This window comes from Capra hircus, chromosome 1, assembly GCF_001704415.2.
Source record: "Capra hircus breed San Clemente chromosome 1, ASM170441v1, whole genome shotgun sequence".
Taxonomy (NCBI): Eukaryota; Metazoa; Chordata; class Mammalia; order Artiodactyla; family Bovidae; genus Capra; species Capra hircus.
The window spans coordinates 5,159,414-5,231,180 of record NC_030808.1 but is presented as its reverse complement, the minus strand read 5'-3'; the positions used below and the strand labels follow the sequence as shown (position 1 = coordinate 5,231,180).

General features: G+C 43.4%; 1 protein-coding gene across 2 annotated transcripts; it reads left to right on the top strand.

The window, feature by feature from the left end:
• Positions 16,193-62,567, top strand: BACH1 (BTB domain and CNC homolog 1). Of its 2 annotated transcripts, none has more exons than XM_018049134.1 (5): positions 16,193-16,270; positions 43,310-43,603; positions 47,158-48,495; positions 50,086-50,292; positions 58,611-62,567. In XM_018049134.1, the coding sequence occupies exons 2-5, from the start codon at positions 43,370-43,372 to the stop codon at positions 59,055-59,057; spliced, it is 2,226 nt and encodes a 741-aa protein (XP_017904623.1). In that variant the 5' UTR covers positions 16,193-16,270; positions 43,310-43,369; the 3' UTR covers positions 59,058-62,567. The 2 variants fall into 2 exon arrangements, with proteins under 2 accessions (XP_017904623.1, XP_017904664.1); XM_018049175.1 differs by having other exon boundaries at positions 16,200-16,348.

Here is a 71,767-nt window from a genome sequence, read left to right as displayed (position 1 = left end):
GTCATTTTTGACCTCTTTCATTAGTGTCTTACAATTTTATGTGTACAGTTCTTTTGTCTCCTTAGGTAAGTTTATTCCTAGATATTTAATTCTTTTTGTTTCAATGGTGAATGGGATTGATTCCTTAATTTCTCTTTCTGATTTTTCATTGTTAGTATGTAGAAATGCAAGTGATTTCTGTGTATTGATTTTGTATCCTGCAACTTTGCTAAATTCACTGATTAGCTCTAGTAATTTTCTTATAGTATCTTTAGGGTTCTCTATGTACAGTACCATGTCATCTGCAAACAGTGAGAGCTTTATTTCTTCTTTTCCAATCTGGATGCCTTTTATTTCTTTTTCTTCTTTAATTGCTGTAGCTAGAACTTCCAGAATTATGCTGAATAACAGTGATGAAAGTGGACACCCTTGTCCATGATCTTAGGGGGAATGCTTTCAGTTTTTCACCACTGAGAATAATTTTGCTGTAGGCTTATCATATATAGCCTTTACTATGTTGATGTAGGTTCCTTATATGTCCATATTTTGAAGAATTTTATTATAAATGGGTGCTGAATTTTGTCAAAGGCTTTTTCTGCATCTATTGAGATTATCACATGGTTTTTATCTGTCAATTTGTTAATATGGTGTGTAACATTGATTTATTTGCTTGTATTGAAGAATCCTTGAATGCCTGGAATAAACCCAACTTGATCATGATGTATGAGATTTTTGATGTGTTGCTGAACTATGTTTGCTAAAATTTTGTTGAGGATTTTTGCATCTATGGGCACCAGTGATATTGGCCTGATTTGTGTGTTGCCTTTGTCTGGTTTTGGTGTCAGGGTGATACTGGCCTCGTAAAATGAGTTTGGAAGTGTTCCTTCCTCTGCAGTTTTTTGAAACAGTTTTAGAAGGGTAGACATCAGCTATTCTCTAAATGTTTGATAGAATTCTCCAGTGAAGCCATCTGGTCCTGGACTTTTGATTTTGGGGAGATTTTTGGTCACAGCTTTAATTTCAGTGCTGGTAGTTGGGTTATTCTAGAAATAGTTTCTATTTCTTCCTGGTTCAGTCTTGGAAGATTGAACTTTTCTAAGGATATGTCCGTTTCTTCCAGGCCATCCATTTTATCGCCATGTAGTTGTTCACAATAGTCCCTTGCCATCCCTTGTCTTTCTGCGTTGTCCGTTGTAACCTCTCCCTTCTCATTTCTAATTTTGTTCATTTGATTCTTCTCTCTTTTTTCCTGATGAGTCTGGCTATAGGTTTGTCAATTTTGTTTATCTTCTCAAAGAACCGCCTTTTAGTTTTATTAATCTTTACTACTGTTTCCATTTCTTTTTCATTTATTTCTGCTAGGATGTTTACAATTTCTTTCCTTCTACCAATTTTGGGGTTTTTTTGTTCTTCATTCTCCAGTTGTTTTAGGTGTAAAGTGAGGTTGTTTTTCTTGTTTCTTGAGGTAGGATTGTGTTGCTATAAACTTCCTTCTTAGAACTGCTTTTGCTGCATCCCATAGGTTTTGAGTTGTCGTATTTTCATTGTCATTTGTTTCTAGCAAATTTTTGATTTCCCTTTGGATTTCTTCACTAACCTGTTGGTTATTTAGAAATGTGTTTTATAAACTACATGTGTTTGTGTTTTGTTACAGTTTTTTTTCTTGTAATTGATATCTAGTCTCATAGCATTGTGGTTGGAGAAGATGCTTGATACAATTTCAATTTTCTTAAATTTGTTGAGGTTTGATTTGTGACCCAAGATGTGGTCTATCCTGGAGAATATTCCATGTGCACTTGAGAAGAAGGTGTATTCTTCTGCGTTTGGATGGAATGTCCTGAAGATATCAATGAGATCCATCTCATCTAATGTATGATTTAAGACTTGTGTTTCTTTATTAATTTTCTGTTTTGATGATCTGTCCATTGGTGTGAGTGGGGTGTTAAAGTCTCCTATTATTATTGTGTTACTGTCAATTTCTCCTTTTATGTCTGTTAGTGTTTGTCTTATGTATTGAGGTGCTCCTATGTTGGGTGCATAAATATTCACAATCTTATGTCTTCCTCTTAGATTGATCCCTTGATCATTATGTAGTGTCCTCCCTTATCTCTTGTAATCTTCTTTAAAATCTAATTTTGTCTGATATGAAGATTGCTACTCCAGCTTTCTTTTGCTTCCCGTTTGCATGGAATATATTTTTCCATCCTCTCACTTTCAGTTTATATGTGTCTTGAGGTTTGAAGTGGGTTTCTTGTAGACAACATATATGTGGGTTTTGTTTTTCAGGCAAATAATAATTAAAATAATGGAATATACACACATATATATACACCCATGAGTAAAGTCAAAACAGTCCAACAAAAATAACGTACAATAGATTGACCCAGCGAACAAAGGAAATAAATTATTTTCACAAGTTAAGAACAAAACTAACTAAAGCACAAACTGGAAAACAAAACTAAAGCAAGGTGCCAAGTGGGGATTAGAGCAATGAAAGCAAAACTAACAAATATGCTGAGAGGAAATGAAAGAAAGAAAAGAAAGTAAGAATAGATATGTAAAGTTAAATAGAAGTAGATGAAGAAGATTATTGTACATTAAAGATTAACTGCAAGGGGAAAAGAACAGTAGGAAAGGCAAACAAAGGAATAAATGTAGAAAAAATATAAAAGGTTTAAAAAAATTAAAAGTTCAAATTATAGAAAAGAGAAAAGAAGAAAAAAGTGAAAGAAAAAAGGAAAACTTCACAGAATAGCAAAAGCCCAATGTAGATGCAAAGGTTTATAACAACAATAAAAAGTGTGACTGACTATACATATATATACATATATACCCATGAGCAAAATCAAAACAGCCCAACAAAAATAAAGTACAATAGATTGGCCCAGTGAACAAAGGAAACCAAAAATTATATCTACCAGTATAAAACTAACTAAAGCACAAACTGGAAAACAAAATTAAAGCAAGGTGCTGATTGGGGAATAAAGCAATGAAAATAGAACTAACAAATATGTTGAGAGGAAAGAAAAGAAAGAAAGAATAGATATGTAAAGTTAAATAGAGGTAGATGAAGATTTATATATATTAAATATTAACTGCAAGGGGGAACAAATGGTAGGAAAAACAAACAAAGGAATAAATGTAAAAAAAAATAATAATAGATTAAAAAATTAAAATTAAGAAAAGAGAAAAGAAAAAAAAAAGGCAAACTCTGCAGAACTGCAAAAGTCTGACATAGAGGCAGAAGTTTATAACCACAATAAAAAATGTGAGTGAGACCAAAAAAAAAGAAAAGAAAAAAAAGCTCAAAAGCTTAATTATTTTCAAAATTCCAATAAAATCAACAACTACAACAGGGAGGGAGGGAAGGAAAAGAAAAGAAAAAAAAAAATCCAAAAGAATCTACGGAACAAGTCAAAATGTAAGAATAATAGTTTTTCTTGAGTCGCTGCTGTCAGAGTCCTTTCCCTCCCTGGGAGTCACAGTCCACCTCACCTCCCTAGGATGCCCTCCAACACTGTGCTGATCTCTGGGCCTGCTGTGTGGGCTGCTCAGATCCTAATCTGGTCCTGCTCCTCTCTGTTCTTGCCTCCAGTGTCCGCTGCTATCTGAACTACTGCGTTTTCTTTTGTGGGGGTTCTCAATGATCTTTTATACATTCCATAGACACAGAGTCTGCCTAGTTGATCATGTGGATTTACTCTGCAGCTTATACAACTGGTGGGAGGGTTTTGGGTCTTCTTCCTTAGTCACACTGCCCCTGGGTTTCAACTGTGGTTTCATTGCCACTTCTGCATGTGGGTCGTCCACTGGGGTTTGCTCCTGAGGCTGCTCTGGAGGACTTCGCTTTACCCCTATGAGGGCCAAGTGTGGAGGTGGTGTAGCCGCTTGGCTCACAGAGGTTCTGGCAGCACCAGGCACTCAGGGGAGTTGATGGCTTAGGCAGCAATATAGCGCTATAGCAATATAGTGCTCTTGAAGGCTATGGCAACCCATATTGGCCAATATGCTCCAGTATTCTTGCCTGGAGAACCCCTCTCCCTGACAGAGAAGCCTGGCAGGCTACAGTCTACAGGGGTGCAAATAGTCAGACACGACTAAAGCGACCCTGCATGCATAGATGCAAGGCTTTATTTTTGCCTGTAGCAGCTTTGCCCCAGTGAGAGCGGAGTGTGAAGGTGGCGCAGCTCCTTGGCTTTTGGGGACCCTGGGGGTGCCAAGTGCACAGGACATGGACTGCCTCCACCACAAGAGTTATGGCGCTATCAGAGTCTTTTTTCAAGCCTCTTGTAGCTGTCGATCAGGAGCCCTCTTTGGCTGGTCTTTCTCTGTAGCTCTGCCTTTTCAGGCACTTAGAGAGTTTCCTTGCCTGGGGTGCTTCTCTGTTTTTCGGTGTGTCAGGCACACAAAGGGGCCCCCCTGGCTGGGGTCCTACTCTGTAGATCAGTGCATCAAGCACTTAAGGGAGCACCCTGGTTGGGGTCCTACTCTGTAGTTCAGTGCATCAGGCGTTTGTTGGGCCAGCCTCTCTATTGTTCAGCTACCAATGCTGGCGTGTGGGGCTGCTGCTGCTGCTGCTAAGTCGCTTCAGTTGTGTCCGACTCTGTGCGACCCCATAGACAGCAGCCCATCAGGCTCCCCCGTCCCTGGGATTCTCCAGGCAAGAACACTGGAGTGGGTTGCCATTTGCTTCTCCAATGCATGCAAGTGAAAAGTGAAAGTGAAGTCACTGAGTCGTGTCCAACTCTCAGCGACCCCATGGACGGCAGCTTACCAGGCTCCTCCGTCCATGGGATTTTCCAGGCAAGAGCACTGGAGTGGGGTGCCATTGCCTTCTCCTGGCGTGTGGGGAGACAGAGGCTATGGTGATGATTCCACCCCCTACGCTGACTCAGCAGTATCGCCTTGCTTCCATAGCTGCCCGGCTTTCCTCCACAGGCATTTCCCACCACAATCTCCTCCCTCACATCCCCTCAATCCATCTCCCCACAGTCAACAGCCACCCTCGCTCCACAAGGAGCAGGATTGCTCCACAATCCCTAAACTGCAGCTCCCAGCCGCTACACCTTCCAGGGGATCTGTGTTTCTGTCCGGGATATGCATGGCTGTGGAAGGACTGTCTGATTCTCATCGTATTTAGGCTGCCATGCATGGATCAGCTCTTTCACTCTCACCCTTAGATGTTTCTCTTCTGACTCAGACAATTGCTTTCATGTGTGGGTTGGACCCCTGGTTCAGTTCCCCCACCCGCCAAGGGCACCTTCTAACACTCCTGTTTTTCTTTCTAGTTCCTTCCTCCTATCAAGTTTTGCGTTGGTCTATATATTCTCTTCCACTGGTCAGGTACTCCTGCCCCCTCTCAGCTGGTGTTCTGCATACACTTCTGTGTCTGAAGGTGTATTCCTGATGTATCAGGAATCCTTCCCAGCATCCTGGTATATGCTATCTAGGTTGGTCATAGCTTTTCTTCCAAGGAGCAAGTCTCTTTTAATTTCATGGCTGCAGGCACCATCTGCAGTGATTTTGGAGCCCCCCCAAAATAAAGTCTGTCACTGTTTCCACTGTTCCCCATCTATTTGCCATATGAAGTGATGGGAGCAGATGCCTTCATCTTAGTTTTCTGAATGTTGAGTTTTAAGTCAACATTTTCACTCTCCTTTTTCACTTTCATCAAGAGCCTTTTCACGTTGTGCCATAAGGGTAGTGTCATCTGCATATCTGAAGTTATTGATATTTCTCCCAGCAACCTTGATTCCATCTTGTGCTTCATCCAGCCCTGAATTTTGCATGATGTACTCGGCATGTAAGTTAAACAAGCAAAGTGACAATATACAGCCTTGATGTACTCCTTTACCCAGTTGGAACCAGTTTGTTGTTCCATGTCCGGTTCTAACTGTTGCTTCCTGACCTGCATACACATTTCTCAGGAGGCAGGTCAGGTGGTCTGGTATTCCCATCTCTTCAAAAATTTTCCATAGTTTGTTGTGATCCACAAAGTCAAAGTCTGGCACAGTTAATAGAGCAGAAGTAGATGTTTTTCTGGAACTGTCTTGCTTGTTTGATGATCCAGTGGATGTTGACAATTTGGTCTCTGGTTCCTCTGCCTTTTCTAAATGCAGTTTGAACATCTGGGAGTTCACAGGTTCAGGTACTGTTGAAACCTGGCTTGGAGAATTTTGAGCATTACTTTGCCAGTGTGTGAGATGAGTGCAGCTGTGCAGTAGTTTGAGCGTTCTTTGGCATTGCCTGTCTTTGGGATTGGAATGAAAACTGACCTTTTCCAGTCCTGCGGCCACTGCTGAGTTTTCCAAATTTGCTGGCATATTGGATTAGAAATAGCTCAACTGAATTCCATCACCTGCACTAGTTGTGTTCATAGTAACTCTTCCTAAGTCCCACTTGACTTCACATTCCAGGATGTCTGGCTCTAGGTGAGTGATCACACCATCGTGGTTATGTGGGTTGTGAAGATTTTTTTTGTGTAGTTCTTCTGTGTATTCTTGCCACCTCATCCTAATATCTTCTGCAGCTCCACACCATTTCTGTCCTTTATTGTGCTCCTCTTTGCATTAAATGTTCCCTTGGTATCTCTAATTTTCTTGAAGAGATCTCTAGTCTTTCTTATTCTATTGTTCCCCTCTATTTCTTTGCATTGATCACTGAGGAAGGCTTTCTTATATGTCATTGCTATTCTTTGGAACTCTGCATTCAAACAGGTATATCTTTCCTTTTCTCTTTGCCTTTCACTTCTCTTCTTTTCTTAGCTATTTGTAAGGCCTCCCCAGACAGCCATTTTGCCTTTTTGCATTTCTTTCTCTTTGGGATGGTCTTGGTCACTGCCTCCTGTAGAATGTCATGAACCTCCATCCATAGTCCTTCAGGCACTCTGTCTGTCAGATCTAATCCTTTGAATCTATTTGTCACTTCCACTGTATAATTGTAAGAGATTTGATTTAGGTCATACCTGAATGGTCTAATGGTTTTTCCCTACTTTCTTCAATTTAAGTCTAAATTTTGCAATAAGGAGTTCATGATCTGAGCCACAGTCAGTTCCCTGTCTTGTTTTTGCTGACTGGTATACGGTTTCTCCATTTCTGGCTGCAAAGAATATAATCAATCTGAGTTTGGTATTGACCATCTGGTGATGTCCATGTGTAGAATCATCTCTGGTGTTGTTGGCAGAGGGTGTTTGCTATGACCAGTGCATTCTCTTGGCAAAACTCTGTTCACTACCTATTTACTGAATAGGAAACATTAGTTCCCAAAAGCTGTGCCAGCTCCTGGCCATAATTCTGAATTGGTCTCTGTCAGTATCCTGCTATTTTGCATCTAATGCCCCTCAATTGCTTTTCCTGACTGCATCACAGTTCTTTAAGTGGCATAACTCCTCCTAGGTATAGCTTCCAATTTTCTTCTATTTACTCCTACTTTCCTGTCGAAATGCATTTCAACCCCACACACCATGAGTATTTTTATAAGTTTATTCTTACTAGAGTAATTGTGATTGTCCTTAAAGGCAGCTTGATGTACTTGTCCTTTGAAGCAATTTTTATTTTAACAGATAACTTCTGAATGTGCAAAACCTTTATCCTCCCCAAATTAATCTCCAAGGGATTTCAGACACCAAATAGAGAAGTACAACGGGCAAAACTTGATCTCTCTGGATCTGGTAACAGAAGTATGGATTTTGCCTATTAAAGATGATAAAAAAAAAAGTCTATGTTTATTTTTGCTTCCTTTCTATGGCACATCATGTGGTGCTTGCATATGGTTTTATGCTTGACTTCTCATTGCTAAGGATAAAGAATTAAACTATATTAGAGCTTGTTTTGGGAAACCCATGGGGCACATGTAGTTAATTAGAGATATGCCCTAGGTTTCCTTTCCTCATTTATCCTAAGGGATATAAAACACATCCCAATAGAGTTTCTTCTGGAAATCTTATTTAGCCAGGAGGCAATTTTTTTTTAATGTTCTCATCAGTTTAAATGGATGCTTTTAGAATACTAAACTTAATATTAATTCTAAAGTTTCCTTTTACTTAGGAAAAAATTCTCAAATTATTAGTGTGAAAAGACATTTTGTTTGACTAAATGTGATTCAACATCTCCTAATTCTTATAGCTTCATGGCATAGATGTGGATTGCCGGGGTCCAGCCTCAGCAGAGTCCAGGGATACCCTCAGGATGAACGGTGTTGGCAACGGAATGAATGACATGGGGAGACCAAGCTTCGGTGAGTGAGGCCCGTCACTTTATTTTCAGAGGGAGCTTTTATACCCTGAGTTGTACATTGAGCAAAGTGAAAAAGGCAGAGTCATGCAGAGTCAGCTCAACATTCCATCAGTATTAACTTTTATCGATACCAGGTTTCTTCCTGCATACCGTTTCATAAACAAGGGTCTTATTTTTTGTACATTATCTTCTGGCCCGGAAGCCTGTTGACATTTTATGATCACTTTTTGATAAAGGTTGGTTAGCTAGAACACTTACTTTCCCTTGAAATGTTTTTTCTTACATTCCTTAGCCTGTGTCACCCTTAAAGTACAGAGTTACATTTTTATGGAGCAAAGTTTCAGTGGGTGACAGCAAAGAAAGAACTTATTAATTCAAAGTCTAATGTTGCTAATGCTAAGGCTACTACTTGTTTTTTCTACATCCTAACTATATGCACTCCCAGGAACACAATGGATAAGGGATGTGGGAACTTGGCAGCAAGCATTGGCTCAACAGTGTTGTAAGAGTCTGGATAAACCTGCCAAGTAAGCTAGAATGCTAACAGGGGTTTTGAATTGAAATACTCCTTTCAGGCCCAGCAGATTTATCAACTAGAGCCCTAAGTTGATTTTCTCCAAGAAAGGTGGTCAAGGATAGCCCCCTGTTAATGTCAGAAGAGTTGGTGAAAGGCATAACATAGTAAACAGTAGACAGACAGATTTTGGTTTGGGGTAGATGCTCGAGTAGGTTCAGGGAGTCCCTCGAGTCCTGATCCGCCTTGCCTGTCAGGTCTCTTCCGTATGAGCTTGTCATGGGTGGGATCTCCCGTGCTGGCTCCCGGCAGTGGATTTCTTTATTTTGGCTGCAGTAAGTTGATATGCTTCTTTCAATTCTTGTAATCTAACTGCAATGCAGACTTTGATGGTTCAGTTATAAAATGCATATTAAAAGAGGAAGAGTTTCAATTGTCAAAATAACTCCCTACAATTCCGTATGCTTCTCAATGTTTTTGAGGAGCTAAAATCCATTGTTCTGAACAATTTTAACCTCCTTCTTGCCCCTCTTGGGCAACCGTCGCATGTTTTAGAAGAGCTATTTCCTGGAATTTTATCAGAGAACTTTTACTGACTTAACTGCACCTCTCTTTTCTTATTTGTGACCTAGTTATACCTAAGAGGATATGGCAATCCAGAAGTCAATAATGATACTCTGCAATTTCATAATGAAATCGATTTTTTGTCCTTTTAGTACTCTCAACACAATCATACTACTCTTCACTGCTATTTGTTTGCTAGCTTTCAGGGTCATATGGATAGCTGGCATATGATCATAACAACTTATTCATTCCCACGTAACTTAGGATATGTGACTTCAGGGTTCTCAGGATGTGCTTCAAACAGAGTAGTATGGGGGACATGGCAAAGCCTGGAAATAAAGAAAAGTTATCCGTTAAGGCTGCCTTTGGCTTCATTGAATCGACACTCAACTCTACAAGCTTGACTGAATAGGGTTTTTTTTTTTCTGGTATGATAAGAAGAGTGAACCCCACAACCGGGACTGATCAGCTGCTCAAGAAAACTGCCAAGGACTTGAGCTTTTTACTAGCTTCCTGGTCTGCTATCCTTAGAGTGTGGTTCTCATCTTCAGGGATGAAAGAAAAGAGCCCCACCTCCAATCACTCAAGGCAGGGAAGGCACAAAGCAAAACTGCACATTGGCTGATTTGGTCTTCTGTTATCAGAAAAGTAAGTGCTTTCATGGAACTTCTACTGAGTGTATACACACTTATATCTGGTTGACCAAGACCTAGGTCACAGGGCTATGGGAGTCTGGGGTGGTGTTTTCAAGTGTTTTTAAGCGCACATTCAATCAGAATTCCCTGGTGGCTCAGAGGGTAAAGCATCTGCCTGCAATGAGGGAGACCAGGGTTTGATTCCTGGGTTGAGACGATCCCCTGGAGAAGGAAATGGCAACCCACTCCAGTAATCTTGCCTGGAGAATCCCATGGATGGGGGATCCTGGTAGGTTACAGTCTGCAGGGTTGCAAAGAGTCAGACATGCCTGAGCGACTTCATTTTCAACCAAAATACAAAGAAGAAGGGGTGATGGATATTGGGTAGACAACTAGTCGTGTCCGCCAAACAGGGATTTAGGGAAAGAGAAGTGAGTGGTTGACATAGTGCCCCTGATCTAAAGCTCACTAACGATGAATACATAGAGAGTTCTTGTGAAGTAGGGGACCTGGGACAGGTCACCCTGGGCTTTACCTTGTCACACTCAGTAGAATTCTATACTTGCAGACAGAAAACCTGAACTCTACTCCTCTCAGTGACTCTGTCTTTAATACTCACTCACTCGAAGCTGTAGAGGCAGGAAGACAATCAGAAAGATTACTTACTAGTTTATGATGAGAATATTGCCAACAAACATACCAACTGTTGATGCTCACTAGTGAAATAATCTTTCCCCATAGGTAGATGCATATGTGAAGCAAATCATTTGAATGAAATAAAAAGGCAACGTAAATAGGGTGACCTTGGTGGCTAACCTAGTGGAACTAAGACACGGTAGCCTTTAGCTCCCATCCTCCCCACGACCTGTATGTAACAGTACCTGGGAATAAAATACAATTTTCCTCACCTGAGAGAAAGTAGAGTGTTCCTATGAAAGCTTTCACAAGCTGAAATGGCATAAAGTTAACAGTGGAAACAGTGTCAGACTTTACTTTTCTGGGCTCCAAAATCACTGCAGATGGTGATTGCAGCCATGAAATTAAAAGATACTTACTCCTTGGAAGGAAAGTTATGACCAACCTAGATAGCATATTCAAAAGCAGAGACATTACTCTGCCAACAAAGGTCCATCTAGTCAAGGCTGTGGTTTTTCCAGTAGTCATGTATGGATGTGAGAGTTGGACTATAAAGAAAGCTGAATGCCGAAGAATTGACGCTTTTGAACTGTGGTGTTGGAGAAGACTCTTGAGAATCCCTTGGACTGCAAGGAGATCCAGCCAGTCCATTCTAAAGGGGGTCAGTCCTGGGTGTTCTCTGGAAGGAATGATGCTAAAGCTGAAGCTCCAGTACTTTGGCCACCTCATGCGAAGAGTTGACTCATTGGAAAAGATTCTGATGCTGGGAGGGATTGGGGGCAGGAGGAGAAGGGGATGACAGAGGATGAGATGGCTGGCTGGCATCACTGACTTGGATGTGAGTTTGTGAACTCCGGGAGTTGGTGATGGACAGGGAGGCCTGGCGAGCTGCGATTCATGGGGTCGCAGAGCCGGACACGACTGAGCGCCTGAACCGGCTGAACAGACTAAGAAGTAATTACCTTAGGGTATATATTGCTAATGAATGCTCAAAATAAATTGCGATAAAACACAGATGCTCGGATACAATTCAGAGCTGTGGCAACCTAACACTGAGATGCTGAGTGCAGCTCTCAGGGGGTGAGCTGGGTGGCGCCACTCTTGGCGCGCAGGATGTGCGCTGCCTCTATAAAATAAAAGTGTTCCTTAGTCGTGTCTGACTCTTTGCGACCCCATGGACTATACCGTCTGCCAGGTTCCTCTCTCTGTGGAATTCTCCAGGGAAGAACACTGGAGTGAGTAGCCGTTCCCTTCTCCAGGGGATCTTCGGGACCCAGGGATCGAACCCAGAAATCCTGCATGGCAGGCAGAATCTTTACTGTCTAAGCCACCAGGGCAGCCCTGCCTCTAGGAAGGCTCACTGCAAAACCAAGTGTTAGTCGCTCAGGCCGGCTCTTTGGGACCCCATGGACTGCAGCCTGCCAGGTTCCTCTGTACATGGGATTATCCAGGCAAGAATACTGGAGGGGGTTGCCATGCCCCTCTCCGGGAAACAAAAGCTGAATGCTATTTTCACTTTTTTCCGTAAAAATAAAAACCCTCTTCAGATTTCTTTTGGTTAGTAAAACTAAGTACTCATGCAGGTGTTCTGTAAAAATCAAAGTGGTATAAAGCGGACTTTTGAAAATCAGGAGATACCTGTCACCGCACCCTTGGCTGACGCGCCCTCTCTCTCACACCCCAGTGCCAGCATGTGTTGCCTGCGTTTGCGTTTCTGGCTCCCCTCTTCTTGGCTTCAGATTTTGATGAGTTCCTCTTTTTGACAGTTACGTTCTTTCCTTGTATGTGTTTAATATATTCACTCTGGTTATCCCCAAGACTCGACCTGGTGAATAAATCTGGGGACTGGGAGGAAACAGATAGGAAATGGACAGCAGTGCACCCTGAGGCTCAGAGAAAGCGATGGCACCCCACTCCAGTCCTCTTGCCTGGAATATCCCATGGGTGGAGGAGCCTGGTGGGCTGCACTCCATGGGGCAGCTGAGAGTCAGACACGACTGAACGACTTCCCTTTCACTTTTCACTTGCATGCATTTGAGAAGGAAATGGCAACCCACTCCAGTGTTCTTGCCTGGAGAATCCCAGGGACGGGGGAGCCTGGTGGGCTGTCATCTATGGGGTCCCACAGAGTGGGACACGACTGAAGCGACTTAGCAGCAGCAGCAGCAGCAGCAGCAGCAGCAGCACCCTGAGGCTAGCCAAGGTGGAGGGTTAGCATCAGCCCTAGAATCATGTTGCTTTGGTAGTAGCTCCAGCTAAAGGCTGGGCTTCCCTGGTAGCTCTGGTAAAGAATCTGCCTGCCAATGCAGGCAACAAGGGTTTGATAACTGGGTCAGGAAGATATCCTGGAGTAGGAAACGGCAACCCACTCCAGTATTCTGGAGGAACCTGGTGGGCTACAGTCCATGGGGTCGCAAAGGGCGGACACAACTGAGCCACTTTCACTTTCTTCACTTTACAGAGGCAGAGGGCATCCTGAGTGTCAAGAGCTGGACACGTCTTAGTGACTGAACAACAGCATATGTGTATGTATATATATGTGAAGAACAATTTTTAGCATTAACTTCTGAGAGAATAAGAATTTCTCTACTTAATTCTATCAACACAGCAGACTGAAGGAATTTTGGGGCACAATTAATTTGTAACTGAGGAGAATCTCAAGGGTCATCTCAGATCAAGGAGCTTGACACAGGTTTAAAATGAGTCTCTTCTACATATTTCCTGTTTTATTTATTTGAACTTTCCTCTCAGCCTTGACACTGACTTTATGAGTTTTCTTACAAATTTAACTACATTTTCATGTTCTACTCCATTACCAGACATTTTCCTTAACCAAACCACTCCAAGACTTAGTGGCTTAAAACAGCAATCATTTTATTATCTTATGTTTTTATGAATTCATTGGACCCTATTAAGAGTTTTTTGGTTTTGTTTTTGGCTGGGGTTGGAGTCATGTTTAAACTTGACTAGAACAGAACATTAAAGGTGACTCACTCATGACACATTTGATACCAAATATTGGCTGGTTTAGAGACATGGACAGCAGCCTGCCTGGGAAAGACTGAGGGCAGGAGAAGGGGGCAACAGAGGATGAGATGTTACATAACATCACTGACTCATGAGTGATGAGTTTCAGAAGACTCCAGGAGATGGTGAAGGACAGGGAAGCCTGGTGTGCTGCAGTCCATGGGGTCACAAAGAGTCGGACTCGACAGAGACTGAGAAACAATAAATTGGCTGCTTGCTCTGCTGGGGGCAGTTGACTAGAGAGGGTACACATGTCCCATGCTGAGCTTGTCACAGCATGGTGACTTGTTCGAGAGGGAGGGTCCCAAGAAAGAGGAAGTGGGAGATGCCAATCTAAAGACTATACCCAGAATTAACAGAGCATCATTTCTGCAGTGTTCTCCTGGCTATGCGGTTATAGCATCAGTCCAGATTCAGATGGTTGGAAAACAAATTCCCCTCTTGATACAGAGAGTGACAACAGAGTTTTGCTATCTTTAATCCCCAACTGGTTTTTGGAGCCACAGGAATTTTTCCCTACTCAGACCCTACACTGAACCACTTAGATTGTCACTAAATCTGGTATTCCAGTAGCACCTCTTTCACCAATTTGGCCCCTGTCACATTAAGCTCTTCTGCTCCAGTATTGTCTTCTTTCTTTATTACTGCCTTTTAAAAAACTGAAGTATAGCTGATGTTATACTTATATATTATTGTTATAATAACAATATTATATGTTATATGTTACAGGTGTACAATATAGTGACTCAGAATTTTTAAAGTTATACCTCATTTATTGTCATCATAAAATAAGTATGGCTGTATTGTACAATATATCCTTATAGTAATAGCTTATTTTTAAATTATTTTTGCCTGTTTTAAATCTTAGAAGTTGTGAACATCCCAAGTCAGAGACTACATTCCTTTCACTTTACTTACCATTTTAATATTAAATAAACACAAGGCTTTCCCAGATGGCGCTAGCAGTAGAGAACCCACCTGCCAATGCAGGAGATATAAAAGATGCGGGTTTGGTCCTTGGATTAGGAAGATCCCCTGGAGAAGAGGATGGCAACCCACTCCAGTATTCCTGCCTGGAGAATCCCATGGATGGAGGAGCTAGCGGGCTACAGTCCATAGGGTGACTTAGCACACATGCGGGCACGAACTCAGGCAGCCTGAAATGCCATCTGCCTTCTCCCTTTAGATTGTTGCATACAGTCTTCCCTCCTTGGCTTATAGGGTCCTATTCTTCAATACAAATGTCACCTCCTGTCCAAATTCTAGGTTACAGTCAATCACTTCGCCAGTTGGACCCTGCACAATTTCACTCGTCATTTTCTCGTGTATTTTGGATATAACTCAAATGTCCTGTAGTCTCAGTCTGTGAGTACAAATGTAGTCACATTAGTGACAATATCTGACTTTTGTTAACTAGGTAGCCTTTTTTGCACTGGGAGGTGCAGAGTTGTCTTTCTTCCTACCCCAGAATGAGCCTTCACCTCCTGGTGCTGATGCTGTCCAACCATCAGTGTCTTGTGTTTCAACCTGAATCAAAAGCCGATCGCAAAATCCCAAGATCCGGCCTCCAATAGATCAGCACAGTGAAAGGGACACTCGGGTCTCCCATTAGATTCGGAAGTGTAGGCTTTTTGTCAGGTGGGCGTCTCTGCCCACAGTCAGTGCTTTGAACTGCAGAGATGTCTACTTAAGTAGACTGGGAACTTAATTTTAACGCCGACAGCTGGATAAACACCAGAATAAACAGCAGAAGAGATGAATGTCTGACCTGGGGCCGAGATGAGCTGGCTGACACCACTAGAACACTGAACCCGGTTCCAACTTTACTGGCAGCCACGGCATAAAGGGGACACCTGCTAGCCGACGCTGTTGTTTTCACTGTCAGACACCAGGGCTGCCAGATGCTTTCTACAAAATCTTGGGTGCACTTGATGCATCTTTATCAGCAAGCTCAAATACCTGCGAACCTGGGCGCCCCGCCACGCTCAGGAGAAGGCAGAGGAGCGTGCTGCCAGCAGCTACCTCTGATGGGGTCTGGTCTGGGGAGAGGGACCTGGGCCGGCGCTAGTCTTCTCCTCCTGGTGTCCGCTGGCACTCGACTCCGGGTGTCCAGGCAACACTTCGAGAGAGCAGGCCATCAGGCTTTTCCTTTCCTCTTGAAGCAGGGAAGGAGGAGATGATGGTCCTCAGGTGGTTTTTTTTTTTTTTTTTTTTCAGACAGCGGGCTATGCCTGCAAAGGGGCGACGCCCTCGGAGGTTTCAAAGACACCATCGCCTGCACTATCCTGCCATGCCCGGTACCCGCGTATGGTCCCTCCCTGCATCCCCGTCCGGTGGGCTTCGGGCTGCAGGGAGCAAGCTGCAGGGACCCGCAAAGCCGGATTCCCGGCCAGCGTGGGGGGCGGGCTTTTCGGGAGGGCGGGGTTTAGGCGCGCCAGAGCGGGAGGGGCGGGGCTTCGCGAGGTTGGCCTACAGGGCGGGACCTCGTGAAGCGTCTGGGCGGGGCTTCGGCCCCGGGAGGGGGCGGGGCGGTGGCGGCAGCGGCTTCGGAGCGAAGGGAGGGGTGGGGCGCGGAGGGGGCGGCCGGCCGCGGGGAGGGAGTGAGTCACCTGATCGCTGCCCGCGCGGCCGGTCGGGCTTGCTGGCCGCCGTCAGTCGGGCCGCGCCGCGCCTCGGCTGTGGTGAGTGGCTCGCCCGTCCTGAGCGCCCTTCGCCCGGAGGGTTCGGCGCGGCGGTGGCGCGGTCCGGGCCGTCGGCCGGTGAGGGGCGATCTTCGAGCGGGTCCGGAGGAGGCGGCGGAGGGGAGGACGCGGGGCGGCGGCCCTCTGGGTCTGGGCGGCGGGCGCGGGGGGCCTCTGAGCCGGGCCCGCGCGGGGCAGCTCGGGCTCGGGTTCCTGGAAGGGGCCGCGTCCGCCGGAAGGGGCGAGCGGCCCGGCGCGCCGCCGCCAGCGCCGCTGTTTACGGGCCGGCTCTGTACTTTACCCGGCGCCGCGGGGCTGGGGGGGGCCCTCCGCCGCTTCCCGGGCGCACCCCACCCCCGCCCCGATGCCGCGCGCGGTGCACCCGGCTGTGACACCTCAGCAGCGCCCGCCCCGGCTCCGTATTGTTCTCCGCCCACCCTCGGCGGCCGCGGCCCGCGAGCTGTCGGCCTCCCTTCTTCGCAGCCTGGTCGGGGGTAGCCGGGGAGTGTAGGTGGCGCGTATGATCGCGGACTCAGAAAGGCCGAGTCGGTGGCTGGAGCACAACCACCACCTTGCGGGGCTGGCTGGGTTTAGCCAAGACTGGTTTAGGGGGCAGCCCCTGGGGATCCCAAGACCCCCTCCTCACCCACCCCCCACCCTCTTTGTTGGGAGTTTTGCCCAGCAGGCTGTAATCAAAGGCTCCCACAGTCGGGTGAGAGTGGGTGTTGCTCGTAGAGACGCCAGCTTTGTGCGTGTTTCAGGCGAGTGCCGTCGCTCGCGCGTCCTTGCGCGGCAGTTTTGTGTCATTGAGTAGAATCATGCAGAAAGGCTTTTGTGCAAAGTGAGGGTTGGGTTCGGGCTGATTCCGAGGTACAGCGTAGTAGTAGTCATTGTGGAAGAAACTGCGTGTGGGAGAGCAGGGGGAAACAAGATGCGAGGTCAGGCTCGGCGGAACAAAGGCTGTTTTGTAGGGACGCCTTGTCTTTTGGGGAGAAATCTGTCAGTATCGGGTGTGGAGGGCTAGATCTTGGGTTCCTGTGTTTTGACAATCCTTATAGCCCGGAGGGGTTTGCCTGTCCGGCGGCAGTTCCGAATAGTGAAGGGGTGGAAACAGCCGGGCGTGCGAGTGACGGAGCGCGATTGAGCGCTTCACATGGTCAAGCAGAGAAGTGGGAAGAGGCCGGCTGGCTTCTTCCTGGTCTTGGGTAGTGGTGCAAGGGCTGGCTGGACTGGAAAAGGCTTCCTACTTCAGCCTTTGGAGTAAAGAAAGATGTTAGTCGTTCAGTCGTGTCTAACTCTCTTGTACCCCGTGGTCTGTAGCCCGCCAGACTCCTCTGTCCGTGGAATTCTCCAGGCAAGAATACTGGAGTGGGTTGCCATTCCCTTCTCCAGGGGAATCTTCCCCATCCAGGGATCGAACCTTGGTCTCCCACTTTACAGGCAGATTCTTTACCATCTGAACCACTAGGGAAGCCTGGGGGCGGGGCGGGTGGGGGAAACACCTGGTGAGTCAGCTTGCAGTAGGACGGCCTTGGTTTAGGTGATAGCCTGGCATCGTGTGTGATTCTTCTTGTTTAACCTATAGCCGTGTCAAGTGCTTTACTATTGTTCAGTTTGTTGGTTGGCTCGCAAGGTAGATGACTCCTTAAAAAGAAAGTTGGGCTGCTGAGTCATTCGCCCCAGCCTGAGAGGTAATTAGGAACAGCTGGTGCCGGTGCGCTCATCACATGCCTCCACTATAAAAGGCCAAGGAGCACTCCAGAAGGGTTGCCTCAGAGGCCTGAAGCTGGGGTTGTGTGTGTGTGGATGCAGGTAATCAGTGGGTGAGGTGCCAGCACTCTTAGGAAGCGGCCAAGTAATGCTGAGGTGGTGTTTAAACACAGAGCAGCCTCGTGACCTACTGCCTGAGAAGTTTGTGCCAGTGAGAGCTAAAACAGAGGAAGAAATGTGCAGCTAGGAGTCACCTCCTAACAGTACTGTAACAGAAATATTCATTTCTCTTACTGCACTCAGGGTTTTTTGTTTGTTTGTTTCCCTGTGGTTTTGCTGTTGTGTGGTGTATACATCTCAGAAAATGCGCTTAATCTGTTCTTCATGAAGATTTCGGTAGGAGAATGCCAAAGGAGCCTGCCTCCTGGTTTTTTGTGGACCCTGGCTTTTCAGGCACACAGTAGTAGTTTCTGGTGGCGGAGAGGAGGACGCGGGTGGAATTAACAGGTCTCTTTGGGTCAAGTCTAGAAAGCGCTGACTGATGGAAGGCAAACCATATGGCTGTCTGTCTTATTGTCTTAAGAGTGATGACGCTGGTGTCTTTCCAAGTTGGATCATTACTTATTGGTTTAAAAACGAGCCCAGGACCCAAGCATACAGTCCCTATTGTCTACAAAGTTTAGGGATGGGAAATGTGAACTGGGAGCAGCTGGCCTTTATCTGTGGTCACAAGAATGAATCTTTTTTCTTTTTGATAGGCTTTTATTTAAGATATTTTGTAGTAGAAAATGGTGCTTTATGTTTGCAACTAGAAGAGATTAGAAATCATGAATTTTTTAGGGATTTGGGCTAAGGTGGGTGCCAGATGATTCATTTGGAAGAAAATAATAAGCCCTTGGATTTTTTTAAACATCACTTCTATAAAATAAGAAAGACATTAATTTTCAAGGTACAGACTAACAGTAGTACATGCATGTTTTATAACGTAGATTTTTTTGCATGCCCCCCTCACCCCGTTGGGAACATAAAGAGTTTGTTAACCACTGTTCATAGTACTCTTTCAACAACTAGGGTGTTGTTTTTTTTTTAAACTTGTGATTTCCTCTTAAAAGCTATCATTCTTTCAGATGTTCTTAATTTTTATTTCACATGTATTTTTTTTTTCTAATCCTGTATATTAACGATTTAGAAGCTTGAGGGTACATTTCATCATTACACTGTTGATGTTGAGAATGGAAAGAACAAAAAGTGCAGAGTTGCCCTTTACCTGTGATACCATGTATTTTGAATTCAGAGGCAAGTCAGGAGGTTGGCTTGTTTCGTGGGTAGGATCTGAAGTGTAGTGATGAGTGAAAGAGTATAATGGGACCACTGGAAAATAATCTGCACACTGGGGTATAATTTGCCTGTAACATATTCTTTGAAAAATTACTTTGTGCTGTTACTCCTCAAAGTCTGCATTTTTAGGGGGCCAAGTTTACAAGGGGCCCCTTTAACAAGGGTTAAGGAGACTACGTATTGAGCAGATCACTTGGAAAGTGGCATTTCTCCCCTTAGGAGAATGTGATTTACTCAGAAAGTCAGCCTTCTAGGCATGCTGGGGGATGGTGAGTATTTACCATTCAGTTAAAATCTTGCAGGCCATATGCCTTTTGCGCTCCTGTACTGTGAGAAATGATGTTGAAAACCCCTTTAAATGGTCAGTTGTCAGATTCTCGTCACAGTGCTGATCCTCTCCAAGACTTAGGTTTAAGGAATCATCTCTTCCTTCCAGCTTTCTGACCAGTGTTCTGTTAACGGTAGAATCGTCCTATCCCTAAACTCAACTTCCTGAGGCTTCCAGGTAGGAGACGTAAGAGACGCAGGTTTGATCCCTGGGTTGGGAAGATTTCCTGGAGAAGGGAATGGCAACCCGCTCCAGTATTCTTGCCTAGAGAATCTGCATGGACAGAAGAGCTGTACAGTCCGTGGGTCACAAAGAGTTGGACATGACTTAGTACACGCATGCACACACTGCTAAATGGTGTATTTTATACGGTGGAATGGATGACCTATGAAACTGTTAAAAAAAAATATGCCAAATAAGGTAATCTGCCCAAGCCCAAGGTATGGGTAATTTGAGCACTAATTGCCAGAATCTAGGCCCCTTGGAGAAAGCAAACATTTCATGACTGCAGATAAAATAGAGCTGTACACCCACCGTGAAACCTGGGCTTCTGGCTGCCGTAGTATTGACAGAACTGAAGTGGTGGGTCTGATCACTGTACAGTTGACAGAGAAGCAGTAAGCAGAGTTACTGAAAGTGAGTCACCTGAAGCCAGACTGCTGAAGGTCAAGTTCTTGCTCCGTTACTTACCTGCCATGAAGCCTCAGACAGGTTACTTCACTTAGTCGTGTCTTCTTTTCTCATCTGTAAAATGGGATGATGATAATATAATCTGCGTCATAGAGGTGGTTGCAGATTAAGTACATTAATATGTGTTAAGTGGTTAGAACAGCGCTGGCTCCACGGTAAACATCAATATGGTTGGTTGTTATTGTCTGTTCTTTAGTTCATTGAAGTACTTGGTTACAGTCCCATCTTGCTGCCTCCTTGAGCTGCTTTCAACCATTGATCAGAGGAGAGATTGAAGAGAAGCGCGTGGGTGTGCCGCGCATGGCTGCTACTGGGAAAACAAGTGAACATCCTGACAAATCGCTAGCAGCATCTCAGAGACCACTTCTGAGGCAAAGAACGCAGGACATGGCTTTTTATTAAAGGGATCAGCTGATTAAACAGTCTCAGCCAAATGTTGTAGAGGCAGTTATAACAGTTAATTGGAATTGGCTTTTTAATAAATGAAAACACCTGCCATCCTGCATCTAATTTATTTATTCCTCCCTTTATGGTTGAGGACGCTGTGGTCCGGCAGGTTAGTAACCTATCTGGTCTCTTCCTGCTTATTAACATCAAGACAGAACTGATTTATTAATATCGATTCTCATTTACGGCTTGTATGTCGTGAATATTTGCAATGTAAATTTACCTGCCAATTACATCTAGGTGGTGTACTTTTTAAAAAATGACGTCCCTGTATTAATATAGAAAGGTATCGATGATGAACAGGGGATGTATTTAGCACATAGCTTCTTGCATCTGTTAGTAGTTCAGAAAGGTCATGTCAAAGGTTTTGACCATCCTTTTGACTAGAATGTGTCAGTTTCTTACTGATAATGATATATGTCTTCTGTTTTATCTCCATGGAATATTGAATGTGGTTTGGCTGTGTGTGTTCAGTAAACTGTCAGATGCTGCATTGGTGGTATAATGTGGATTCATTTTAGTTCTGTGCTTTGGAAATTGGGGATTTTCGAAAGAGTGAGAGAGAAAACAGTGTTTGCTGCACTCTTAAGTTACTCGAAATGTGTACCAAATTAAAACTCTCGATCATTGAGAATTCTGCTTTCTGTTTCCATCATGGGCGTGAGGATTGAGGAAGCAGCTGGATTTAAATCATTCTTTTAGTTCATCTCCTAAGATAGAAAAAAAATTTATCTTGTGACTTCTTTGTCCTTGTAATTGACTTAGGATTAGATTGGGCAAAATATAATTTGGGTTGTCTGGCTACTATTCTCCTTTAATATGATCACCCCTCTAGAACCGATTCTTTGTCTTATTGAGGATCAGGGCCAGTTTAGAGAATATTAATAGCATCATAAAAATTGTCCCCAAGCAAATGTAAGGAACAAAGACAGAGTGGCTGCCAGGATCTTGGTTGTTAACGACTGTCCTAGAAGCACAGTGGGCATGCCGTGGAGTCAGCGGGCTGCTGGCTCCTTTCTCAGTACTGACACCATTTAGAGAATGTTACCTCCATGCAGCTGAAGCTCTGTGCAACTCGGCCTTTTGAAAAATAAACGTAAGTCATTTTCTTAATAGCGTAGGAAACTTAGTAATCAAAGGATATTTTTGTAAGGAAATAACAGTCCCCCAGGTACTATCTGGTAAAGTCATTTTTACTTTGTCATTTCTTAGATTGGATCTTAGTCATCGTGGTCAGCTGCACTCCATTTCCCCATCCCCCGTTAAAGTCAAATTATATTAAAAAGCGCTTTATATCCTGGGGTCATTTTTTCCATTTGTTTGTAGCCTGGACATTGGTAATATCCCACCTCTAAGGATATAGACTAACCATGGTATGCGTATAGGGAATGCCTTGCCTTCTCCTTCTGCCTCCCTCTTCCCCTACACACACACTGATCTCTCTCTTTACTGACTGGTCAGCCTCTAGGATTCCCAAGGGAGATGTTTTTGCCTAAGGAGGTGACCTCCTAGGACCCTGTTGGAATGGTACGACCCGTCCACTTCACTTCCTACTTGCTGCTATCTTCATATCCTTAATACCTTATTCTCCTCAAAAGTGTGCCAATGTCTTTTGGAAGTCAGTTAAATCAGTGAGGAGACGTACTTGTCCTTCAGAGAGTTTGCTGTAAAATGGGCAGCTGCAAAAGACTTATTAGTCTTTCAATGAATTGATTAGGTTTCAATGATTAGGTTGTCTTTTTGGAGTAAGTGGGGTTTGGTAAGATCAGTAATTTCATTAGATCAGTAATCACTGATTTCATTAGTATTTTGCGCTGAACTGTTTTATAAACTGTGGTTGTCAGATCTTGGCCCAAGACACTTTTCATTTTCAAAGAATCTTGTTGTTCAGTCTCAGTTATGTCCAGCTCTTTGTGACCCCATGGACTGCAGCACATCAGGCTTCCCTGTCCTTCACCATCTCCTGGAGCTTGCTTAAACCCATGTCCATTGAGTTGGTGATGCCATTCAACCATCTCATCCTCTGTTGTCCCCTTCTCCTTTTGCCTTCAGTCTTGCCCAGCATCAGAGTCTTTTCCAATGAGTTGGCTTTTCACATAAGGTGGCCAAAGTATTGGAGCTTCAGCACCAGCCCCTCCAATGAGTATTCAGGATTGATTTCCTTTAGGACTGAGTGATTTGATCTCCTTGCAGTCCAAGGGTCTGTCAAGAGTCTTCTCCAGTACCACAGTTCAAAAGCATCAATTGTTCGGTGCTCAGCCTTCTTTATGGTCCAGCTCTCACATCCGTACATGACTACTGGAAAAATAATCTAGTGTCTCTTTATTTACTGTTTTTCTGAGGAGTGTTCCCAGCATGGCCCAGGACTCTCCTCCAGATAGGATTTATTACTAAAATTAGAAAGGGAAGTAAAAAAGACATTGCCCTTTTAATCAGTTCTTTCACATTCGGAAGTGACTTTTGAAGTAGAAAAGCATTTTTGCTTAACTGAGTAGAGTTCTTTGCTTACATCCCTTTATTCCTAGTTGTCATACCAAAGGAAGTGCTGGGTAGGGCTGAATCTGGAACTGCCACCAACTTTGCCTGCTTCGTTGTCTCTTGGACTGTTGCAAGTACAGTTTAAGCTCTAAATGTATTTCTTTGGTTTGTGTGTGTGTGTGTGTGTGTGTGTGTGTGTGTGTGTGTGTGCGCGCGCGCACGTGCATGCTTGGCCTTTGAGGTGTGCCGGTTGTCACTGGTCAGATTTGTTGCCAGCTCCAGGCCCCGGGAGGGCTGGGATGCCCCTTCCTCCCTGGCGCAGGTTGGCAGCAGTGCTGACCGGTGGCAGAGTCGCCCAGATCCTGGCACACCTTCTCGCCATTGGTTCTGAGCTACCGGTGTGGAAACGCCCTCCCCTCTGCTACTGAGTTAACTCTGACCAGCCCTCTGATTCCTGGAGAGTAAAGAATTGTGTCTTCAGCTTTCAAGGCACTGTGCTCTCTTGCCTTCCTGAGCACTTGTCCTTCTTTCCAGCTTAACACACACAAAGGCATATTCTGGTGTGTGTAGATCGTAGGGTTGCTACACTCATTTCAACATTCGGGATATGCCTGTTTGTTAGGCATTGGATTTCCATTTCATTAATGAAACAAATATTTGTGCTTTATATGCCAGGAACTTTTCTGGATATTGGCAGTGTTTTCAGAGATTATAATCTGCAGGGCAGACCATTACTGTAGCGTGTGTTCATTGCCAAAATAGCAACGTGTCAAATGTGCCTTGAAAACGTAGGATAGAAGAAGCTTAAGTTTTGGGAAATTAAAAAAGCCTGGGAATGTCAATGATGAGTGCATAGTTTAGTGGAGGAAACAGCTTGTTTTGACAGCTTTTTTGAGAAGAGTAGAGAAGAGAATGGTTTTAGTAGGGGGAGGTTGGGTCAGAAAGATGTGTCTGTGTGTATATGTTTTTAAAAGTAAGGTCAGTGAGAAAAAGTTGAAAATGCAGGATATGTGTTTATTTTGCCCACGGCTAGTTCCTCTTATGGTTGCAAGATGACTGCCACAAGTTCAAGTGTACAAGTAAGTATGACTAAGTTTCTTGGAAGAAGACTTTTTTTTTCCTGTGATGTCTCTCTATCAGTGATAAAAGCCTTTCCCGAAGACTTCATAGTAGATGCTACCCCAGCTTCTCCTCCGTTGAGTCAGCATTGCATAAGTTTACGTCTAAACCAGTCAGTGTCAAGGAAAGGAGGACCACGGTGACTGGCTGGAATGGATTGTGATTCTTCTTAGGCTGGGACTAGGGTTTGCTACCTCCAGAAACTCATGGCCTCAGGTGGAGTAGACTTGTAGGCACAATCAGGATTTGGTTAGAAAATGAGGGGGGCAAATGATAGCTGGATGGCCCAAAAGGGTCGTGCTTGCCTGCTGCTTATACCAACCCTACAGGCAGACGGGTACTTTTTTTTTTTAATTGGAGTATATTTGCTTTACAATTTTAGTATATTTCTGCTGGACAGCAAAGTGAATCAGCTGTATGTACACATATATCCTTAACCACTTAAGCCTCCCCCCTCCCCCAAGCCCCACCAGTCCACTCCTCTAGGTCATCGAAGAGCACTGAGCTGAGCTCCCTATGTTACACAGCAGCCTCCCACTAGCTATCTGTTTCACACATGGTAGCATATAGATGTCATTGCTACCCTGTAGACACATACTTCTGAGTAGAGAGAATATGTGGTTGTCTGGATTTGAGGTTTTAGGTGACTTCCCCCCCCCCCCTTATTTTCTACTGTGATCAAGTATTATTTTTACAGTCAGATCACATAAATGTTTTACTTTAACGTGATTTAAAAGTTGTGAAAATTTGCCCATTCTACCCCCAAAATTAGGTGTAGAAGGAATATATTTCTTTCGTTCGTCTGAACAGTTCTGCAGTTCTCTGTGATCCTCCTCCTGCTTGCAGGGAAAGGAGAAGACATAACTGTGTCTTGTAGCTTCTGATCGTATCTAACCCAAGAGGAACCACTCTCTCTTGGCCTCTGTAGGGCACGCCCACCTGTGATGTCTGTGGCTCTCGTGATGGTGAGGCTAGTCTGGCTTGGGGTAGTTGGTTCATTGCCTGGATCGGCCAGGACCCTTTGGAACCCACGTCCGTGAATCTGGGATACAAACAGATGCGTCAGTCCCTCTTTACACACTCATTCTTCTCGCAGGGAAAGCTGTCCTGTGGTTAGCTTATTTGCCATACCTGTCAGACGTCAAAAATAATTCCACTGCAGTTTTGCAGTGTTTCTGTTACACTCTAAGTTCGTAGCACTCTGATATGTGTTCAGAGGACTTTGTTTCATTCTTGTTCCTTCTTCTCAGTCCCAGTTTTTGGTGCTTTGTTTGGGCTTCCCTGGTGGCTCAGATGGTAAAGAATCCGTCTGCAATGTGGGAGACCTGGGTTTGATCCCTGCGTTGGGAAGATCCCCTGGAGGAGGGCATGGCAACCCACTCCAGTACTCTTGCCTGGAGAATCCCCATGGGCAGAAGAGCCTGATGGGCTACAGTCCTTGGAGTCGCAAAGAGTCAGACACGACTGAGGGACTAAGCACAGCTCACAGCACAACCCTTCCCATAGGAAGGGCAAACAAATAGCATAAGTAAAGAAACACTTAGTGTTGTAAATTCATCAAATACAGAGTGACTGCTAATAGGTTTTTTTTCCCCTAGTCGAGAATAATGAATAGCTGTGATAGATGGTTAGGGGAGGCTTCTGAAATGGTATTACTTTTTTGGGTAGAATTTAGAAAGACCGTACTGCCAAAACACTTTCCATCTCAGATGAAAAACAATAGTATTTGCCTAGTCAGTTGTTCCTCAAATAATATTTGAACCTAGGAATATTTCAGCTTTTTTAAAAATAGGCCTCAAATTAATATTACTTAGCTGACTAAATCTTGGTATTAAATGTTGGAAAGTAGCTCTTTGAAGGCTAGGTGGAAAGTCTGCAGCTCGATATTTTCCATTTTAGAGATGGTAATTTTGACTTCCAAGTTAACATCAATAATGAGAAACAGATTTTAAAATTTTAGTTGTAGCTATGTTTATTGAGATACCTAGCACTGTACTGCCTACCAGGGATTAGTGGATTAGGTTATCTTTAAATAAAGCATTTCGGTTTAGTGCCTCTACTAAAATTAGAAAGTTTCATATCTGTGATTCATGTTATAATTGCTTTACTGCAGCTGCAGTGGTGGTGGTTGGTGATGTTAGTTGCTAAGTTGTGTCGGACTCTTGTGACCTGTGGACTGTAGCCCGCCAGGCTCCTCTGTCCATGGAATTGTCCAAGCAAGAGTGGGTAGCCATTCCCTTCTCCAAAGGCTCTTCCCTACCCAGTGATTGAACCTGGGTCTCCAGCTTTGCAGGCAGATTCTTCATCAACTGAGCCACCAGGGAAGACCTCCTGTAACTGCTGCCATATACAGTTAGCATTGTTACTTAATGTTTTTTCCTCTTAATCCATTTTTTTTTTTTTTGGCTCGGATTTTTTAGGCGTCGGGATGAGAAGGTATTTCTGGGGTGGTTGGGAGTTTCAAGAGCCCCTTTCCCGTGGTTTGCTTGTGCTCTCAGTTGCTCTGCATACTGTGTTTGTCAAGCCTTAGATCTACAGGAGGTCATCCTGACCGAGGTCTAGTTTTCAGGCTCTCACTTCCTCTAGGCGATCAGAAATCATGTAAATCACGGCTATAATTTTTACAGCTTGAAAACAAATGCCGTGAATGTTTCATTATGAATGTAGGACAGGAACACTTATTATTCTGTATTGAAAGTAACTTTTGGTGAAATATCTCCAGCACTGTGTCCTTCTTTTAAATTTCTATGGATATTTCATTGGGTATAACTTGACTTTAGTTTAAGTTCGGCCTAGTTTAGTTTCAGATTCTTTTTAATGATCTATGAGAGTTTTAATCTATGTAATTCAAGAAATGTTGATCAGAAATTAACAAACCGAATATTACGTAATAAGGGGAAATGTCTACTCCCTAAATGTCCTTTTAATCTTTGTCTAATGTTCTCATCACACTCAGAGGACACTTGAGGCATTTCCCTCTATTCTTTGTTTTCTTCCTCCTCACTTTTACCCCTGTCCTCAACACAGCATCACTACTTAGATCATGTAATATGAGTTGAAATGTAATATTTCAGTTAAATTGAAGACGACCTTTTTAACCTTAAGATACTACCCTCTCGGGACTTCTGTTTCCTCATCTGTAACGGAAGTGTGTAGTATTGGATGAATTTCATCTTTTAGTTGGGAATTCTTTGGGTCTATGAGATTATCCATTCTCTTGAGCAGACGTGTAATCTCAATACTTTCTTTTTATCTTGTTGCGATCATTACTAGGCTTACTCATACTTTCATTTTTAGAGGTTCCAGAATCTGTATTTTGTAGCTTAACTTTTTGGGTTTGTAGAACCTTGGAAAATGTAGTTTTCTTTAGGTCACTTGCATAAAGTTGGGAATAATAACGATAAGTCTTATGCCAGGCACTGTGCTGTTAAATGCAGCCAACCATTCAGTCCTTGACGTAAGTGTTGGTGGTGTTTTCCTTATGGGGAACCTGTAGGGTGAGGTTAAGGATCTTAGAGATAACACTGTTGGAAATATCTGCATTACCTTAATTCTCTCCGACTACTTGGTCTTTCCAATATCATGCTGCTGGTGGTGCTAAAATTGATTTTCTTTTGCATTTCATAATTCTTTGTATTTTGTGTGTAACTTTATCTTTTTCAAAGGCCTTTGGGACACACGTAGGGCAGGGACTCCCCGCTTCAGTCACAAGGATGCACATTTGCCTGTGTTCACAGAGCTAGACTGGACTTGATGGATCTTTTCTTCTTATTTTCCTGTAACAAGGTCGTCTTTTCCCACATCAAAGCATCTTTTAAAGTTTCTATGAAATTTAATTATTTTGTAATTACTATGAAGATATCAGTGGAGCCTGATTTAAAAAAGTGTTTTAGAGTTACCCATGAGTTTTCTGGGCAGTGATAAGTCAGTATCTACTGATGACTGGAGAAAATATCCATTATAAAGGAGAAAAAGTAACTGACGTTCCTTGGGAGCCCTAAAGACAACTGCAATGGAACTGCCTTTTTTTCTGAAGACACATTTTTTTATTTATAGTTTGTTGTCTGTTTGAACATTTTTCTGATTCTAGAGTAATATGCGTTTATAGTTAAGAATTTGAAGGCAGAAACAGGGAAAAATTACCTAAACATAACCATGGTCAGTATTTTGATATATATATCCTAGCTGGAGGTTGAGGAACCAAGGTTTGTGGACCTGTTCAATGTGAGATGTCTGCCAGACACATACAGGTAGTAATTTGAGTATGCAGTTGGATACATGAGTACAGAGTTTGAGAATAGGCGAGGTTAGAGCAAGTGTGAATATGAGAGCATACAGCAAGTCCATCAGTGATCGTGTCTGCGCTGTGGGTCTGGATGAGTTCTCATAGGGGGTGTTACAGAGAGAAGGAGCGATGGGAGGACCAAGTCCTGGTTCCCCAGCACTTAGAGCTCTGGAGGAGAAGGGGGACTCCACCAGGTTGGCAAGGGGCTGCTTGTGAGGCGATAAATCAGAAGGCCGTGGTATCCAGGAAGCCAGATGAAGAAAGGATTTCAGGGAGGGAATGATCAACCTGGTCAGTGTTGCTAAGATGCTATCTGAGAAGATTCAGAATTTCCTATTTGGCCATCTGAAGGCCGCTGATCCTCACAGAGTAATTCCCAGGGAGTGGAGGGGAGAAGGCTTGATTTTAGTGGGCTCAAATGAAGAGAGAGAGGGAAGAGTTGGGAGAGAGGGAAGTGGAGACAGTGTGACTATAAATAGTTTTTTTTTTTTTGAGGAGCTTTGCCATAAAGGCCTGCTCCCCAGGTGGTGCAGTGGTAAAGACTCCACCTGCTAATGCAGGAGATGCAAGAGCCGCGGTTTGATCCCTGGGTGGGGAAGATCCCCTGGAGAAGGAAGTGACAACCCACTCCCACATGCTTGCCAGAGAAATCCCACAGACAGAGCAGCCTGGGGTGCTCTAGTCCGTGGAGTCGCAAAGAGTCGGACACGACTGACCACAGCACAGCAACACTGTGAAGGAGAGCAGTAAATTGTACTGTGGTTTGAAGGGTGTGCGGAGGGTCAAGAAATTGTAAGAGCCATTGCGGTATTTTTGTATAACAATGGAAATGTTGTGTATTCCTCTTTTTGTTATAATTTTGCTTGGTGAGACTGCAGAAGCTTGTCAGTTTTATTGGTCTCCTTAAAGAATCAGCTTGTGGTTTAAATCATCAATGTTATCAAAAGCAGCTGCCAGATTTTGTTATGTGAGTGGTTTTCTTGGCAGAAATACAGCAGATTTCAGAGAATCGGTGCTCTCAGTTCAGGTGCTCAGTCTTTGCGACCCCATGGACCGCAGCACTCCAGGCTTCCCTGTCCATCACCAATTCCCAGAGCTTGCTCAAATTCATGTCCATCGAGTCAGTGAGGCCATCCAACCATCTCATCCTCTGTCGTCCCCTTCTCCTCCTGCCTTCAATCTTTCCCAGCATCAGGGTCTCTTCCAGTGAGTCAGTCAGGCAGTTTAACAGCTTGTTTCCCTAAAAGATACCCTTAAATTTTTAAAGAATGTATTTGAATTGATATCTTTGGCAATATGGAATTTTAAGCAGTATGTATAACATTGTTCCCAAACAAGAAATCTCACTATATTTTTCTTCCCTGACTATCTCCTAGTTTTGTCAAAGTAATCTAAGATTTTGGTTAAATAGATTTTTCTCTTTATCAAATTCCATTTCTATTTGAGGAATCTTTAAAAAGTTGCAATAAGACTCACAGCTAAGTTATCAGCAGTTTAGACTTGAACTGAGTTTCACTTTTTTTTAATTTTGTTTATTGTCTGTTTAAACATCCTTTAGGTTTATGTTTTTACGAAGTATTACATGTTTTTGATTTAAAGCAGTCTCATCTATCGCACACCTAGTTTGGCTTCAGAGATAATATTCGTCTTTACCCGTTACTGCTATTTAATGTTCTTTGGTGTCTCTAGACAGGTTTGCCTCTGTCTCTCTAGTTTGTTTATGCCCTCATTATATTTATGAACCTAAGATGTTATCTGTTTGCAGATAACAGTATTTAAGGCAGTATCTTTTGACTCAGTATAAGTCATAAAGAAATACTGCTTTTCCTTTGGGTTCTGTCTGATTCTGTCTCTCACCCTGTCCCCTTTATTTGTCAACGTTAATAACATTTCATTTAATAACCATGATTAAGTCTCCCATTATTTGTTCTGAAAAATGAAAACCAGTTAGCAGTGTTCATGTTATGTTACCTGTGTCAATATTGAACACTGGAAAGCTAAGTAACATGCTATTACATTTCTCTCCTTACAGTTTCAAGGTCACCGGATGCCACTCAAAAACGTTTATTTTTTATTGAAATATAGTTGATTTGCAATGTTGTGTTAGTTTCAGGTGTGTAGCTAAGTGATTCAGATACACGCACACACACATATTCAGATTAGTTTTTTTAATAGATTATTTGAGAATATTGAATACAGCACCCTGTGCTATATAGTACATCCTGGTTGGTTTTCTGTGTAGTAATGTGTATATGTTAATCCCAAACTCCTAATTTATCCCTCTCCCTGCCCCTCCTTTCCCCTTTCGTAAGCATAAGTTTGTTTTATATGTCTATGGGTCTATTCCTATTTTATATGTAAATTTATGTGTATCTTTACTGTAAGATTCCACATATAAGTGATAGCATATGATATTTGTCTGGCTTACTTAGTATGATACTATTTAGGTTCATACTTGTTGCAAATGGTATTATTTCATTCTTTTTTTAAGGCTGAGTAATATTTTTTAAGGCTGAGGCTGTGTGTGTGTATATACCCCACATCTCTATCTGTTTATCTGTCGATGGATATTTAGGTTGCTTCAGTGTCTTGGTTATTGAAAGTAGTGCTGCAGTGAACGTTGGGGTGCATATATCTCTTTAAATTATGGTTTTCTCTAGGAAAAAGATTGTCGGATTGTATGGTAGCTCTGTTTTTAGTTTTTAAAGGAACCTCCATACTATTCTCCACAGTGACTATATGAATTTATTCCCACCAACACTGAAGGAGGGTTCCTTTTTCTCCACACTCTCTTCAGCATTTATTAGTTGTAGATTTTTTTGATGATGGCCCTTCTGACTAGTGTCAAACCTATTATAGTTTTGATCTGCATTTCTCTTAATTGTTTGTGATGTTGAGCATCTTTTCATGTGCCTCTTGGCCATCTGTATGTCTGCTTTGGAGAAATGTCTGTTAGGTCTTCTGCCCATTTTTTTGATTGGGTTGTTTGTGTTTTTGATATTAAGCTGTATGAACTATTTGTGTTTTGGAGACTAATGCCTTGTTGGTTGCATCATTTGCAGTATTTTTTCCCATTCGTAGATTGCCTTTTCGTTTGTTTAATGTTTCCTTTGCAGTGCCAAAGCTTTTAACTTTCACTAGGTCTTATTTGTCTTTTGTTGTTGTTTTATTTCCGTTACTCTGGGAGATGAATTTAAAAAGATATGCTCTAATTTTTGTCCAAGAGTGTTCTGCTTGTGTTTTCCTCAGAGTTTTATAGTATCCATTCTTAAATTTAGGTCTTTAATCCATTTTGCATTTATTTTTGTGTCTGGTGTTAGAGAATGTTCTAAGTTGATTTTACATTGAGCTGTTCAGTTTCCCTAGCACCACTTACTGAAGAGCCTTTCTTCTCTGTTGTCTGCGTTGTCATAGATTAATTGACCACAGGTGCATGGTTTATTTCTGTGTGCTCTCTCCTGTTCTGTTGTTCCATATTTCTGTTTTTGTGCCTGTACTGTACTGCATTGAATACTGTAGCTTTGTAGTATAGTCTGAAGTCCGGGAGCCTGACTGCTCCAGCTCTGTTTTTCTTTTTCAAGGTTTCTTTGGCTATTCAGGATCTTTTATGTTTACAAAAACATTTCTAACATCAAATTCAAATAATCACTAACAATTACGGAACATGGGTATGTGTCAGGCGCTACTAAGGGCGTTCAGTTCAGTTCAGTTACTCAGTCGTGTCCAACTCTTTGCAACCCCGTGAATCGCAGCATGCCAGGCCTCCCTGTCCATCACCAACTCCCGGAGTTCACTCAAACTCACGTCCATTGCGTCAGTGATGCTATCCAGCCATCTCATCCTCTATTGTCCCCTTCTCCTCCTGCCCCCATCCCTCCCAGCATCAGAGTCTTTTCCAGTGAGTCAACTCTTCGCATGAGGTGGCCGAAGTACTGGAGTTTCAGCTTTAGCATCAGTCCTTCCAAAGAAATCCCAGGACTGATCTCCTTTAGAATGGACTGATTGGATCTCCTTGCAGTCCAAGGGACTCTCAAGAGTCTTCTCCAACACCACAGTTCAAAAGCATCAATTCTTTGGTGCTCAGCTTTCTTCACAGTCCAACTCTCACATCCATACATGACCACTGGAAAAACCATAACCTTGACTAGACAGACCTTTGTTGACAGAGTAATGTCTCTGCTTTTGAATATGCTATCTAGGTTGGTCATAACTTTCTTTCCAAGGAGTAAGCATATTTTAATTTCATGGCTGCAGTCACCATCTGCAGTGATTTTGGAGCTCCAAAAAATAAAGTCTGACACTGTTTCCCCATCTATTTCCCATTAAGTAATGGGACCAGATGCTATAATCTTTGTTTTCTGAATGTTGAGCTTTAAGCCAACTTTTTCACTCTCCTCTTTCACTTTCATCAAGAGGCTTTCTAGTTCCTCTTCACTTTCTGCCATAAGCGTGGTGTCATCTGCATATCTGAGGTTATTGATATTTCTCCCAGCAATCTTGATTCCAGCTTGTGTTTCATCCAGCCCAGCGTTTCTCATGATGTACTCTGCATATAAGTTAAGGTATATTATTTCATTTGATCCTCCCAGCAGAGTCAGACAGGACTAAGCAACTGAACAACAACAATGTGAAGTACTATTCTTGTCCCTTTTCCCCCTCCCTCCAAAAAAAGGAATTGTTAGAGGTATGTAATTTGCCCACTGGCAGGGTTGTCCTCCAGTTATAAAATACCGTTCCGTGCTGTCCACCTCTGGTGATCTCTAGAGCAGACAGCGACCATATTTGCAAGGTTCTGAGAGAGTTAGTCTTAGGTGTGCCCTCTGATGATTAATCTCTGTCCTTCTTTATCTCTAGTCCCTGATTGTGCAGTCTTATAGATATCTGGGGCCAATACTTCGAAAGGGGTGTAGGAACGAAGGTACCCTGGAAGAGGCTGAGTGAGTTTGGGAATTTTACTCTTCAGGGGGAACTGTTGGAAGTTTTCACTGTGCTTTTTCTTTTCACTTACCCTTTGAGTATCTTGCAGGAGTCCTAACTACTGCACCTCTCCTTTTGCCCATCAGTTGCCTATCTTAGAAAACCCATAGTTAATGTCATATTTCGTAATGAAATATTGAGCACTTTCTTTGCAGGGGAATAAGGCAAGGATGCCCTTTCTCACCACTCTCACTACTCTCATCATTGCAGTAAGGGGGGAAAAAGTGTAAAGATGGAGAGAAGTAAAACTATCTCTATATGCAGATGACATGAATGTGTACATAGAAAATACTAAGGAATCTACAAAGAAACAGATCTAATAAGTGAAGTAAGGTTGTGGAGAATTCAAGGTTAATATTTAAAAACATCAATTTTATGTCTATATTATCGAAGAGAACCAGAAAGTGAAGTTTAACAAACAAGTCTGTTTATAGTAACTATAAAAAAAAACCAAAATACTTAAGAAGTTTAACAAAAGATGTACAAGATCTCTTTCCTAAGAAACTTCAGAATAATGCTGAGAGAATTAAGGAAGACCTAAGTAAATGGGGAGATATGCCGTGTTCATGCCTCAGAAGACTCAGTTTGTTAGATGGCAGTTCTCTCAAAATTGTTGTTTAGATTCACTGCCATGTTGATCAAAATTCTGCTGGCCCTTTCAATTCGAGAAGAAGACAGTCCAGTTAAAAATGGATAGAATAATTGGACAGACATTTCACAGAAGAAGATATACAGATGGCTCACAAGTGTATATAGAGATGCTCAACAGTATTAGCCACCAGGAAACGCAAACTAAAACCACAGCACTGTTGTTAAATTGTCCATTCGTGTTTGACTCTTTGCAGCCTCATGGACTGGAGGCTTCCCTGTCCTTTACCATCTCCTGCTGTATCACTGTATATTTGTTAGGATAGCTAAGATTAAAAAGACTGACATTCCCAAGATAGGTAAGAATGTGGAGCACCTGGAGTTCCCACACACTGCTGGTAGCAAGAAGAGGATACAATTACATTGGAAAAGTATTTAGCAGTTTCTAAGAAGCTAAACAGAAACTCACCATATCACTCAGCTTCTCCACTTCTAGGTATTTAGTTACCCAAGAGAAATAAAGTATATGTCTGTGAAGGTGTTCCCTGAAGCTTTATTTGAGCAACCCCTAAACTGGAAACAGTACATCTTTATTACAGGCTTCCCAGGTGGCGCTAGTGGTAAAGAACTTGTTGGCCAGTGCAGGTAGATGTATGAGTTCGATCCCTGGGTCGGGAAGATCCCCTGGAGGAGAGTATGACAACCCACTCCAGTATTCTTGCCTGGAGAGTCCCATGGACAGAGGAGCCTGGTGGGCTACTGTCCGTGGGGTGGCAAAGAGTCGGCCATGACTGAAGTGACTTAGCACACGAGCACGCATCTTTATTACAATAAATAGTGCATCCACAGTTAAATGGGTAAACATATGGTGATATGTACATATAATGGAATACTGTTCAGCAATAAAGAACCCAAACATGGAATGTATGCATCCTGATTGTCATTAAACCGAGTGAAAGAAACCCAAGGCCAAAGTATGTTCTGTTTACATAAATAGAATGTGTTATTCTGTTTACACAAAAATCATGGAAAATGCACACTGATCGACAGTGACATAAAAGCAAATCATTGGTTACCTGGGACCAGGGAAGGAGAGACCTCAAAGAGGCATATGGAATTTTGAGAAGTGGTGGAAATTTATCCTGATTGTGGTGGTGGTTTCATCCAAACATACAAGTATCAAAACTCCCTGAATTCTGTATTTTAAATTTAAAACTCATTGAGTTCATTCAATGTAAATCCTGCCTCTTAGTTGGTAAATAAAATAGTGAGCGACAAGTGCATGATAGACAATATATAATTCAGTAAATAGGCCGTATTGGTATGAGCCAATTCTAGTTGCTAGGTCTTGTTTTCAAAATGTAGTCATACTCCATTGAGATATAACAGTCCCGTTAAGAATCGAATAGCTGCCACATATGTTACACGAATCAGAGGCTTCACTGTTTCTTACATTCGTTGTAGTAAGAGGATATAACTAGTAAGAAGAATCTGTTACTCTTCTTTTGGTTCTGGAACTTGGATTTCCTATGTTCTTTCTTCCTTTGTTGTCCTTGACTCTCTCAGGCATGTCTGACTCTTTGTGACCCCAAGGACTGCAGCATGCCAGGCTTCTCTGTCCTTCACTGTCTCCCAGAGTTTCCTCAAATTCATGACTTTGAGTCGGTGGTGCTATTTAAGGGTCTCATCCTTTGCTGCCCCCTTCTCCTATATTCCCCTTCCAATTAATTGCACCTTATGGTTAAATGAGAATTGACCAGAAAGTAGTTTTTATTTGAAGTCTTACTGCAGATACCTTTAGGAACTGCCCACATTCCTGTGTAAGTTGATTATAGTGATCGTTGCCATACCTTTCACTCCAAGGTATCATTTTCATTTCAAACATTTCCAGGCCATCTTCTTCTTAAACGTGTGGACTGTCTTTTGTGTGTGTGTTTTCACGGCACCAGTCTGCTATATGGCACGGGTAGGCACTTGGAGAGAGAGCATTTGTCACCCTTAAGTGAAAGATGAAGGATGTTTGGATGATGGTCCTTCTCTCTTATATGAGTCCTTGGAGTTAGGTTACTTCCCATGCCCTTCTACACTGAGAATTAAAAAACAACCAAGTTGTGAGACTTTTCACTGAAGTGAATAAAAGTCCAGCTCTTTGTGCACAGGGAACTTCAACTTCATTCTGAATTTCTGTTCTGAAGCATTATAGATCTGGTTCCATGATGGAATATTCACCTCAGGATTTTAAAAGTTTGTATATTTTTTCTTTAGATAAATTACCTTAAAGTTATTAAAATGTGGGAAAGCCACAGGAGCTTTTTTCATTAAAAAAAAAAATGACTTGGAAAGCAAAATATCAAGAGGTGATTTAAAATTTAAATTGTGTACTGAGCAGAGAGCAGAAGTTATTTCCAAATTGAGATGCAGGAAGCTTTAAAATGCCTGTTCATCCTTTATCAGCATTACAGAATGAATCAGCAGTTTGCTCAGGTCAGTGAACCTTTGTTTCGAATTATAACAATGATTTCTATTTCTAAGAACATAGAAAAAGTCAGGTGTAACATGCTGCTGCTAAGTCACTTCAGCACTGTGTGACCCATAGACGGCAGCCCACCAGGCTCCCCCATCCCTGGGATCCTTCAGGCAAGAACACTGGAGTGGGTTGCCATTTCCTTCTCCAATACATGAAAGTGAAAAGTGAAAGTGAAGTCGCTCAGTCATGTCTGACTCTTAGTGACCCCATGGACTGCAGCCCACCAGGCTCCTCCGCCCATGGGATTTTCCAGGCAAGAGTACTGGAGTGGGGTGCCGTTGCCTTCTCATAGGAATCTAAATTTGGAGTTAATAAATTCACAGAATTTTAGGCCCGGAGGACTGTGGGGATGTTATAGCTTATGTTTGAAAAATGTCAGAAGGTGACTGAGTGTGCCATTCTTAGCTAAGTTAGTTATTCCTTAGTTAATGTTACTTGGTAAAAATAGATTACTGACCACCTAGATGGTTTTCAGAATGAGGAAAGTTGAATTTGAATTTCAGAATAACTTTGTGTAGGGCTCCACACTAGTGAGGCCAGGGTTGGGTGATTGTATTTCTGACTCTGGAAAAGCTATCCAAGGACTTTTCTCTGAGTACTTAGCGGCATTGTTCCTCTGTGTGTTGGAGTGGCTGACTGTGCTGTGTCTGGAAGATGAAGTTAGACGATCTGCGTTTTGGGTTTATACTAAAAATGCTGTCATTCATTCAGAAGCAGGTACCTGCATTGGGCCCTCTGTTACAAGCTTGAGCTGTGACAGAGAACAAGTCAGGCAAAGTGTTGACATTGAAGCTGAGACCTAACAGGTGAGGAGTTGGCCAGCTGAAGAGTAGCAGTCCAGGGGCTGGGGACAGCATGTGCAGAGGTCCTGCGGCTGGAAGGAGCTTGGTGCCTGTGGAGTGGGAAGGAGGATGGTCAGGCTGGAGAACAGCGAGAGAGGGAGGCGACGGCTTTGAGGCAAGGCTGGGTTAACGGACAACCCGGCCGCGCAGGTCTGGAGGACATGCTAAGGATTTAGAATTGAGCATAAGGAATTTGGAAGACATTGTGCGGTTTTTAGCAAGGGAGCTATAACTTTGATGGACAGAAATAAATTGGAGGGGATCATGAGGGGATTCAGGGGACTGAGGCTTTTGTTATTTTTATTATTATCATTGTTAATAGCCGCTAATATTTACAATTTGTTGGCTTTGGGCCAGACACTGTGCTCAGTCCTTTACCCTCATTGTCTTCATGTAAACCTCACAACCCAGTGAGGTGCTGTTGTTAACCTTGTTTGAAACCAAGACCCAACCCAGCAAGGCTAAGCAGGTTGCCAGGGCCACATAGCCAGTAAGGGACAGAGCTGAGATTTGAACCCCGGTGCTGTATGATTCTAGACCCTGTTCTGTTAGCCAGTGGTCTTATGTTTTCAATGTGTGCGGTCATGGTCCATTATTGGTTCTTAAAATTTGAGTGGATCACAACTGGATTCTTTTTTTTAATAGAGTAGAAATTAGACTGTGTTGCACTAGTAAGGGTAAAATATTGCTGTGTGAACTTCTGTGTCACTTTTTATTTCACATAATTATAGTTGTACATGTGTGAGCTTGTGAGGCCTTGCAAGAGGATACACAGCATTTGTCTAGGCAAGAGCCAGTGTGGCTTGGACTGGAGTTGTGGCAGGACAGATGGACACAGGTGGGTCTTAGCTGCAAGGGACAGAGGCACCAGGGCTTGGGAGGAGACTGGACCCCAGGGCTGAGCATGGGAGGTCTCAGGGTTCTGGGAGGAGTCAGGTCAGTCCACTTAAGGGGAGACTGGACCCTTTTAAGAGGAATCGTCCCAGGTGGCTGTTTGACTCCCAGATTTTCTAGCTTCTCTCAGCTGCAGCTGTTGGAACTTGGTGTTGGCATACGGCCCAAAGCTGTAAGCTGGCCATGAATTTATGAGGTAGCCTGTCAGCCAGAACTGCCTGAACAAGGGGACTGAGCCAAAAATAAACTCTCTCTTGAGGCGAGTAGTGAACAGACTAGTCGGAGCAACATTAATGGTTGGATTACATGTGGGCTGACAGCAGCTCTGTGGGGCCTGGGCCTTGCTTGTTTTCGGCGAAAGTCCCTCTCTGTTTATTATGTGTTCTTCAGTACAGTTTTTTTCTCTCTGTTTATCATGTGTTCTTCAGTACAGTTTTTTTTTTAATTGAGGTAAAATTGGTATATAAACATTATATACCAATAATGTTACTCAGTGGCATCTGATTCTTTGCAACCCATGCCCTGCAGCCCGCCCGGTTCATGGGATTCTCCAGACAAGAACACTGGAGTGAGTTGCCATTTCCTTCTCCAGAGGAATGTTGCTCAGTGGTGTCTGATTCTTTGCGACCCATGCCCTGCAGCCCACCAGGTTCATGGGATTCTCCAGGCAAGAATACTGGAGTTGCCATTTCCTTCTCCAGAGGATCTTCCTGACCCAGGGATCAAACCCGGGTCTCCTGCATTGCAGGCTGATTCTTTACCCTCTGAGCTATCAGGGAAGCCCGTTCCCCTCTAGTAACCAGCAGTCATTGCAGGCTGATTCTTTACCCTCTGAGCTATCACAGAAGCCCGCTCCCCTCTAGTAACCAGCAGTCTAGTCTCTGTCTGTGTGGATTTTATTTTGTTTTGTTTGTTTTCTTTAGACTCCATATATGAGTGAGGATCACACAGTAGTTACCTTTCTCCATCTGACTTATTTCACTTAACGTTATACTGTCAGAATGGCAGGGTTTCATTTTTGTATGGCCGAGTAGTGTAAATGCACACCACATCTCTATCCGTTCATCCATTGATGGGCATTTATGTTACTCTCATATCTTGGCTATGGTAGATAATGCTTCGTTGAGCATGAGGGTGTGTAAGGTTTATAGTTGGTGTTCTCGTATTCTTTGGACTAATACCCTGAAGTGGAGTGGTTGGACTATACAGTAGTTTTGCTCTTCATTTTTTTGAGGAATTTCCCCAGTTTTCCATGGTGACCTCACAGAATGAGGGTCGGGTTTATGTAGTTTTATATCATCATCAGGGCAGATGATAGGACAGAATAAGAAGGCTGGGGACTTGTCCAGGAACACTGCAAGGTACACGGTCACTGTTGAATCCGGCTTGGCTGGGGAGGTGGACAATCTTGGATAAAGTGGAAGGCGGTGGTCCCTGCAGTACCACACACACCAGATACACAGTTTCATTGAATGATAGCTCCTCCCCACTACTCTTAACAACAGTTCCTTATGTTGATAGCTGAAATACCAAGACCAATTGCGAAAGGGAACTTACTACCCTTTCAATGTGGGCACAACCTGAAAATCAAGTTAGTCCTTGGACGTGGTTTTTGAGTTGCCATGATTTCATGCAGTGTGCTGAATCAGTAAATAAATGATAGATTGTGATCCTTGACCTTGGGAAAAGTTTAACCACATAGTGAGAGATTTTATTTTCATTGACTGTTTCTGAGGAACTTAATATTTCAGCTATAATGAGCACCTTAAAAATGAACACATAGGTAGAATGGAACTCAGATGCATGTCTTGTGTGGTTACTGAGACGTTGTGTCTTTGAGGTGGATTCACCTGACTGGGGCTTCCCAGGTGGCGCTAGTGGTAAAGAACCCGCCTGCCAATGCAGAAGATGTAAGAGATGCTGGTTCGATCCCTGGGTTGGGAAGATCCCCTGGAGGAAGAAATGGCAACCCACTCCAGTATTCTTGCTTGGAGAATCCCATGGACAGAGGAGCCTCGCGGGATACAGTCCATAGGATCGCAGAGACTGGGACACAACTTTGGGCCTGTTCTGTCTGGATTTAGTAGTTTTTATTTCTCCTTTCATTTTTGTTTGGCCTATAGCAACTGTGAAAACAGTAATGTTTATTAAGTCATGTAACATTTGAGGACCTCCGTGTTTTGGGACATGAATAAGGTTCAGAAGAAAAACAGGGATCACCCTGTGAGGAGCTTGTGGTCCCTGGGTCAGGAAGATCTCTTGGAGCAGGAAATTGCGGCCCACTCCAGTATTCTTGCCTGGAAAGTTGCATGGACAGAATAGCCCGGTGGGCTCCATTCCGTGGGTCAGATAGTCAGACACAGTGTAGCAACTAAACTGTCCTTTTTCGGGGGGTGGCTGGGTCAGTTCAGTTGCTCAGTCCTGTCTGACTTTTTGCAACCCAATGGACTCTAGTCCACCAGTCTCCTCTGTCCATGGAATTCTCCAGGCAGGAAGACTAGAGTGGGTTGCCATTGCCTTCTCCAGGGGATCTTCTGACCCAGAGATTGAACCCAGGTCTCCTGCATTGTAGGCAGATTCTTTACTGACTGAGCCACCGGGAAAGCCCATAGTTGTTCATATGTATGTTGGGTATATATACGATCAAAAATGTTTGGAGGCTACTGTGTATTAGTATGGGCCTCCCAGGTGGCGCTAGTGGTAAAGAACCTGCCTGCCAGCGTAGGAGACATAAGACGCAGGTTCAGTCCCTGGGTTGGGAAGATCCCCTGGAAAAGGGCATGGCAACCCACTCCAGTATTCTTGCCTGAAGAATCCCATGGACAGAGAAGTCTGGTGAGTTACAGTCCGTAGGGTCACAAGGAGATGGACACGACTGAAGCAGCAGCACGCATGCACATATGTTAGTATATGGTTTTAAAAACATATGTTTTTGATAATCTTCTCTTTTGTTGTAGCATTTTGAGAAAACCGAGAGTTCCTCTGTGTGGTAAACTATGTTAACGATGGAGTACTCCTATTTGTTACCTACATTTTATAGTGTTAAGTAAGACTTGTTATATAAAAAGATTGATTGCTAGGATCTGGCCTGGCAGACCTGAGTCTTTAGATCAAGGAAGTCCTCCTCTTCTTGGTGTTGGAGGAGCTTTGGCTTTTGTAGAATGTGCCCCTTGTTCTGGACCACACCCTCCTGCCTGCTGTCAAGTGTTGGGAAGTGGGGGACACAGAGAATGTGGAGTGCTGTGTGCCTGTTCCACCATTTAGCCCAGTCCAGAGTGTGACCTCCGGTGACCTACACGCACCCATTAACGTCTTAAAGCAACGGATTGGGATGCCACCCAGAAACTTCTCAGCCTTACCAGTTTGCTCACTGGAGGTTTTTTCTTTGTACAAAATACCTCATTTCAAAGCCATAAAATCCTTGCTTCAAAAGGTCTTCCCCTCTTCACCCCCAAGAATATGTTTCCTATTATTATAAAAATTGCTTATCAAAAACCTCTATTAAATGAAGTGAATAAATGCTTCCAGGCTGTCAGGAGCCTTTTTTCTTTTAAAAGGTTTCTTTTTATTATGTGTAACTTAGGCAAACCCCACTCCAGTACTCTTGCCTGGAAAATCCCATGGACGGAGGAGCCTGGTAGGCTGCAGTCCATGGGGTCGCTAAGAGTCGGACACGACTGAGCAACTTCCTTTTCACTTTTCACTTTCATGCATTGGAGAAGGAAATGGCAGCCCACTCCAGTGTTCTTGCCTGGAGAATCCCAGGCACGGGGGAGCCTGGTGGGCTGCCGTCTATGGGGTCACACAGAGTCGGACACGACTGAAGTGACTTGGCAGCAGCAACATAGGCAAAATTGTCAGTACATTTTTAAAGTATTTAACGTGTTCTGATTTTTTCCACTGCCAAATCACCGTGTTTCTCCAAAGTCATAAATCTTTGAGATGAGATAGCCCTTTAAAATTTTTTTTGCTGAATCTACAGTTATCATGTCTGTCAGCCTACAATTCTTTTAGTTGGGCCTCTTTAATCTCCAGTGGAATATGGACACACTTTAAAATTGTCCACCTGTAATCTTTGGGATCCAATTTCCTCAAGCAGTTTACTTTAGGAGTGTGTTTAGGGTCAGGAGATGGATCTGCTGAGTTCTGAATTTGAACACCCTCAAAAAATGTATTAAGTTCAAATCACATTCATTCCTAGGCTATCCTGCCCTAGAGCAGTACAGATCATTGGGGTATGCCAGTACCTTTTTAAAACCAGACAGCCGGGTTCTCAAGATAAAATTTCTAAAAAAAGGAAGCCATCTTTGTTTCATGCCAGCATTAAAATTAGAGTATTAAATCAATACAGCTGATAATTTAACGGCTTAAGCTAGGAGGGGAAAGCATCAGCTCTGTAGTTCTGGACGCCATGGGTATAGTCATTGGTGCACACCCATCACTTGACCCTGAGTCTGGTTTAGGTGGAAGCTTTTGTTTTCATTTGGGTTTTAGTGATGAGTATTTTAATCTAATGGGGAGCTTCCCAAGTGGCTCAGTGGTAAAGAACCCACCCGCCAATGTAAGAGAGGTGGGTTCGATCCCCGGGTGGGGAAGATCCGCCCGGAGAAGGAAGTGGCAACCCACTCCAATATTCTTGCCGGGAAAATCCGCATGGACCGAGGAGTCTGGAGGGCCACAGTCCATGAGGTCGCAGAGAGTCGGACTGACTGAGCGACTAAACAGCAGCCACGTGTTGATGGGTACCTGCCGGGGCCGTCGGGACAGATTTCCTTCCTAGCCGTTCCGTGAGTGACCGCAGCCTGTGTCTCGGCAGGGTTGACAACCGTCAGAAGCATGCTCTCTCGGATCCTCCCGACGCCGCCCCGGACGCAGAATGTGGCTGGGTGAGAACGCGGTGTTCGCCTACGAGTCCTCGGTGCACGGCGCGCACGTGCTGCGCTGCCTGGACGAGCAGCGGCGGAAGGACGAGCTGTGCGACGTGACGGTGCTGGTGGAGGGCCGGCCCTTCCGCGCGCACCGCGCCGTGCTGGCAGCCTGCAGCGCCTACTTCCACGCCCGGCTCGCCGGCGCGGCCGGCGCAGAGCCACGCATCACGCTGCCCGGAGAGGTGGGAGAGCTCGCCCCGCGTTCATGCAACCAACTGTCTCCCCTGGTTGATCCCGTTAGGGCAAAACCCCACCTTGCCAGTCATCCTTGCCCGTGCTTCTGCAGCCTCACATTTAACTTGCTTCAGCATTTTCTGTGTCAACTGGTTCACTTTATTATTTTGGCCACACCTCAAGGCAGGCAGAATCGTAGTTCCCCCGCCAGGGATCAAACCCCTGTCTCCGGCAGTGGAAGTGCGAAGTCTTACTTAACCTCTGGACTGCCAGAGAAGTCTCTGATAACTTTGGATGTTAGTTAACATACGTTGGGCCGTTGAATAGCTTGACCCTCTGTTATGTTTTAATGAAATGCCTCACCAGTGGATACGGGCATTCGGAGAGGTCGCACACCTGGGCGGGACTCCCCCTGTGGACCTTTTCCTGTGATGGACAGGGATTCGGGTCCTCCCAAGCCTGCATGTGACTATGACCGACCTGCCTTCATGGACAGGACTGAAAGGGAGTTACTGGGGACAGCCTTCCTGTGCCGCTCAGTGTTACTGTTCTAACTATGAGTCCAAGCTGCCAGATCTCTTCGTTTTTAAAGCCAGATGTTTTAGAATTTGGAGAAAACCTAAAAGATTATGCGTTCCAGCCTCCTCATTTTGTCTACAAGTGGCTGTTAGATACTCCAGAAGGGTTCTCTCCCTTTTTTCTTTCTTGAGATTGAGACAATGTGTGGGTAGAAGAAAGGTGATTTTGTGTCACATTTATAGAGCCTTGTTCTTACACACCTTTCCCCCCAAGCCTATTGTGGAGCTCGTGCACCTAGACACTTAGGTTCTTGTTACCATCCTGCCACTAAGAGACGACTCTTAGGGCGGGAGTGCTGGGTACACTGACTGTTTTAACTGTTTGGTTTCATTAGTGATGACAACTAGAAGAGTGCTGAGCCTTGTGGCATTGGGACACACATTTTGTTCATTGTTAAGTTGTATCTGACAATTTGTGACCTCAGGGACTGCAGCAGGCCAGGCTTCCAGGCCCTTCACTGTCTCCCAGAGTTTGCTTAAACTCAAATGTCCATTGAGTTGGTGATGCCATCCAACCATCTCATCCTCTGTCATCCCCTTCTCCTCCTGCCCTCAGTCTTTGCCAGCATCAGGGTCTTTTCAACTGAGTCAGTTTTTCACATCAGGTGGCCAAAGTATTGGAGCTTCAGTCCTTCCAGTGAATATTCAGGACTGATTTCCTTTATGATTGACTGGTTTGATCTCCTTGCAGTCCAGGGGACTCTCAAGAGTCTTCTCCAGCACACATTAGAAGTAGTTGAAAGGAATTTGGACAAAGTATATAGAACCTGTCTGTGTACAACAGGTTTGTGTGGGCTGTTCTGTGATGACACTGAGACTACAGTTTAGCTTATTGCTGGCCATGCAGACATACATCCATGAAATGGTAGCTACAGGTTGTCAATTCTGTGGCAGAAGTTGGAACAAATAATATAATACTAAGGCAGTGGCAAGAAGGGCCAGCTATTGGTCACCCGTTGTTCTTTAACAAGTAGCAACACATATCCTAATGGAGATATCCTCTTTGTGATCTGTAGTTTCAAATTACTTGAAAAGACTTTCCAAGCAGAAAATAATTTGATTCATATATATGGAAGGAAAGATATCTGCATGCACGTGTGTATATATACAGTCATTCATTCTAATTTGAATATAAGATACAAACTTTCAGATATTTGAAGTGTCTCATCATAATGACAGATTGAAAAGATCATTGTGTAGCTGTCTTTAAAGCCTCTTGATTATTTTATTTAAAAATTCTCAATTAAAACATTTATTGAGATCATTGTAAATTCACATGCAGCTGTTAAGGCAGAGAGCCCCTTTGCTGCACTCGGCTCAGTTTCTTCCAATGGTGGTGTTTTTGCAAAATTGTATGTCGCAACCAGGATTTTGACAGTAGTACAATTCACCCATCTTAGGCTTTCCTGGTTTTACTTGTACTAAATTGCGTATGCTGTAAAATTCTATACAGTTTGGTTTTCTGGGTGGGTCCATGTGCCCACTGCTGTAGTAAGGGAACTGACAGTTTTAGCGCCTCCCCGAGAATCCCTTGTGTTGCCCTTTTATAATCCCACTCACTTCCTTTCTGGTTTCCATCCATACTCCCTCACCCCCTCCCTCCATTCCTAATCCCTGGCAACCACTAATCTGTCCTCCTCTCTTAAAGTTTTGTCATCTGAAAAATGTCACATAAATGGAATCCTACAGTAGGTGACCTTTTGGGATTGGCCTTTATCTTCTTACTGCAGTTTCTCTGAGATTTATCCAAGTCTTAGGCATCCGCAGTGTATTCTTTTCTTTTGCTGAGCATTCCTTACTGTGGGTATACTGGTTTTTATTTAGCTGTACACCTATTGAAGGAAATCAGGCTAATTCCAATTTTGGGCTGTTACAGATAACACTGCAGTGAGCGCTTGTGCAAGATGAGGTTTCATTTTTCTGGCGTAAAAGAATAGGAGTGCAGTTGCTGGGACATATGGTGGTTGCATGTTTATAAGAAACCGCCAAACTGGCTTGCAGAGCAGCTGCACCATTTTACGTTCCTACCAGCAGTGTGTGAGTTTTCCTGTTTCTCCACATCTTCACCAGTATTTGGTATTGCTGTTTTTATTTTACTTTATTTTTTTAGCCATTTAAAAGCTAATTAAGTATGCCCAGTTTAGCAGGTGTTTAAGAGAATCACAGAAAAATTATATCTTGATCACTCTTACTGGAATTCAGTGTTCTAAAATTAATTTTTGTATTTTGAGCCTAGAATGAAGCTTTCCATGCCCTCAGTAGGTGTCATCTCCCCCTCTCTCTGCAGAGGCAGGTTCAGTGTAAATGTACAATTTTGAGCTTAAAGGTTTTATTAGCTAGGGTCCTTGAATCTTTGCTGAGACTGTACTAGGCACAAGTTTTAGGTCTTCACGTAGATCACTTTGTAAATCTGAATCTTTAAAAATTTTATTAGAAACTCGGAGATAACTGATAGTTAGCCATTGACTGTCCACATGGTTAGGAGTACTTTCATTGCTTTAGCTATTTTGTTCTCCGGACTTGAATATTCCACTGTAGTAGTTTATCACGGCTGAGGAGTTGTTTGGAATATGGTAACCACGTGGACCTAGGATGGCAACAGACCCCAGCACTTGAAACAGTGTGTTGAACGTTTATCCGTGTTGCTTTATTCCATAGATGCCTTCTTTCCATTAATGTGGAAAGTTGTGGTAATGTTTATATCTTTATCTCATATGAGTAAATCATACTCCATGGATCACCATGAGTGGATATCTATAAAGTGGAGAGTGTGGTCCCAGTGAACAGGATGTGAGAAGCAGGCTTTTCTAGATTCCCTTAGCTTTACATTTCTGAGAAGAAGATTTTTTTCTCGCCAGATTAAAATCCCTGTTTTATAAGTATCACAAAGAGGTTTTCATCTTGCCACCCTGCTGCTTCTCTCGTCCTTATCTGCTAGACAGCTTTTCATGTGATGTGTTTGTTTTTGTTTTGTATATTAACAGGTGACAGTTAAAGGATTTGAACCTTTAATTCAGTTTGCTTACACTGCTAAACTGATACTCAGTAAGGACAATGTGGATGAGGTGTACAAGTGTGTGGAATTTTTAGGCGTACCTGATATTGAGGAATCCTGCTTTCAGTTTCTCAAATACAAGTTTCTGGACTCCACTGCAGACCAGCAGGAATGCCCCAGAAAAAAATGCTTCTCCTCACCTTGCCAGAAACCAGATTTTAAGTTTTCACTTTTGGACCAGAAGGATTTAGAAATTGATGAGGTGGAGGAATTTCTGGACAACAAAAATGTCCAAACCCCTCACTGTAAACTGCGTAGGTATCAAGGCAGTGCAAAAGCGACTCCTCCTCTGCAGGACAGTGCCAGCCAAACATGTGAATCCATGTGCTTAGAAAAGGACGCTCCCCTGGCTCTGCCGTCTTTATGCCCCAAATACCGAAAATTCCAGAAAGCGTTTGGAACTGACAGAGTCCGAACTGTGGAGTCCAGCGTCAAAGACATTCAGGCTGCTTCTGTTCAGCCACATGAGCCGTCGGAAAGTGAGTGTCTAGGAGGGATCCAGGACTGTGCCGACTTGCAGGCGGTTTTAAAATGTGAAGAAAGAAAGTCAGTGATGGAACATGAAGAAGCCAAGAAGAAAGACCCCGCTTCCCAGGGCTCATCCGGAAAAACAGAAGCAACTCCCTGCCCCCCCAGTTCTGCAGACCCCCACGGGCTCTACTCTCTGTCTCTCTTACACACGTACGACCAGTACGGTGACTTGAATTTTGCTGGCATGCAAAACACGACAGTGTTAACGGAAAAGCCTTCATCGGGTTCCAGTGTGCGAGAGGAGAAGGCTTTCGGTGAGAGTCCGGATGTGAAATCAGACTCCGGCCCCAGGAAGGAGAGTGGCCTTGCCGCGAGTGATCTGAGCAGCGTGGAGCGAGAGGTGGCGGAACACCTCGCGAAGGGCTTCTGGAGTGACATCTGCAGCGCGGACTCTCCCTGCCAAATGCAGTTGTCACCTGCCGTGGCCAAAGACGGCCCAGAGCAGAACTACCCCCAGAAGCGGTCTGAGTGTCCCTGGTTAGGTATCAGGATCAGCGAGAGCCCGGAACCGGGCCAGAGGACTTTCACGACCTTGAGTTCTGTCAATTGCCCTTTTATAAGCACTCTGAGTCCCGAGGGCTGTTCCAGCAGCCTGGAAATTGGAACTGATGACTACGTTTCAGAGCCCCAGCAGGAGCCTTGTCCCTACGCTTGTGTGATCAGCTTGGGAGATGACTCGGAGACAGATACTGAAGGGGACAGTGAGCCCTGTTCAGCCAGAGAACAAGAGTGTGAGGTGAGTGGAAAAGGAGTGTGTGCTCAAGTCATTGTTTGACCACCGTTAACTGGACTGACTGTGTCTGCTCCTGTTGGGAATGTGATCTGGCTCAGGGAGGGAGGAGGAAACCCATACCCAGTTAATTATACCACCGTATGATACATACCAGGAGGGGGTGATGAAGTTGGAAGGACTGCTGTGTTCCTTTATTTCAAGTAGATGTATTTGTTCTGTTAACCGGGGAGTGGATTCCCGCATTGGCTATGTAACTGTTTAAATCAAGTGCCAGGTCCCAAGAGGAAAAAGAATAATGATTCTCTAGTCATTTGATGATTAACTCCTGGTTAAATACAGCATATATTCAGTCTTATTCACTGCCACAAAGACGTCTAGACGTGGGACTTAGTCACTTAGCAATGACTTAGCGATGACCAGTTGCAGGAATGTGGCTTCTGGTCCAAAGTTTTCTTTATACTAGTTTCTCATAGCTATAAATTTTTTTCTTATTTTTCTTTAGTCATTTCATCTATTAATTTAAAGAATGTCTTAATAATTTAGCATGAACTACATGTAACCAGTATGTTATTAATCACACTAATCTTGATCTGTGTACTTTGTGTATAAATGTTTGTATTTGATAGATGCTTTTTTGTAAAACTTGACTATATAGTTCCAGTAATAATAAAGGCTTGTTAATTCTTTATCATCACAAACAATGAAGAGGTTTTTTCCCCCCTTGGCTTTGGAAGGAGGTCTTTCATTATTTAATTTAAAAAGTAATATGTAAGCATGAAATTATATATATCGATTTTTGTATGACATTTGTATATGCAGTGCTTGAAACTATGACAAAGTGTTTAAATGAAACATTTAAGAAATTTTAGAATATTTTATGTAACTAATTTCTGTAAGCTTGAAAGACTAAGTAGGTAGCCAGAGAAACTTAACAAATGTTTCATTCTTTTTGATAATTAAACTTTCCCACAGTACTGTTTTTTAAAGATTATCTTATTATTATTATTTGAAATTTAAATATGTTGAAAATGACTGTAAAATATTTATAAGGTTTTTCTAACCATTTCTGCATTGGCAAGTAAAATGAATTATGTGAAACTGCCATTTTTCTGACAGAAAAATAAATTTTAAGAAATGCCTTAGAAATTATTGGTGGTGTTATACACAATATTAAGTCAGTGCTACACAGTAGTAGAAGTCAAAGAACAAAACAGAATTTTTTTGGTTTGAGTAAGAATACATTTAAAACACTTTAGAAAATGCCTTAAAGATCTCTATGGGGTATTGACATGACCTAGTAAAATAATTTAAATTCTGTTTTCTCACCGTAAGTACATTAATATTTGTGTTTATGATGTTTGATTTGCAAAAAAAATCTGCTTCTCAATTTCTCTTCTAAACCCTCTCAAAAATAGAACAGAAATAATGAAGAAAAAAAAAAGAGAAATGTATAGAGATTGGGAATAGAGGGTTGTTTTTTTTTAAGTCTAAATAAAGTTCCCTGGAAAACATAGATGTATATTTTCCACTTCCTAGATTTAAGTAAAACCAGAAAATGCAGCAATAATTGCTAATGTTTATTTCATCTTCTAGGTAAAATTGCCATTTAATGCACAACGAATAATTTCACTCTCTCGAAATGATTTTCAATCTTTGTTGAAAATGCACAAACTGACTCCAGAACAACTGGATTGCATCCATGATATTCGGAGAAGAAGTAAAAACAGAATTGCTGCACAGCGCTGTCGCAAGAGGAAACTTGACTGTATACAGAATCTTGAATCAGAAATTGAGAAGCTGGTGAGTCTAGAAGTTTCTTTTTACTCTAATTCCAACAGTTCATTCTGTCTTTTTTATAGGAAATAGCTGTTTCAATTCCTAAGTCAGATGTAATGTTCAATTATTTTAAAATTTGCCAATTAATATTAAGAAATAAATTATGTGACATTTTCAGAAAGATAAGCAGATAAAAAACAATGAGGATTTTCATAATTTTACCTAAGCAAGTGTTTTATGTATATAGTGTGATACTGTCATATGTAAGTTGAACTATTTCTGTGTGTCTTTGTAAAAAATGATTTATAAAGATAATTTCACTATCTAATTCTGGTGGTTGAGTAAAAATGAAAGAAATGATAAAACACTAATCTCTTTGTGTTGTGCTTGCTGTCTATAAATGCTAATGTTTCAGTTGTTGGTTTTAATGAACCAGTAACTTGTTTTGGTTGATAGCAAAGTGAACCAGCCAACTTGAATCTTTCATCTAAGGGAAAAATTCATGTGCTAATATAAATAGAAAATTTTAATACCTAATGAGATCCTCAGGGATAAGAATGCCTACTTTGTTACATCTTATTTTTTATTCCAGCATCAAAACAGAAATTAACTAAAAAATGGATTAATTTTCGCCAATGTTTCTTTGTACAATAGTGGTTGGTACTAATAGAAGGAAGTGTTGTGAAGAAAGATAACTGACAGTGCAAGCTAAAACCCTGGTTAGAGACGACAGTAGGGACAGTGTCCAGATGCAGTAAAAACGTTCATTGGACGTTCTATTTTCTGTGTGTGCACGGTGTCGCTGAGTTGTGTCTGACTCCTTTCGACGCCCTAGAATGTAGCACACCAGGTTCCTCTCTCCATGGCATGCTCTAGGCAAGAATACCGGAGTGGGTTGCCATGCCCTGCTCCAGGGGATCTTCCCCACCTAGAGGTCGAACCCACATCTGCAGCTCCTGCATTGCAGGTAGAATCTTTACTGTCTGAGCCACCAGGGAAGCCCGGGTAACTCTGGGCAGGCTATGTAATACCTTTGTCCCTCAGTTTTCTCCTCTGTAAGATGGGATAATACCAATTATTACTTTACAGAAATGAGTATTCATTTATGAAGATTATTGTTGTTTAGTCTCTTGAGTCGTGTCCAACTCTGTTGTGACCCCTATGGACTATATGTAGCCTGCCAGGCTTCTCTGTCCATAGGATTTCCTAGGCAAAAATACTGGAAGTGAAGTGTCTTAGTTGTGTCCAACTCTTTGCAACCCCATGGACTGTGCCAGGCTCCATCTGTGGGATTTTCCAGGCAAGAATACTGGGTGGGTTGCATTTCCTTCTCCAGTTTATGAAGATTAAATGAGCTAATACATCTAAGTCTTTAGAAAAATGCCTGGCACATAGTACTCAATAAATACTACTTTCTTCTTCTTATTGCTGTACTATTATTCATCAGTTTTCAGTTTTCTCTCCCTTGATTGTTCCTTTCCTGATGTCTCTGCCTATGCTGTAGACTCTGGGTTCGGACCTCACTGTTCATATTGCCTCTCTCGTTATAGAAAGATTCCTTTCATGTCGTCGGTGGAATAACTCTTGGTTAATTTTCAATAGAAGGGAATATTTGGTTTTCCCATGGTTCTTAGGAAATTTTTGTAGTTGCTTCTAAGAGTAATAGCCTAATAGACTGTGGATGGATCAGCACGTGAAAAAATATTTTGATTACAAAATGAATAATGATTTGAAAATAGTATTTTTAAGGTGGGTCAGTGAGATAAAAACCATGTGTGAAGCATGCTTCAGTTCAGTTCAGTCTCAGTCATGTCTGGCTCTTTGTCCGATTCTTGGACTGCAGCACTCCAGGCCTCCCTATCCATCACCAACTCCTGGAGCTTGCTCCAACTCAATGTCCATTGACTCAGTGATGCCATCCAGCCATCGCATCCTCTGTTGTCCCCTTCTCCCACCTTTAGTCTTTCCCCAGCATCAGGGTCTTTTCCAATGAGTCAATTCTTCACATCAGGTAGCCAGAGTATTAGAGCTTCAGCTTCAGTATCAGTCCTTCCAGTGAATATTCAGGGCTGATTTCCTTTAGGATTGACTGGTTTGATCTTGCAGTTCAAGGAACTCTCAAGAGTCTTCTCCAACACCACAGCTCAAAAGCATCAATTCTTTGGCACTCAGCTTTCTTTATCGTCCAACTCTCACATCCATACATAACTACTGGAAAAACTGTAGCTTTGACTAGACGGACCTTTGTCAGCAAAGTAATGTCTCTGCTTTTTAATACGCTGTCTAGGTTTGTAGCTTTTCTTCCAAGGAGTAAATGGCTTTTAAGCATGCTTCAGGTGGTCATTATATGCTGGGAAAGCCAAAGGGAGATGTTAATTTGAATTTAATAAATTGACTTCAACAAGAAGTCCTGTCGGAGTCTGTCAGTAACCTTTGAAGAAGAAAAAAGGCGGGTATTTCTTTGGTCGATAAATTGATGGTATTGACTCTTAATCTTTATTTAAAATTTGATAGTATGTTAGACGGAGAAGGCAATGGCAACCCACTCCAGTACTCTTGCCTGGAAAATCCCATGGATGGAGGAGCCTGGTGGGCTGCGGTCCATGGGGTCGCTATGAGTCAGGCACGACTGAGCAACCTCACTTTCTCTTTTCACTTTCCTGCACTGGGGAAGGAAATGGCAGTCCACTCCAGTGTTCTTGCCTGGAGAATCCCAGGGACGGGGGAGCCTGGTGGGCTGCCGTCTATGGGGTCACACAGAGTCAAACACGACTGTAGTGACTTAGCAGCAGTGTGTTAGAGGTTAGGTATTAATTCAGTATTGCTTTTACTGTAAGAATTGAATACCTATAATTTACAAACCAAAATCATGACTTTTCTTTTACCAGTAAATAGAAGATCTTGAACAAAGTTCAAAAATCATTCAACTTGTTAACGTGTTTGACTTACAAAGCTGTCATCTTTATAGGATTCTTCTCAAGGTCTATGTTTGTTCTGTGCTGTAAGATGAAATCAGAAGTTAGAAAATATCTGTCTCTGATACCATTGTGGTCTCAGACAAAGGTAACCGTGAAGTAAACTTTGCTTTTTAAAGAAAAATAATAAATTGCCAAAGTGTAATTTCTCTTAGAAGAAATCAGACATTGACTGATATCAACTTATAAGTGATCAGAAATCACAGTATTCACAAAGTTCTGGAACTCGGGGTTGAGACGCTCACACGTGGTTCTGTTTCACTGCCCTTGTCCAGGATGATGGTGTAGGAGCCAAATGACCTCATCTGTCTTTGTGAAGGGAAAGTGTTAGTCGCTCAGTCGTGTCCAGCTGTGTGCGCTCCCATGGATTGTCTCCAGGCAGGAATTCTCCAGGGGATCTTCCCAACCCAGGGATCGAACCCAGACCTCCTGCATTGAAGGCAGACTCTTGACAGTCTGAGCCAGCAGGGAAGCCCAGTCTGTCTTTACTGTTTTGAATTTTGTCGTGAAGATTATTGTGTTAAAAACAACCCTTTTCTAGTCACAGTCTAGCTACGGCTCTCGTCACACGTGCACTGCCGTCTCCAGTGGGCCCCCTGGGGCCTCCCGGCTGCCACTCTGTGAGGCCCTTGAGCAGCGTGTCTTGAAATGTGGCCTGTGTACAATTGGCATCAGAGTTACCCAGGAGTCCGCCTTCAGAATGCTCCCTCTGGAGCCCCATCCCAGACCTGCGGGAGGGGCCCAGGAACATGCATTCTGCAGGTTTCCAGTGTGAGTCTTTATTACGCACACGAAGTTTCTAGAACCTGCCGCACTAGAATATAGAAGTCAGATGGAGGCTTTGGAGTCAAACAGCTGAAAACTCTGCCTGGGCCCTTGGTGGCTTTGGAGAGGTCGTTGCCTCTCCAAAACCGATCCCCTCATCAATAACAAGGAGATAAGGGTAGTATCTCCCTCAGGTCTGGTGCGAGGATGAGATGCAGCCAGAGATGGAAGGCTTTTTGTCCTGCCCCGCACATGTTCAGGGCTCAGTAAAAATCAGTAGTTATGTTTTCTGCTAGTATCTGCTTTTCATTCCATATTAAATGTACTGGGTACCAGGGGAATCAAAGATCAGTGAGACATAGCCCTTGCCAATAAAATGCTCAGAGTCTCATAGGGAGCCAGCTTTATGTGTTTTTATTTGTTCTTCAGAATCATCTTCCTCCTCCCCATTCTAGAAATTTCAAGCTTGCAGGGAAGTTAAGTGGATAGTGTGGTAAACAACCATGTACTTCCCGGGTGGACTCACCGGTCACTGACGTTTTGCCATCTTTGCTTCCTGCCTCTTCCTGTGGGCCCTGGTCTCTGTCTCTCTGGCCAGGTCTGTGTCCCCCTGCTCCACTTGGCTGGTCTCTGGGGCTTTGTCCCTCTGTCCCTGTCAGCCGGTCTTGGATTCTTTGTACCTGCAGTTGGGTGATCTTCTCACTATACTCCCTGTCCGTCTTTGTGGCTCTTGTTTTGTTTTTTGAATCATTTGAAACCTACCACATTATGACATTTCACCCCTAAATACTTAAATATGAATCAACTAAAATGACATTTTTTTGATATCTTTATCAAATATTTACCAATATCTTTGTCATACCCGAGAAAATTAATAAATCTTAAATAACATATGTAATTCCTATTCAAATTACCCTTATTGTCTCCAGGTATACTTTATATATATTTTTTCTTTGCAAAGTAGGAGCCAATTCTCACATGAAGTGTTTAGTTTTGTCTTTAGTCTCTCAGTTTAGAACAAATCCTCCCCCTTCTCCCCCCATTTTTCTTAATTTAAAAAAATTTTTGTTTTCTAGGAGAGTATAGTTGATTAACACTGTTGTGTTAGTTTTAAGTATAGCAGTGGGTACCTGTCAATCACTTGCTCACTCACTTGTGTCTGCCTCTTTGTGACCCCATGGACTAGAGCCTGCCAGGGTCCTCTGTGGGAATTCTCCAGGCAAGAATGCTGGAGTGGGTCGCCATTTTCTCCTGCAGGACATGTCAGTATGGCTGAGTAATGTTCCATTGTGTGTGTGTATATATATTAGAACTGAGTCAAATGCATTCCTTTTTATGGTGAGTAATATTCCATTGTGTATATGTTCCACAGCTGCTTTATCCATTCATCTGTTGATGGACATCTAGGTTGCTTCCATGTCCTAGCTCTTGTGAATAGTGCTGTGATGAACACTGGGGTACATGTATCCTTTTCAGTTATGTTCCCTCAGGGTATATGCCCAGTACTCCCCTAAGAGTCCAGGCCAGCGTTCTCATGAAATGTCACACTTTTAATGTTTGTCTGATCATTTCCCCTTGGTTTTATGTAACTCCTTCCTGCCCTGTTCAATGGGATTGAACATTCATCGTTGGGTCCTTCATACTGGGTCACTTGGGGAGACACTGTGTCAGGGTGTTGTTCCACTTGAGTGCATGGAGGCAGATCATTTCCAAATTTTTTTTTTTTTTTTTTTGCCTTTGTGTTTGTTTTCTGTGGACTGCTAATTAGGCACTTTGTGAATATCTGGTCCCCCAACACTCCTTTGTCCTTTGGTTCTAAGCATGCGATGATGGCCTTTATAATGGGGACTGCAAAATCGGAATTTTTCCAGTTCTGTCATTCCACTTACATTTATTGGTATTCCTCTTTAAAAAGAACTTTCCTTCCTTCCTCTTTTCCCTCCCTCCGACCACATCCTTTTAGTATCACAGTGGACTCATGGAATACTTTTTTTCTAGTTTAATTTCTTGGCACTCACAATAGCCATTGGTCTTCTTGATGTTGATATTTTCCCAGGCTTGCCAGGGAGAGCCAGCCTCCTCAGCCAGCTGGTGCGTGCTTTTGACGTGACCCCGTTCGTGTGCCTGTGCGGTTTACAACAGCGTCTCATAGGTTTACCTGGCGTCTGTGTGCGTGCTCAGTCATGTCTGACTCTTTGCCACCCTGTAAACTGTGGCCCGCCAGGCTTCTCTGTCCATGAGATTCTCCAGGCAAGAAGACTGGAGTGGGTTGCCATGCTGTCCTCCCGGGGATCTTCCCGACCCAGGGATCAAACCCAAGTCTCCTACGCTGACAGGCGGATTCTTTACCCCTGAGCCACCTGGAAACCCTTCTCTTGTTCCAAGATGGGGAGCCACCCCTTTCTGTAAAAATCCCTAGTTTCCTATAGCAGGTATTAGACTCCAGAATGCATGCTTGCTGCTAGAGAGTTGCTCCGTGTGTTAGTGTGTGTGTGTGTGTGTGTGCTGGAGAGTTGCTCCGTGTGTGTGTGTGTGTGTGTGTGTGTGTATGTAATATCATGTGTTCATTCAGGATATACATCATGCTTCAGTAAATAGGGGCTTTCCTGGTGGCTCAGATGGTAAAGCGTCTGCCTACAGTGCAGACTGGGGTTCGATCACTGGGTTGGAAGGATCCTCTGGAGAAGGAGATGGCAACCCACTCCAGTATTCTTGCCTGGAAAATCCCATGGACTGAGGAGCCTGGTAGGCTACAGTCCATGGGGTCGCAAAGAGTTGGACATGACTAAGCAACTTCACTTTCACTTTCAGTAAATAGAAGTATGTACCTTGCAGTAGAAAAATTCAGTGTTTCTTATTCAGTGCAGTTTTGCAAAGTCTTAGATGGCCCTGAAATATTTAAAACCTGACTATCCATAGTTGGAGGCACCCACTAAAACCTGACTGCCCATAGTTGGAGTCACCCACAGTTTTGTAGAAAAACTTTAATATAAAACCACAGCAGTACTTTTGTGCAAAGCAGGTTTCTTTTTTAACCTTTTAACGATTTTTGTCCCAGAAGAGCATCTATTTAAAGGTTGGCCATTGTAGATGGCTTCTGTGAAGCAACCTGTCTAAATGTTTAACTGGCAACATTTAACAGCTCCAGCTCCCCTGAAGTTGCCAAAGAGCAGAAGGCCAGGAGATTTGTCATACATTTCACAAGAGAAATCTTTGACCCTCTGTCAACATTTATTTACTCTTACCTTGTAACCAGCTTGATGATTTGGTTTTCTAGCTAGATTAGGCACAGTGCAGAGGTAGAATTGGAAGGATGAGGTGGTACCATGATAGGAAAAAAGACACGCTGTCCGCAGTAACCAGTGATGGCGGACAGGGCGGCTGGGACTGGGAAAACCTGAGCAAAACTTCATGGTAGGCCTTGTTACAGGGATAATCATTTAACATGAAAATAATAACAGGACCAATAGGAGTACTCATTGTGCTCAGTCGTGTCCGACTCTCTGTGTCTGCACAGATTGTAGCCCACCAGGCTCCTCTGCCTATGGGATTTTCCAGGCAAGAATACTGGAGCGGGTTGCCATTCCTCCTCCGAGGGATTTCCTGGCCCAGGGATTGAACCCGAGTCTGTTGGCATCTCCTGCATTGTCAGGCAGATTCTTGACCAGTAGTGCCCCCTGGGAAACCCTGGTGGCTCAGTGGTAAAGAACCCACCTGCAGTGTAGGAGGTGTGGCAGGAGCCTTGGGCTGAGTTCCTGAGCTAGGCAGATCCCCTGGACAAGGAAATAGCAACCCACTCCAGTGTGTCTAGCAAGTCCTGTGGAAAGCCCAGGGTCGCAAAAGAGTTGGACACGACTTAGCAACTAAATAGCAATAATAGTAATTAATAAACACAATTCCCCTCCCCCTCCATTCTTCACATGTCAGTGACTCTGGGCATGTTAAAATCTGAACCCCATCTGTAAAATGTGTTTGATATTCCTGAAATCAGCAGTCATTGTGAGGATTACATAGTTGAAATGGTATGTTTGGAAACATTTAGCACAACGTCTGGCACAGCTAATGTCCAGTCGTTATTAGAATCTTTGGAGTTATGACCACTTCGCTTCTGCTTTTGTGGAGGTTGTATTTCATCCCCAGAGTCCGCACTGGTTTATCTGCAGTCCACAGATCCAAAAAACTCTGAAAACCGTGCAAGTCAGTCGCAACTATTTTGGCCAAAAAACTGCCGCAAGGCGAGATCAGGGTACCCAGTCGTTATGTGTCCTACTCTGTCTGTTGATGCTTTTGTGTGTCTTATTTAGAAGTGGGAAGGTGTCTGAGAGTGGGGTGCTGCTTCAGATGCTGCTGGAGGAATTATGTGTGCATCTATACTTTCTGTCCAGAATCTGAGAAGTTCTGAACCCCAAGATATGTGTAGGCCTGTTAGGGATGAGGGCTTATGGGCCTCAGTATTGAGTATATTTTGGAATGGAATTGGCAGGAAAAATTTCCCGTGACCTTACATGAGGAGGAGGCGCCGTGGATATGAATGAGTGCACACCCTAGCCATGCTGATGAGCTCATCAACACACCTCACCGTATGCTCTTTCTCGCCTACAGCAAAACGAAAAGGAGAGCTTGTTGAAGGAGAGGGATCACATTTTGTCCACGCTGGGCGAGACCAAGCAGAACCTGACCGGGCTTTGCCAGCAAGTCTGTAAAGAAGCGGCCCTGAGTCAAGAACAGATACAGATCCTCGCCAAGTACTCAGCCTCCGACTGCCCGCTCTCCCTGTTAATTTCTGAGAAAGGCAAGAGTGCTCCTGATGGTGAGCTCGCATTACCCTCGATCCTGAGTCTGTCTGAAAGTCCTGCGGCTGGGCTGCCTGCCGGGGAGCCCAGCCCATGTTACCCCAGCACCAAGGGCGGCGAGGCGGGCGGTGTGCGGGGCCAGGAGTCCCAGACGGCTGCCAGCACCCTCTCGGAGCCGAGGGAGCCCTGTCGCCAGAGCGGGGGCATCTCAGACTTCTGTCAACAGATGACCGACAAGTGTACTACTGATGAGTAAACGCACCTCCGGCTGTTTCCTACTGACGTTATGACATTGTCTTAAAAGCCTGATACGGCCACCCGTCTCTTGACAAGTATGGTTTGTCTTCCCTCGTACTTTGCTGTTAAGGGAATTCCTTTGACATCAGCCTTTGACTTTTCCTTCATTTCCACAGGAGAGGCAGAAATGATCTGCCACTTGGATGCCGAAAATTCCCACGTGGAAATGCAGTAAGGCTTTGAAAGAAAGAAAGAAAGAAAGTGAAGTCGCTCAGTCACGTCTGACTCTTTGTGACCCCATGGACTGTAGCATATACCAGGCTCCTCTGTCCATGGGATTTTCCAGCAAGGGTACTGAAAACTCCTCAGTTTTAAAGAATAACAGCTATTAGCAATGATTCTTCCCAGTGTTCAAAGTAAATAAGAAAGTGAAAAACTGTAGCATATCAAACAGTAGTTAAACAGGTTGAAACCTCTGCAGACACTTTCTGCTCTAAAGAAATAGCCTGCAAAAGATTAATCATCTGGCCTTCTTACAACATACTGGTTTAAAAGAAAATTTTCTTCCAAGTAATGCTGGCAGAGTTCCATGCTGCTGAAAAGTAAGGTGTCACCTCCTCGGGCATACTGCTGTAGGCCTGAAGTGGGAACACGTAGAGACCATCGCTCCTGAACCTTGGCGTGTTGCTCTTTCAGCTCTTGCTAAAAGTGGAGACTGGTTGGCCTGCAGCTGTGATCCTGGGTGATGTTGGAAACAGGAACCCCAGGCAGGAGGCTGGCCTCTGGCAGAGGCTCCTGATCCTCCTCAGTGTCGACTTTAAGAGTCCTGGCTGCATCAGCAGTAGATAAGTGTCATTTCCCTCTTTTCCTCTTCATCTCTTCTATATCTGGGTCCAGCATGATCTTTCTGTTTTCTCACATTCTCGTCCTTTTGGGAGGAGAAACAAAACTCAGGACACAGTGGCATGAGCTCCTGCGATGGCAGCCTTGGCTTAGCCTCCCTGGAATCTGGAGTGCTCACCCGGGACAAGGCTGGGGGCCTGCCCGCCGAAGGCCACTCATACAAGGGAACCCGCTGTCGCAGGGAAAGATGGCCTGAGTTTATCAGGAGTGGCAGTTCATTTCCCATCCTGTCTCTGAAATTCTGTGGTTTCTTTGTAAAAAGCATTACGATAGATCAAAATGTGTCTACAACAACCATGCAGGTTTGTGAGATAGGCTAAAAACATAATTTTGCTCCATTTGTGGGTTTGAATTTGAAAGCCAGATTTAGTCTTGCTCTCCTCCCCAAATCTAGTACGTAAGGGCACACCCATCATTTTGGACTCGGGCATTTTAAAATCGGTCTTTGTGTTTATTCAATCCTGTTTTAAGATAGTTTTCTAATAGTCTGAATCCTTATCCCATGCCATTATGCAGTGGTTCTTAGCCATTCTGCTGTTATAGAAAGCTGTGGACCTGTCAATGATGAAAGCAACATTGAATATTTGCATTCAGAGAAACATTTGCAGAATCCAGTTTGAAAGGGTATGGAAAGTAATTTTTAGGGTTTGGATTGGAAAGTACTTCATTTCACTGAGGTTAGACACCTGACCTCTATAGATTGCATCTTGAGTCTGGCAGAGGGCTTGTGTAGTTAACGTGTAGGACTGGGTCTGAAGCCAGTAGGCCTGTGAGGCGACGTGGGGACCAGGCTTCCCATTTGAGAGTAATTCGTCAAATGTTACCCTTATTCACAGGGGCGGGTGTTGTGGGAGCTATTGCCACCGTCTTTTCAGTGGTTTGTATGTTATTTCTATTATCAGCTTAGCTGTTGTAGGAGAAAACTAGTCGGACTTGTTTATTTTCTAGAGGCTTTTATAAGTACATCTAAGAATTTGTCAGGGAGAATATAATTCTATGATAATGAATCCCATCCTACAAAACAGTGATCAATTGTGTGTGTGTGTGTATGTGTACTCCCATCTATTTCTTTGATACTTGTAATTTTAAATTCAAAATATAAAATAATATGAAACCTTTTCTGGTTTACAGCATGTAAAGTCTTACCAAGCCGATGGACTCCTTCATTCCCTACCTCAGTGTGCACTCGGCTGTTTTCCGCACCGGTCTGTGTATGTGCAAACGTCAGTCTTGTACTTTAATTGCTACTGTAAATAACTGCTTTGAAAGATTACTTCCTATTTTATGATGAAACCTAGCTGTCTCCAGAGTTTAAATACAATTTTTAAGGCACTTGGATTAAATTTCTCGCTACATATAAACAGTTTAGCATTAAGATTTATTTTAATGATACTCTAATTATCAGCCAAGTGTATTATTTCATAAAATAGAGCATTACTTTTAATAACCAGCATGTAATACAAGTAACTACACTACCTCATACCTACATGATTTTCAAGTTGTAATCCAGAGGAACAGAGAGATAAAAATTTTTTTATCTTTGTCTTTTGGCCATAAAGTGGGGAAGTTTTTTATATATTGCATAGCATTACACATTTATGCCTATTTTAACATTAACTTCTAAAGAAGTTTTTTCTAAGAAAATTTGTTTTAAATTGATTTTTTTTTGATGCTGCCGAAGACAAATGACAGGATTATGTGTATACAGTGTATATCTTTTCCTTCATGCAGAGTTTTGCAAAGGTGATTTTCAGTTTGTATATGGTGTGTATTTACACGATTATGGTTCCTTATTTTATGAGTTAGCCTTCTCACTGCTTGATGATTTTTAAAAGCTGTTAGGTCTAACTCAGTAAAATAACCATACCTTAAAGCGTTTCTCATTATTTGAATCCTGCAGCTGTAGCAAATAATTTGTTAAATTGCTATATTCAGAACAAACATGGATATAAATCTAAGTACTACATCTGTACATCTTATAATTTACTATAGCTTAATGCTTAACTAATTTAAAATAAGGAATCAAATATATTTGACACAGTAGACGATACAGGTTGCATGTGGACACTCAGCCACATTAACAACTTGGAGAAAAAAAATTTAAAAATGGCAATGTTATAATGAATTCTCAGGTGAACTTTTTTTCAGTTATGAAACATCTATTTTGAATTTGTAAATATTTTAACTGTTTTATTAAAGCGTGTAATAAACTATTCTTTGAAACCTGTTGGGCAGAATGAAAATTTAAAGCCATAATGGCAAAAGATGGCGTACCGATTGTAAAATAAACAGATAATAACAGCTATTGATTTTTTTGTATCTTTCATAATATAATTTTCTAACAATGCAATAAAACCACTAAATTTATATATCCATATCCTATCAAGGTCATGTTTCATTAAAGGTGAACTTTCATAGTACTTAATTTACATTTTCTTCCTAATGTGCTTACCCAAATGTAGCGAAACTAGAAATGTTAGATGTTGATAGTAAAATGACAGTTCAATAAAAGTCTCGAAAACTGCTTCTGATCGACTAGATTTGTACATTCCATTTCCATTTTCTCACCTCTCATACGAATTTACTAATTTTGGTCTTTTGGTCAATAAACAGTATGGCTCTGGCATCTGTATGAAGGAGTCTTTTTCATTAGTTGATTATCATGCCTGAAAAGAAGGTTCTCAGCAATCATCAGGTGTTTAAAGAAGCACAGGTTTCAACCTTGTTTCTGATTTAATTTTAGTCTTCGGCTAGAGCTGTAGGGTTATTTAAGGGGTATCTCTTTCAGTCCTCCATTTTCAAAAATTTATCTGCAGAATCAAATCAACCAGGTTACATTCAACGTCTAACCAGGCCTTTGTAATCATGCTTCGGGCAGCTGCTCAGAGTTACCGGCAATCCAGATGAAGGTCTTCTGGTCTAGTTATTGTGAGTCTCCTCTGGGGATAATGTTGCATGGTGGGTGGAGGCTTAGTTTTGACCTTAGGCACTGACTGTTTCTGGGGGAGAGACTTCACCGTTGCATAATACCTTCATGTGCTCTTATCCTTCCGAGGGGTTTCTGGCACCCAGGATGGATTGAGGGAGAGCTCCCCCTAGGGGCTTGGAGGCTACATCCCTATGCTGCTGCTGCTGCTAAGTTGCTTCAGTCGTGTCTGACTCTTTGCGACCCCATAGACGGCAGCCCACCAGGCTCCCCTGTCTCTGGGATTCTCCAGGCAAGAACACTGGAGTGGGTTGCCATTTCCTTCTCCAATGCATGAAACTGAAAAGTGAAAGTGAAGTCGCTCAGTCATGTCTGACTCTTTGTGACCCCGTGGACTGCAGCTTACCAGGATCCTGTGTCCATGGGATTTTCCAGGCAAGAGTACTGGAGTAGGGTGCCATTGCCTTCTCCACATCCCTGTGTGAACAGGCATATTCAGATTGGAGCCTCAGAGATGAGTAGGCTGCCCCTTGCAAAGCATGTTTAGACCTAAGAAAGCTGCCTTCCCAGGGATGTTTTCTCCTTTACATGGGCTTAAGCAATCCAGAGGCACCTACAGACAAGCCACGTGGGATTGCTGAGGGACCAGCCTTGGATCCTCGGTCCTGCATACAGACTGGAGCTGGGTGGCAAGCGTAGGGTCAGTGACACTGGCCTGGCACTGCCAGTTAAAAGCTAGAACCTTACCAGCGCACTGTAATGCGTTGGGACCCAGCTGCCTTGAAAAAAAGCAGGAAAGCAGCACACATGCTTCCCAGTTCTAGCAGCCCTGTGAAGCCCTCGCTGGAAGCCATGCCCTGAGGTTGCCTGCCCAGGCTGAGGGCTCGCACTGCAGGGCTTTGCTCGCAAGGCTGCTGTGCTCTTGGTGTGGCATGGGACCCCTACAGTTGTGCTGCTGCGAGCTCATTTTTTCCACGTTGCACACATTTTCCAAGGTCCTTTTGCTGTTTTTCAGTTGCTAAGTTGTGTCTAACTCTTTTCAACCCCATAGACTGCAGCACGCCAGGCTTCCCTATCCTTCAGCATCTCCTGGAGCTTGCTCAAACTCATGTCCATCAAGTCAGTGATGCTATCTAACCATCTCATCTTCTGTTGCCCCCTTCTCCTCCCATCTTCAATCTTTCGCAGAATCAGGGTCTTTTCTGATGAGTTGGCTCTTTGCATCAAGTGGCCAGAGTACTGGAGCTTCAGCTTCAGTATCAGTCCTTCCAGTGAATATTCAGGACTGATTTCCTTTAGGATGGCCTGGTTGGATCTCCTTGCAGTCCAAAGGAGTCTCAAGAGTCTTCTCCAGCACCACAGTTCAAAAGCTTCAGTTCTTTTCCACTCAGCCTTTATGGTCCAACTCTCACATCCATATATAACTACTGGAAAAACAATAGCTTTGACTGTACTGACCTATTTTGGCAAAGTGATGTCTCTGCTTTTTGATATGCTGTCTAGGTTTGTCATAGCTTTCCTTCCAAGAAGTAAGTGTCTTTTAATTTCATGGATGCAGTCACCATCTGCAGTAGTTTTGGAGCCTAAGAAAATAAAATCTGTCACTTTTTCCACTTTTCCCTTTTTTGTTTGCCATGAAGCAATGGGACCAGATACCATGATATTCACTTTTTGAATGTTGAGTTTTAAGAGAGCTTTTTCACTTTCCACTTTCACTTTTGTGAAGAGGCTCTTTAGTTCCTCTTCGCTTTCTGCACTTGAGTGGTATCATCTGCATATCTGAACTTGTTGATATTTCTCCTGGCAATCTTGATTCCAGCTTGTGACTCATCCAGTCTGGCATTTTGCATTATGTGCTCTGCATATAAGTTAAACAGGGTGACAAAATACAGCCTTGACGTACTTCTTTCCCAATTTTGAACCAGTCTATTATTTCATGCCCGGTTCTAACTGTTGCTTATTGACCTGCATACAGGTGTCTTAGGAGCCAGGTAGGGTGGTCTGGTATTCCTATCTCTTTTAAGAATTTCCCACGGTTTTTTGTGATCCACACAGCTTTAGCATAGCCAGTGAAGCAGAAGCAGATGTTTTTCTGGAATTCCCTTGCTTTTTCTGTGGGCAGGGGTATTTCTGTCAGCTGAATTTAGGTCCATAGGCAGTAGAATCTGGCAAGTGGGCACTGAGTGGTATCAGGGAAACTTGCGTCGAGGAAACTCTCTGGGGTACTCTCTGGGCACACTGGGTATGTGTTCTGGGCATGTAGCTGTGCTAATGGTTGGATATTGGCTCAATTTCAAAACCAAGTGGCACAAATAAATGCTACTTGTGTGTGTCATGATTAACTCTGAGTTACTTTAGAGTCTTGACATGGAGCTGTTACCACTTCTGAGTCTCCAAAGGAGTGCTGTTGATCCTGTGAAGGGTGACCCGCACCTCTGCTGAAGTCCTGGCACCTATGGCTTAAAGATGTTCACTCAGCCTTTTCAAAAGCCCACAGAGGCAGTTAGGACCCCACAGAAAGTCATATTTTACAAGTAAAATATAAGCCACAATGACTGTCCAAATTCAAAAGGCTCACAGTCTGGTTTAAAATCTCTTACCCAAGCCACTTGTGCTAGCTACTGTGAAAACCCACTGGGCCCAGTGCAAGCCTCCAGGCAACACCAAAGTTAAGATCCCCTGGCCTCCACTGTGCGCCATGGTGCCAGGAGTTTCCAGATCATGTGGGTCCTTCACCACCCAATTCTATTCTGATTGTGGTTTCTCAGTATCTCTAAACACTGCCCTCCACTTGCCCCCTGCCACACCCCCACCAAATATTTGGTATCTGCGGAGCATTTCATAGTCCCTTGCTGGGTGATGAGCAAGTAGAGAAATAAAATGAAGGAATGGTGGGTGGAAAACCAAAAGGAAACAATAAACCGTAGTTGAGGATGTAGCTTAGAGAGAGATCTGGGTGTGAACTCTGGGACAAGGCAAGTTTGTGTCATCAGTTCCCTGTTGGAGGAAATGAACGTTTCCCTGCTCCTGGTTTCCACGAAGAGAGATTTTGAGAGATTTCCTCTAAGCAGCGGCACACTGCGCGTACTGCCTCTGCTTCATCTGCATGGTTGTGCAGTGGGGCTGAACACAAGAGGTGCTGCATGCGTATCCCAAGAGGAAGAAGGTCCATGCCCAAGTAGAGAATAGCCAGTTATTTTTCCAAATTCACGAATCAACTCCCACCTCTCCAGAGATGGAAGGGGTAAAGAGGTTAACAAATGATCTCCCAGAAACCAGAGCGTAGGAGATTAAAGTGGAAATGTGGGAAGCAGTTATGTGGAGGCAGTGACTCTGGTGGAGAAGGCAATGGCAACTCACCCCAGTGTTCTTGCCTGGAGAATCCCAGGGACGGGGGAGCCTGGTGGGCTGCCATCTCTGGGGCGCACAGAGTCAGACATGACTGAGGCGACTTAGCAGCAGCAGCAGCAGTGACTCTGGTGACTTCGGAAAGCTTACGCTATTACTGGGTGTGTACTCAGTCGTGTCAGACTGTTTGTGACCTTATGGAAAGCTTCCAAGAGGAGAAACAGCAAGATATAGAGAGAAGCAGGCCTCAATGAAGGTCATGAGCTCATGTTCCCAGCCTCCCCACTTCCTTCTCTGCCTCTAGAGGTTCAGGGTTAAAAACAAAGTCACCTTGTGCTTAAGCCCAAACATTTCTTTTTCCTCTCCTTCACCTCTGTTATCTACACTGTTCTAGATTTTGGATGTTTATTTTCATTTTTTAATTTGTTTTTTATTCTGGCTGCACTGGGTCTTTTCGTGGTGGGCAGGGCTTTCTCTCGGAGAAGGCAGTGGCACCCTACTCCAGTACTCTTGCCTGGAAGATCCCATGGACGGAGGAGCCTGGTGGTATGCAATCCATGGGGTCACTAAGAGTCGGGCACGACTGAGTGACTTCACTTTCACTTTTCATTTTCATGCATTGGAGAAGGAAATGGCTCCCCACTCCAGTATTCTTGGCCTGGAGAATCCCAGGGACGGGGAGCCTGATGGACTGCCATCTGTGGGGTCGCACAGAGTCGGACACGACTGAAGCGACTTAGCAGCAGCAGCAGCAGGGCTTTCTCTAGTTGCGGTCCACGGGCTTGGTTCCCCACTCAGGGACTGAACCCATGTCCCCTGCACTGGAAGGTGGAGTCTTACTGTTCTAGAAGTGTAAATGAAAAGAGAATGGAAAGGATTTTAAAAACTGTCACATACCTTCTCTGCATTTAGAAAGAACTGTCTTTTCAGCGGACACTGGTTCCCTTCTCCCTCTTTAGTTTCCATTACCCGCTGTCTGGAAAGCCACTGTTTCCTAAACAGTTAACTTCCTTCTTTCAGGAGACTGGACCTAAATAATTTTCTAGATACTGTCTTGTTAGGCAGGTTTCTGGTGTGATACTAATCTCTTTCGAGGCAGTCTTGCAAATAATACCCAGAGCACGATTAAATATGGAAATATTCACTGTAATTTAATCTTTCTAAAATAAAACCTCTTTGATCCACCTCAGAAACTTTGAGTCTTTTTGGTTTGGACTATTAATTTCAAAGAATTTTCTTTTGTGAAATCACTAAACTTCTGTTTGGTTTGCTTTGATTTAAATGATAACAACCTTAAATGAACAGGACCACTACCAGTACCTTTGAAATAAATTTTTCTTTAAAAAAAAAAAAAAGAATTTTTTTTTAACATCGTGTTTCAGACTTCTTTGAGATTTTTATTTGCTTTTTTTTTTTTTTTTAAGAAGACCTCATCTACTGTGCTCAACATCTGATATTTGAGGTGTCTGTTGTAAATTTAGTCTGCCAAGAAATCCTTCATACCATGCCTAGAAATCTGGGTATCTGCTCAGACAGCCCTGTTTTGGCTCACCAGATAAATTAGTATAACCTGGGAGGGGAGCTTGGTGTGGAGTCAAGGATGGAGTTTGAGAAGAATGAGGAGTGGAGCATGTATAAATTAAGGGTTCAAGCTGCTAAGATAAAGTAGGAGAATTTGGCTAGTCCAAGCACTTCATAGACACGGGCCTTGTTTTCGCTAGGGTCTGACGGAGCTGACAGCTGCAACTGTGTTTTAAATAGGCTAAAAAGGAAGTATGCACTTCAGGATTAAAGGAATTGCACAGATTTAAGTAATGACTCAGGCAAAAGTCCAGGTCTTTTCAGAAGGAGGACGATGGGGACAGAAGGAACATGGACCTGGAGTGAAGACGCTGAGTTTTTATGCCAGGTTTTGACACTCCATTACTGAACAGCTGTAGGAAAGTGCATTTAATTTCTCCTGTTGCTTCTTTATCTGTACATATGCCATACTGGGTCTTCTGGCCCTTGAGACCAGAGTCAGATTGACTCAAACTTTCATTCATATTCTTTGAAAGTCCTAGTCAGCTACTCGACACATAGTGAGTGAATACTCTCCTTAAATTGGGAAGGAACGGTGTTCTGGAGAGTGAACGTGGGTATTTGTGGTGCAATTGGCTTAGAGCCTCATGGTGATTCTGTCTTAGGTACATCAGTTCAGTTCAGTTCAGTTCAGTTCTATTGCTCAGTTGCATCCGACTATGGACCCCTCCATGGACCCTATGGACCGCAACACACCAGGCTTCCTGGTCCATCACCAACTCCTGGAGCTTGCTCAAATTCACGTCCGTCGAGTCGGTGATGCCATCCAACCATCTCATCCTCTCTCGTTCCCTTCTCCTCCTGCCCTCAATCTTTCCCAGCATCAGGGTCTTTTCTGATGAGTCAGTTCTTTGCATCAGGTGGCCTGAGTATTGGAGCTTCAGCTTCAGCCTCAATCCTTCCAATGAATATTCAGGGTTGATTTCCTTTAAGATTGACTGGTTTGATCTCCTTGCTGTCTTAGGGAGTTTCTTCCATCCAAATAGTTCACCTTATCGTTTCTTGTGCTATATTTTAGATATTGTTGATAAAGTTATTCAAGTCAATAGCTTTCTTGAACTTCATAAGTAAGCAGGTAAGTTAAGTAAGTAAGCAAATGAAATACTCCCTGGGTATGGGATTAAGCGGTTCAAACTATTACGTATTAAAATAAGCTACAAGCATATATTGTGCAGCAGAGGAAGTATAGTCAGTATTTTGTAATAACTGGAAATAGAGCATAACTTTTAAAATTGTGTCACTCTATTGTATACCTATAAAATATAATATTGTACATCAACTATACTTCAGTAAAAAACTGCCTCTGGCACTAGAGCTGAATAGGTAGAGTAGGCTTTATTGCAGTTTGGGGGAATATACTTATTTCACTATCATACAGACAGCTTCAGTGTAAACACTGTACAATAGCTCCGTCTTGAGGTCTCCCCCTGCCCTGGGGGATTTTCACAGCCTGCCCGGCCTCACGTGGGGTCTCAGCCTCACGCCAGCTCACCGACTCTTGCCTCTTCCCTCCTCCCCCCGATTGCCCTGGGGAGCCCACGTGCAGCTCTCTCCTCTCTCAGTCTCTGAGGATGGCTTTGGACCGTCTCACTTGCAAACCCCGACAAGGGCTCAGCAGAACAGTGGGGATTTCATGGAGCAGGACTGTCTCTTCTAGAAGGTAGCTCATTCATTCATTCAACAAAATCATAGTAAGCTCCAAGAGGAACCACTAAACACTGTTTTGGCTCCAGTGACCCATGAGAGAAAGAGAGAGATGAAAATCTCTATCCTCACCGAGTTTACATTCTAGTCCAGACAAAGGGACCAGAAGCAGAAATGTAAAGCATTGAGTATATTAGAAGGTGAAAAAGGCTTTGAGAAAAATAAGCACAGAAGCAGAAGATCAGAGTGGGAGCTTTGTACAAAGTGGCAAAGGAAAGTCATCTGAGAAGGTGCCATTTGAATAAAGAACTGAGGGAAGTTAAGTGAGATTTAGTTGGTTATACTTTGAAGATTATTTTTTTACTCAAGTTATGATGTAAAAAATGGAGAAGAGATCAATCTTGTATGGCTATAGTAAGAATCAAATAAAACAATGTATGGAATAATTCCTTTTAGAAAACCAGTTAGCACATAAAATGAAAGTTGCTCAGTCGTGTCCGACTCTTTGCCCCTCCATGGACTGTAGCCCACCAGGCTTCTCTGTCCAAGGAATTCTCCAGGCAAGAATTCTGGAGTGGGTAGCTGTTCCCTCCTCCAGGGAATCTTCCCAACCCAGGGCTTGATTCCAGGTCTCCCACCTTGCAAGTGGATTCTTTACTGTCTGAGTCACCAGGGAAGCCCAATTAGTACCTAGCTAGCATATAGTAAATTTTAGTCTTATTATATGGAGTGGTGCCCTCTAATACAGTACCTACGAGCCACAAGAAGCTGTTTAAACGTACGTGAATTCAAATGAAGTAGTGTTAAAAATTCAATTTCTCAGCCTCACTAGTGACATTTCAAGTTCTTGACAGCCACACGTTGCTGCTGGCTGCCACTTTGCACAGTGCAGACATGGACCGTTCCTATCACTGTAGAGAGTTCTATTGCATCCTGCTAAATAGAGAGTCTAATGCTGATACGTCAAGGAAAATGCAGTCTCATATATAACAAGAGTGTCATGGGACATTGTTGTCTTAGAATTTCAGCTCAACCCTCATAGCTGAGGACGGGGAGACATTGATTGCACACATTAAAGAGAGATGTCATGGAGAAGGAAATGGCAACCCACTCCAGTATTTTTGCCTGGAAAATCCCATGGACAGAGGAGCCTGGTAGGCTACAGTCCAAGGGGTCTCAAAAGAGTCAAGACATGACTGAGCTATTAAAACAACAACAACAAAGGAAAAAATAAAAATAAAAAATAGATGTCAGCATACACGTGTACAGGGCTTACTGCACACATGTGTGTGCTCAGTTGCTCAGTTGTGTCTGACACTTTGTGACTCCGTGGACTGTAGCCCATAATGCTCCTCTGTCCATGAAGTTTCCCGGGCAAGAGTACTGGAGTGGGTAGCCGTTTCGTCCTCCAGGGGATCATCCCGACCCAGGCATCGAACCTGCGCCTTCTGCATCTCCTGCATTGGTGAGCAGATTCTCTACCATGGAGTCACTTGGGAAGCACCTCCAGGGTTTACTAGCAGAGGCCGGATGAGAATTCTGGCCAATCTGGTCTCCAGTCTAGATAAGCCTCAAGGTCCATTGAGAGAGTAGATGCTTTCAGGTGAATTCATCAGAGTGGAGGCTGCTGTGGGGCACGGATGGGGAGTTTCTGATCCTCCCAGTTAAGTGAAAGGGGGCCTACCAGGAGAACCTCACCCCGATGGGATGTCTCTGGAAGGGGAGGCCAACATCTGCTCCCAGCTGGATGCATCTGACCTGAGATACTAGTGTGTTTCCCCTGGGCTGCTCTCCAAGGCAAGTACGAAAGGGTTCTTGTGGAACCTTGTGGCGCCCAGAGGCCAAAAGTATGAGATGGGCTCAAGGGGCCTTAGACACAGGAACAGAAAGTACCAGATCCTTGTCACCCTTCCTGCTGTGTTGGAACCGTTGTGGAATTTTTGAGCACTCCCCGGGCACCTGGCTCGACCCTTTCCTGTCATATAGGAAAAGTATTTGTCCTGTTCTTCTCCTTCCCTGTATAAAGAAATTACACGTATCCCACCTAATCAGCAAATGACTCACAGGCTTCCTACTCCATTCCTTTGTTCCCTGGCTACCAAAACAGGCAGATGACCCATATTTGTCATGGGCTTCCAGGTGGCGCTAGTGGTGAAGAACCCATGTGCCTGTGCAAGAAACGTGAAACGTGGGTTCGATCCCTGGGTCTGGAAGATCCTCTGGAGGAAGGCGTGACAACCCACTCCAGTATCCTTGCCTGGGAAATCTCTTGGATGGAGGAGTTCATGGGATCACAAAGGGTCAGACACAACCAAAGTGACTTAGCA

Coding starts and splice junctions, on each gene's coding strand:
- BACH1 (XM_018049134.1), top strand. CDS start 43,370: ATGTGGCTGGGTGAGAACGCGGTGTTCGCCTACGAGTCCTCGGTGCAC. Junction 43,604..47,157: donor GCATCACGCTGCCCGGAGAG/GTGGGAGAGCTC, acceptor GTATATTAACAG/GTGACAGTTAAAGGATTTGA. Junction 50,293..58,610: donor AATCAGAAATTGAGAAGCTG/GTGAGTCTAGAA, acceptor TCTCGCCTACAG/CAAAACGAAAAGGAGAGCTT.